This window comes from Melospiza melodia, chromosome 15 (genome assembly GCF_035770615.1).
Source record: "Melospiza melodia melodia isolate bMelMel2 chromosome 15, bMelMel2.pri, whole genome shotgun sequence".
NCBI lineage: Eukaryota > Metazoa > Chordata > Aves > Passeriformes > Passerellidae > Melospiza > Melospiza melodia.
Window position 1 is genome coordinate 14,973,825 of NC_086208.1, and position 70,404 is coordinate 15,044,228.

General features: G+C 49.5%; 1 protein-coding gene across 1 annotated transcript; it reads right to left on the reverse strand.

The window, feature by feature from the left end:
• Positions 1 to 514: 514 nt before the first annotated feature.
• RGMA (repulsive guidance molecule BMP co-receptor a) lies at positions 515 to 25,711 on the reverse strand. The gene is made up of 4 exons (XM_063169900.1): positions 25,507 to 25,711; positions 18,484 to 18,599; positions 5,864 to 6,375; positions 515 to 3,658 (listed from the first exon to the last, which is right to left on the reverse strand). Exons 1-4 carry the CDS (start codon positions 25,518 to 25,520, stop codon positions 2,963 to 2,965), a joined length of 1,338 nt encoding a protein of 445 aa, XP_063025970.1. The 5' UTR covers positions 25,521 to 25,711; the 3' UTR covers positions 515 to 2,962.
• Between the last annotated feature and the right edge of the window lie 44,693 nt (positions 25,712 to 70,404).

Here is a 70,404-nt window from a genome sequence, read left to right on the forward strand (position 1 = left end):
CTCAGCTGGCGTGGGTGTCCCACCTGCCCTCAGCATCTCCCTGTCCCCAGCTGCTGGGACAATGAGTCCCTTCAGATTTCAAAACCGAAAAATTTAACAGGAGAAAAAAAATGCAATTTTGTTTTTCCTCATTAGAGGGCAGCAACAAACCCAGCTGGGACAGGAGAGCTGCCCAACAAAGGGAAGAATTACCATTACTGGGATGCACACCCCAATCTGCCGTGGTGAGCAGGGAGGGGTGGTGATACCCACCGGGACCCCATTGCTGCACATTTCCCTTCCCAGAGAGGCGGGGCTCTAATGGTTTATTACCTATATTTTCACCTCCATCCCCTTTTTAATTTTCTCATAAATTGAACTCCAGAGTGAAATTCTCAGTAGGATTCAGGACAGAAATGAGCTGTCAGAGGGTCCTTCAGGTGGAAGAGATCTGCTTTCTGAGCACAGAAATGGGGCAACTGAGTGGGGAACAGCACCAGGCAACACACACGGGGAACAAAGCGAGACCCACTCGTTTATTGTCAAAAAAACCTCAAACTTTACTTGTGTTTCTCTCAATAAATAATTTACAGTATTTACAGGCGGTGACACTCCCGTGGGTCTCAGCACAGGGAGGAGCTGGGGGGGGCATTTTCAGCATGTCCCCCCTTTGCCTATGTATTTTTTTTTTTGTTTTATTTGTTTCCAAGTATCGGGTCCTTCTTGGCCACACTTCACCTTTAACCAGAACTGGGTCAAACACAACCAAAATAAAGTGCTTCACTGTTTGCTTCTAAAACAGGGATACCCCAACAACCACCTCACACCACCAGCCACCACTGGAGCACCCACCTGGACAGAGGGAATGAGCCAAGCCATAACCAGACTTTCCCTGGATGGAAACTGTCCCTAAACCACAGCGTGCCATGCTGTGGGGTGATTGTTTTATAGGAAGGGGAGCTCTTAAGGGAATAATTGACCTGTTGGCACGCTGTGGCAGGGCCAGCTCAGGCAGCTTTCATGCAGCACTGTGTGCTCAGAGGGAGGCTGTGCACAGCTGCATTGAGCTGTGGGGTAAACCTTTGCCCAGAGAGAGATTTTGTATTTGAAAAGGTGAGTTTTAAACTTCTAGTGAATATAAATTTTTTTTTTCTCCAGAACAAAGGGAACAGAAAGTCCAAATCAGCCTGGCTGAGCATTAGTGCATTGGGAAATGAAACTGTCCAGTGCTGTGGTCCAGTGGCTGCTCCCCTCAGCACCTCCAAACTGTGATATCCTTATTTCAAAATCTCCCTAAACAGAGTATCTGGGGCATCAGCAAACAAAGCAAGGAGCAAAGTAGTAAACACATCTTTTTGTTTCTTTTCTTTCCTTAAACATTTAAAAACCAATTACATCTTTTCATCTGTACAGTCACACGAAATCAATGCCAGGGCTCTATATATTAAAGAGACAATATAAATTACATCAATTGACACAAGTTTGCATTTCTCTGCTGCTTTACAAATGGAGCTCTAGAGCTGTAAGGACACAATGAATAGTCATGTTCAGTATTTACACCAGGCTGCCTCTTGGCACCAGTTCAGACTGCCAAACCAAGCCTCTTCCCACCTCTTCTGGTGCTAGCTTGTCTCATCACGCCCAGAGACCTCCCTTCTGAGAGCAGGAGGTGCCCACAAGTGTGATGTGTGTTTTGGGGCTTGTTTCTGGGAACTTCCCCCTGAGGAAAGGTGGGGGAAACCCACCAGGAGGTCTTGAAGGCGCAGACCAAAGGTGGTCCTGATGTTTGTTCAGTGAGCCATGGGGTGAACCACAGAGGAACACAGAGTGGAGGAGATGGGCAGCACTACGTGGTGGGGGAAGGAGATTATGGATGGTTTTGAGGCAGGGAACAGACATCAGGAGGCAGCTGGGGGGGTCCTCTGCTGCATCCCATCTCCTGGCTGAATTCTGACATCGCCCCATTTCTGATTCAAGCCCTCAAGGGCTTAAGGTGCAACTGGTCTGCAATGGGGTTGCAAGTCGCGGCCCCAGGATGGGGAGCAGAGCAGAGACCTAGCAGCAAAAATAAAGAGCACCACGCTCCTGCTCCATCCCAGGGCTGAGCCACAGGCAGGGAGGGGCTGGAGGGAGGTGCAGTTGGGTCTCCCACTGAGCAGCCACCCTGCTGCCAGTGTCAGGGGACCAGGGAGTGACCAGGGTGTGAGGAACGCATCCAATGCTGGGCAGAAGTTGCAGAAACCCCTTGAATACTGGCCAGGTTTCTCCCGTTCCCATCAAGAGTCCACGGTGGGTCCAGGCAGAGACAAGGGAGACAGGAGTCAAACTACTGAGTGAAATCAGCCAGGTGAACTGGCTAAAACAGGGGAGGCCTTTGAACCACAAAAAATGCAGGCCAAGGCTTGAGGAACGTGTCCTCCTTCCACCCAGAAGGTGCCTGGCACCAGCAGCCAAGCACGCGTGGCATCACTGCCCACCATTCGGGCCCCTTGCAGCACCTTCTGCTACAGCAGGGCTGTGGGCAAAGCAGGAAAAGCAGAGCCCAGCCCCGGTGAGCAGGACATCCTGCCCTGCTGTGCTGGTCCTGTCTCACTGCTCCGTGCCCTCCTCGTGGGCTCTGCTCTCTGCAGACGAAGCCACGTTCACACACGCCAGTGTCACAGTCACCATGTGCATGGCTGGGACCAGGGGAGTGCTACAAGGGCTCCCCAGCACCCCCTCGAATGGCAGCAGGAGGAGGGGGAAGTGAGCAAGGTCCAGACAAGGTACAGTCCAGCAAAAACTCCTGTCTGGTCCCACTGGCAGCGCATTCCTCCCAGGTAAGAGCTGGGAAGGTGGAGGACTTGCACCAAGAGAGAGACTGAGTTGAGGACAACCCACGTGGCTCTGATGTCCAATCTCTTGTTTTCCAACACCTGCATCTCATCTCTGGCTGCCTCCTGCTCCCCTTTCCCTTCTCTCCAAGGTGTGAAGGAGCAAACCTCTATAACAAGCACAGCCAACACAAACACAGCAGTGCTACCCAGAGGGCGGGATGCGTTCCCGTGGGCGCCGTGTTGCCCGGGCTCAGCACCCGTGTCCTTTCATAGAGGTGCAGCTTGTCCTTGTTGGAGTGAAGCATCTTCACGTCCTCAAAGGCATAGTAAGCAGCCAGCATGAAGTTGACGTCCCCCGTGGTGAGGAGGTCAAAGACACAGGACTGGAAGTAGAGGTCCTCCACGGGCAGCTTCTCCCTGCACTTGGCCGTGGCCGTCTCGTAGGTGAAGGCCTCGGGCGGGGCGGGCAGGCTGGGCCCCTTCCTGCGGGCCCGGCCCTCGGTGGCCTGGGCCGAGCGCACGGCCTGGAAGTCAATCTGCTGGTTGGCCGGGCAGCCACGGAGGCACAGGTAGAGGCCCTGGCTGTCCCTGTCCTCCACAGCGTTGACCACCTCCTCCGGCATGCGCACGGCGAAGGTGAGGTAGCGGCCCACCTGCCTCACCACGATGGTGGTGCCGATGTACTTGGCCTGGATCTCGATGTGCTGGCCCGACACCTTCTCCGTGATCTTCAGGCTGTTGGCCCCGTGCTTGTCCCCTCCGTTCTTGGAGCCGTCGACGAAGGCGGCGGGGAGCTCGTCCATCTCTGCCTGGTACACTTTCTGCTCCACACACTCCTGGAAGCTCTTGAAGATGATGGTGAGCTGTGGGGGAGGAAAATGAGCATGGTTACAGCCAGTGATGACCACCTGAGAGCAGCCAGCAGTGGGGTGGGAGCTGGAAGGGCTGGATGCAGTCCAGACAGAAACATGACCGTCTTTCTCACAGTCCTTCACCCTAAGAAGTGGCCCTGACTTTCAGCCCCCCAGACATGGTGATCCTGCTCCAGCCAAAGGGTGAGAACACTGTGTAGAGATCCAAGACCCAGAGGCTTGACTGAATGCACCACCTGGATCTGCCTGTTATCTCCAGGCCCAGCAGAGGAGCTTCCCTGCAGCTGGAGCTGGGTGGAGTATCCCAGCTCACAGGCCTGTGGCAGCATGCCCGTGCACGCAGCACTGCATTGCCTCCAGGGCTGGCAGATGGCAGCAGGGATGAGCCCTGACTCCCTTGGAGGTGGTGGAGCTTCTCTTCTGACTCCCATGGCATTTACATCCCAAGGGCTGGACCAATTTGTTTCCCTAACCAAGTGCAGACCAACAGGATTTCTCCCATGGGCCCTCAAACACGTCCTGCTCCATCTCAGCCCCACAGGCACACATGTGCTCAGCCTGCTCCTGTGGGGTGGCCCTTCTAGGGGTGACTTCAGGGTGGCCTTGGCACTGCTGGGTTAATGGTTGGACTCGATCTTAAGAGGTTTTTCCCAGCCTTAATGAATCTGTGATTCTATGACACAAACATAGCCCAACATGCCTCCTCACCCCTGGCTGGGCTCAAACACAGGCCCCTTCCAGAGAAGGACCTCACAGTGCTTGCTCTTCCCTTGCTGGCCTGGCTTTTGGAGGGAAGACTTGGGGAGGAAAATGAGTAGAATTTGCATGTACAAACAGTACAAACTACGTTTCCTCTTCCAGCTCTTGCAGATTTGCTCTAGCACCTTTCTGCCCGTGAGGGAGAAGAGGCAAAGGGGACCTCCTGCCATGTGGGCCCTGTGAATGGGGAGACTGAGACCTGGGCAGAGTGGGGTGGGGCTGGAGAAGAGAGCAGAGAACACACAGAGCCCCAAGGACTGAGTGCTCCCATGGTTTCCAGCAGCACAGTGCCCACAGCAGCGCTTCCCACACTCACGCTGCAGATCTCATGACTGATCCCTCCTCACCACAAGCCTCTGAGGCAGATAAGAAGAGAAAAGCTCAATTAAGATGGTGATCCTGCGATCCCAGCAGGTCCTGGGATCCTTAAGGACCACTTTCCTCAAGGCAGACTTTCTTGCAACCTTCAGCAGGTTTTGATGTGTTTTAGCAGGTAAGGACATCAGATAAGTATCTTTTAGGGGGTTTATCTGGGACAGGTCAGAACCTCACTGCCAGTTCCAGCTCAGCATAAAGGGGTGACATGAGAGCAGAGAAGCAGCCCCTGTCCTACACGTGCTTCTCTCCTCTCCCCACACACAGGGAGAAGCAGAATTCCCAGACACGGTGGGACAGGACATTTTCCAAAAGCAAGAGCATTCCTCCTGCTGAGCCTCCCTCCTTCTTTAGCACAAAAAGTGCCCTGTTAGCTTTAGAGCTTTAGCATGACGGGCAGCACACCAGCTCCTCAGCTCCAGGTCCCTCCTGAAGCTGAGCCTGTGACACACAAGTCCTGCTGTATCACAGCAGCACATTTTCCCTTGGGCTCTCTGTGTTTGCCTTGTACCTTCAGGATGTTTATTTAGTCTGTCAAAGCACCTCCAGTACAGACTGTTCCCCACAATATGTCTTGACTTGGCTGCAAACCACAGAGACAATTACAAGCCTGGCTAGAGGGGAAGGCAGTGTGAGGAGCTCAGCTCCCTCCAGGCTTTTCCTGCAAGCTGGAGCCTCCCTGGAGGGCAGTCCAGGGTCTGCTTTGGGGGTCCCCCAAGAGATGCCAGCATCATTCCTGATGTGGCTGTTCACAGCAATCCCAAGGTGGGAGTCCTCTTAATTTGCAATACCTGGCTTGGCCATGGAGGCCCCCTGAGGTGCAACACCTCAGCCTGCTTGCTGTGACGGGGCTGGACGTGCTCAACAAAACCACATTTCAGTGAATGCTGGGGACAAAAAAAGGATGGATATTGAGGGACAGACATTCAAATTCAGAGGAGCTCATGCTCTGTCTTGCCCTCCCCAAGGAGATGTGGAAATGGAGGAAGACACAAAGGAAAGAAAGGCTGCCCTGAAGCCTCTCTGCTCTTGCCCACCTCTGCCCAGGGGGACAAGGCTCACCTTGCTGGTGGCGGTGGCCGAGGAGCCAGGCAGCACAGGCGTGTTGGTGACCTGCACGTTCAGGTAGTTATTGTCTATGAGTGGCCAAGCCCCCTGCACCTTGCAGGTCTGGAAAGTGTCCGTGAAAGTCCTGAGGTGGGGGTCCCCAAAGAGCCCGCAGTGGGTGTAGTTGGGGGCGGCCGAGTGCTTGTGGAAGCTCTTCTCGTAGTGGCAGATCTCGGGGCTGTCGGAGCGCTCCTGGCTGTCCCCGGGGGGCAATGTCCGGAGGCGGGGCTGGGACGTGGGGCCATCCTTGGAGCAGTTGTGCTGCACCATGAGATCGTCTATGCCATGCACGGCCGAGTGGTAGGCCAGGTCTCCCCTGCAGGTGCGGGCGGTGCGGCGCGTGCAGTGCGCGTAGGCCCGCAGCGCCGTGCAGAACTCGGGCGCCTCCTCCGCGCCCAGGTGGTGCGAGCCCGACGTGGCCGCCCAGAACTCAGAGTTGCACTTGAGGATCTTGCATGGAGATGTCACTGTGGGAGGGCAACAGAAACAAGGGGATCAGTGCTGGTTTGCCCAACTCTAGCCCATCCTGAGGCTGCGTCCTCCTCCCGCTGCCCAAACTCATGACACCGGCCCGGCCGCGTGACGGGGTCTCGCTCACCAGATGTGACCCTCTCACATGACCCAACTCTCATGCATCAAAGCCGAAGAAACCAACAGGATCTGCCCCAATTGAAGCCAAAAAGGGAAAGAACATGCAGCCTTTAGATGAATGATAATGGGGGGAAACCATGGTGTGGAAGAATGGGATATATTCATAAGCAGTGATAAGGGAGCATCATTAATGCAATGGGGTTTTTAATGCCCTTTTAGGGTTTGACATTCTAAGCTCTGTGCTGCTTGAGTTACTGTGGCACTGTGTTCCAGACTGATCTCTACCAGCACAAAGTTCTCTCCCTTTTCCTCCTTTATAAGCTTGGGAAAACAGAGCAGCATCACAAGCACTGTGCCCAGGTTAGAGCAGGACCAGTGCCACGACCCACCCTGCAGCACAGCTAGAAGCCATCCATCATCACCAGAGCGGTGACGCTGCAGCGCTCATCCCTGTGCCTCTGTAAAGAAACAGGAGCCAAAAACCCTCTTTCCTGACATCCGTGTGGCTCTGCCCAGCCCTGGGAGCCCGTTCCCCACCACGGCCCGCTGAGAGAGAACAAGAGGTGGAGGAAAAAAACCGGCACAGCAGGTGCAGGGATGCCAGCGAGCCCCCGCCTTGCCTTCCCTTCCCTTCCCTTCCCACCCGCCGTGCGCTGCCCAGGCGGAGCAAAGCCAGAGGCTGCAGGGCCTTTGCCGGGCTCAGCCGCAGCCCTGGTGCTTCCTGGCAAGGCAGAGGAAGGCAAAGAAAATTCAGATCCTGCTTCTTCCCCCCCAAACACAATGTCTGCTCCCTGGGGCAGTGTGGCTTCCCCAGAGCAGACTTGAAAGCAGCTGTGCGAAAAGCACATGGCCATCGCTGAATGTCGCAGACGCTGCTCTGGCCCTGCCAATTTGGACTCTTGCTGGGTGAACCCAGGCTCACACTACTTAAAATTCATGGCATTTTCCTTCCTCTCCTCTTAATCGACTCCCTCAGAGCGCTTGGGAACAGGATGGGTTCAGGCAGAAAAGGCAGCAGGAGGAGGAGAAGACAAGCCCCACCATTTCCAGATGCTTTCATGGTGCCTTTTGCAGGCGTACCCATATATTCCTGTCTTGGGGCTTGTTTAGAAGGAGCTTGGCAGGGCATCCGTGCCAAAAGTATCTCAGATTTGTTTAGAAAGAAAGTTACAAAACCCAGTATTGTTTCAGAGAAAACAGTATGTTTGAGTTTTAAACATCACAGTGCTGGAAACCTAAACAGAGTTGGTGCTGCAAAATCAGAAAGGGAGACTTAAGACTATAAAACACTGAGCAGTTCGGCTGTGAGAAACAAGCCAGTCTCCTCTCTGTTTTGAAGAAGACTGAAGTGCAAATAGGAAATGGTGACAGGTTCCTCACAGTTTTAAAATTCATGTTTAATAAACTCAGATGCTAGCAACAGCACCGAGAACCCGGGAGCTGTTTGGTCTTGGCAGCATCCCACTTAAACCTGCAAGCAGCTCTGTGGAAAGCCTTTAACTCATCATTGACCAGAGGTGACTCAACAACAAGGTTCTGACCTGGGACATGGGCTCATATTTCTGCATGTCGGGGTCAGATTTAAAGATATTTATTATTTCACATCCCTCTCTTGTTCATGCCAGGAGTGTGGTTTTCCAGGACTGTCATAATGGAAGGCAGGAGTCAAAACAGCACGGCAGGAGTGTGACCAGTGCCACCACTGCTGGTTATCCCAAACCCTTGTGGCATCAGGCAATTAAAGTCATTGCTCTCCTAGTTGTTATGTTAATGTGCAGCTTGAGGATGCCTTGGGGTTCCGTGTGGCAGAAGGTGCTGTCACTGCAGCCCGACCTGCCTGCACAGCCCCAGGAGAAGCTGGAGGACACATCCCTGGACACGCAGGAGCCACACACACCCCACAGCCCAGCAAGGCACCACGATGCACTACACAAAGCATCCCGTCATCCCGGGAGCAGCTTGCAGAGCACTTGGCCTGCTCCAGCCCTTCAGCTGCTGTGTAGAGAGGATTTTTTTAGTACGAACAAACCCACAGCCTCTTGTTCTTTAAGGGCTTGCTTCACTTGCTTGGATAAGGAGATGCAGACCGGACAGAGAGGACCCTGCTGAACAGCCCCCCACATCCAGCTGAGCATCCCCCACTGCTGCCCTGCCCGGGGTCACACATGACTTTATAAGGTCCTGAATTAAAAAGCCCCAAGCGAAGGGAGGGCAGGGAAGCCCATCTCCTTCCTTCCTGAGCCTGAAGGGGGAGCGTTCTGCCCTGCGATGTTATCGCTGCACTTTTGGCACCGAGCCCCTTCTGGCTGTTTCGCTCAGGGCCCCATATAAGGCCAGATCTCCCAGTCCAGGTGCCCCGGCGCTGTGTGAGCGGGGCCTGTGTGTGCCTGGCCTTTCCATGGACACCTCCCCAGCCACCCCCATGATGTGCAAACCCCTCACGCTGCTGGGGAGGGAGCACAGCTGACAAAGGCGGTGGAGGAAAGCGAACGCGACCCTCACCCCTCCCAAGCAGCCTTGCCTCGTCCCCTCTGGCAGCAGCTTTGGCACAGTGGTGCAGGCTCATTTGTACCCTGGCCAAGAAACGATGTTTATTCAATTTCGCATAATCTATTTTCCATCGACTCACAATGGTTCTGTTTTTCAACCACAGATGACTTAGCATGGAAACAAATCCCTCTCAAGCAGGAACCTAGCAAGGCTCTCCTGGGGTCTGTGAGACATCCCCAGGTCTGGGTGATTTCTTGTCCATGGCAGAGCAGCCTTCACCTCACACACAGGTGATTTCAACCCCTCCAAGCCACCTCCCAACCCTCCCCATGATTTTCTTTCAAGGCCTTGAAAGGTGCCACTCAAACCAGAGAACAAAATTTCCTTTGTTGTCTGTAAACCGACGGTTTCAGAAAGCTAAAGCCAGAAAAAAAATCAGAAAACCACCTGGACTAGGACAGCCCTCTCCCATTTCCCCCATCTGTTCAGGGACATTTCCCGTAAGGTCTGCACCCACTGAAAAGCCACCCCGTTCCCGGGCAGGCTGTTTCAGGAGTTTATCACCTCCACAAAACACGGGTCTTGGTTCTAAGTGGATTTTATCTGACTTCATTGTAAGGACATAAAAAGAACCAGCGATTTTCTCCAAAGTAGTAAAAGGTCCGTTAGTGACAAGTGTGTTTCCCACAAAGATATTTACACACTGCAATCAAGTCCCTTGTCAACCCCCAAGATAAGCTAAACGGTTTGCACTTTTAAGTTCTCGCTGGAAGGTGTTTGCCCAGCCCCACCATCAGATCTCCCTCCAGCAGCCTTGTTTCCTGCACAACCTGTCACCCCGACAGGACGCGGGGATAAAAACACGCTCACAACTCTGCCGAGGTCAGCCCTTTAACCAGGACATCCCATTGAGCAGGCAATGAATGAACTGTGACCTTTCCCTGAGCTCCTGGTTTGGAAAGCCCTGGTCCTCCATTCAAAAACATGCCATGGACCACCAAACACACACTCAGGGCTCTGGGGTATCAGATGCCCTCATCATCAATACATTGCATTACCTGATGTCAAATTAAGTGTTTCAACATATGCACACATCTAACTTTAACAGCATTTAATTATCAGTGCCCCCCTATTCTCCTTTCAGTGGGTGTCAAGTAACCTGGGTTTCATTTACCCAAATCAAGCTCTTATAGAAAACTAGCACAAAACCAACATTTCATCTGTTCTCCTGTAACAAAGAGAATTACTGGAAATTAATTTCTGTAAGCAAAAGCCAATTCTTTTAAGACTCCTGAATGCACATTCACCAGACCTGTTAATTTTAAAGTGTTCACTGCTAAGCAATGTTTTTTAATATCCTCTTGGTTCCTAACGGGCTGGAAAGTATTTCATCACCCACATGTGATGCAAATACATCATCCCGCGTTTTTCCAAATACATGGATTGAAGTGTAGATGTGCAAGCCTCACACAGGCAGTAAAGGGCCTTTTTGGAGAACACAGTAAAACGTAATTACCTTTGGCCTCAGATCTGAGCACCCTGACTTAGGCTCCTAAACACATATTTATTTAAGTAATCTAAATAAACATATTTATGCTGACACCTCAATAGGAAAGGCACGATTCTCCAAGGTGCTAAATACCAGCAACATCTGCCAGCTTCAAGGAGATGTGGGCTGCTCTGCTCACAGGCAGACAGCAGTCACCACCAGCATGAAAATGACCCCAAAAGTGTTAAAAAAAAATATATAAATCACAGTGCTCCTTAAAAACACGGCACAAGAGACTGCTTCCAGCAAGGTATCAGGAGTCCCCAGCAAAAACTGAGGGAATGAACATTGTGCTTTGTATGCAGCCCCTCGTGCTGCTCCTGTCCCAGGGGTTGTCCCCATGAGCCACTCCTCATGGTGGCCATGCTGGACCCACATTTGATGCCCATGAGGGTTGTGAGATTAGATACAAAGAAGGAATTTTTTTTACAATTAGGGTGCTGAGACACTGGCACAGCTTGCCCAGAGAGGTGGTGGGTGTCTCATGCCTGGAGATGGAAGACGTCCTTGCCCATGGAAGGGGGGTTGGACGGGATGACCTTTAAAGGCCCCTTCCAACTCAAATCATTGTGCGATTCTATTTTATGACACGGATCAGCCGGCGCCTTGTCACACCAGGGAGAGAAAGGAGCGATTGGGGCAGCCCTGATGGATGGGATGTCACGGGCAGGGACAGCTCTGCCGCACCCCACGGGGCACCGCGGGGCGAGCGAGACCCAAGGGCCACCTGACCCAGCCTCGGTGAAAGGATTTGTGCGGGAAGGCAGCGCCGGGCTCTTCCAGCGACCTCCTTTGAACTGTTAATCAAGCACAATCTTGCAGAATAATAGCCTGGTTATTATTGCCTTGTTTGCATAACAAAGAGGCCCAATAAAACTGATTTGACTGTGCTCAGAGGGGGTGTGAAAGATCAGCCCTGAGAAAAGAGCTGCAGGAATGCAGCAAACTGCTCCAAAGCCTCAACCCAGGAAGAAAGACAATGCAATTTGCCATCAAGAAAAGCCCAATAGACCAATAAATTACCCATGTGCAAAGGGATTAGATCAGGTTTCAGTTGCACTGAAGTGGGGGGAGGACCAGGAGGAGGGGACTGGAGGAGAAAAATAAACCTGAGCTCTTAAAGAGCTGGGGCTCCTATTTTGCAAGGCTGTGCGCTGGGAGGTTGGGGTGGAGGGGCCACCTTCCACGCTGGGGCCGGGGATATGTGCTCATTTTCACTGGCAAAAGCAGCAAATGCACTAAATCCAGGCGAAGGCCCTACTTTGTGTACCATAAAGTAATTTTAGAAGTACCACAGAGCACACTTCAAACCACGCAGCTTCCTTAAACCCAGTCCTTGTCTTGCTCAAGAGGATGCTGGAGGAAGGAGAAACCAGCTCCTTGAAGTCAGAAGAGGGACACAGAAGGATTTTTCTCGTTTCAGCCCGTGTCAATCACTAAATCATCCAGAGGACCCGCCATGGCCACCTCCTTTCTGTCCTCAGCACTGAGTTCACGGCCCCCCATCTCTCCTCTGCAGGCATCACAGAGACACGGGGCAAGTACAGGCAGGAAACCAGCAGAGTCAGTGTCTTCAGCAGCTCCAGCACAAACTGCTGCACGCCGCCGAAGGAGCCCTTGATCGCGGCTGTCACTTAGTCAGCTCTTTTGGCTCCAGACTCGGCTCTCGGCTGACCCGGCATGCTCCGCGCCAGCCAGGGCAGCTCTCCCAGCCCCCAGCCAGCAATGCTCCTCCAGGCTCACCTCAGCATCCATGAAAAGGGAGAAGGGTGAGCAGACACCCATGGAGCTGCCAGCCAGGGCCGTGCTGCTCTGAGAACTACCAGCAAACCTTGGGCAGTTCAGTGGGCACGATGGGCTGAGAGGGGGAACTAGCACAGCAACAGAATCACAGACTTTGTTCTTGAATCTTCCTCCTGGGATTTGGGCCTTAGTGCTGCCTTTGCCTCAGCTGTTGAGCTTTTGCCTGCTCAGAGGAAGCTGTGGCATTAGGTGGTTCAGGAGATGCAGGTTTTACTCTTCCATGAGCTGGTGGATGGAGGATGAGCAGGGAGGGAAGGCTAAGGCAGTGATCTCTGACTCCTCCTCTGCAGGAGGGCACTAACAAAGCTGGCTCTCAGCAGCACAGGGTGCTGCAGGCTAGGAAGCCTTTCTGGAGCTGCACACCTGACTTTCTCCATTGGGAGTGCACCCGGGCACTTTCACCAACAGTTCCCAAGAGCTGGTAAATTTCCTCAGGCAAATGGTCCAGTTTAGAGATGAGGACACTGAAGGATGTTAAGGCTTTCACCCAAGATGAGCATCGTGGGAAAAGAGGTGAATTTGCACTCTCATGCCCTGCATGAAGCAGCACCCTCACCTTCCTCCTCAGCCATTCATGTCCCCAGCCCTCTGGAGCAGCGGTCCCTGGATAAGGCCACCTCTGCCAGCCACCCCCACCGCCGAGTGTTTCAGGTTTCCAGCAGACATCTCTCTCCCCACGCCAAAGCTGTTTTCCCAGGGAGCCTTTGAAGGCAGTGCTGCCACCCACCAGTGCCCGGGGGCCCCCCAGGTGTGGCAGCGGGTCCCTCGCCCTCCTCCCCCTCGCCCGGGCCGTGGTGGGGCTGGCAGGGAAACGCTTTCTGCTCACAGGTGTGGATTCCCTCTAGGAATAATCATCCCCGCTGCGCTCTTGTGAAATTTCAACCCTTCAAACGCAGAGGTAAATGAGATACAAAACGAGGAGATGGAGAAAAGCCCGGAGCACATAAATCTGGATGAGGCAAATTTATACAATTAGATGTCTGCCAAAAAATTGCGGCATCTCAATCGGAGGCGTTGGCTTGCGCAGGGCGTGGGGTGGCAGCTGTGCCCGGCTGGAAGGCAGCAGCCCCACCAGACCATCAAGACACCTGACTGATGCTGGAGCCCCACCTGGGGATGCAGGGGACCCTGTGGATCCATTCCTGCAGGCTGGGCTCCCACCCAGCACCAGATTCCGTCCCCATCGCTCATACCCCATGGAAGCCACAAGAGCCTGTTCATCTTTCACAGCCACAGACCTTCAGAGGTTTATTTGCTTTTTAAATGCTGCCTCTCCTGGATTCAGGTTTTAAATTTAAGAAGAAAAAGTAACTTTCTAATTGGAACCCACTCCACCAGTCCCACTGCTCCCCACTTGTATCCCAGCACAGCGATGCTTTCTCATCACTGTGGGCTGGCAAAGTTTGGAGTCATGTCCTGCCACATGCCCTTGTCATCTCAGAAAGGGCCAGCTGGAGTGTGTCACACAGCAGGAGAAAAAGGTAGCTTGTCCAAAACCCAAAATGCCATAGATCATTCCTAAGGCTTTGGGGACCAAAGTCAACAGCTGTCCAGGAAGGAAAGGAAACCAAGGGAGGAGAAAATTCTTTGGCCTCAAGTGAAGCTTGCTCTCTGCCTGACCCATAAAACCTGTACGTCAGGGACAGCTCTCCTTGCTGGGAACTGAATGGCAAAACACTTCTGGATGCTCATGCAGTACAAAGTGGGACTTGACACCCTTCTGAAGGACCTGCTGTCCCAGCAGCTGTGGGGACATGAGACCCTGGCCACCCCAAACACCACGGCAGAGTCAGACAGGGCAGCTCAGTCTGCGCCTACCAGGGCTGTGTGTGTGTGTCGGAGCCAGCTTGTTCTCTGCAGTGAGAGCCCGATGACTTCATCAAGGGGATGGCATCTGGTTTTGCAGTTGGCTATAATTCAATTCTCCCCCTTGCTGCAGGAATTTCAGCTGGTGGAGCAGTGATTTACTCAGCCGGGCTGCACTTGAGTGCAAAGCAATCTTGAGGCTACAATCGAACGCACTGTTATTTTGAGAGCTCACAGACAAGGGAATAAATATCCTCCTCTTTTCATCCCAGTAGCTGCCAAGTGCAGGCTACAGAGCTTTTTAAAGGCATTTAGGAGCTCTCCTCTAACAAGTGCACTCTGGATGCTGTGCATGGTCAGGCAGGACTTTGCCTGCACAGCTCACTCCTGATCTGTGGCATCAGGATGGGATTTGCAAGGACAGCCAGACACAGGTCAGGGCACCCCTCATCTGCCCACCACAGCTGCATCTCCATGCAACCCCCATTTTCCCCAAAACCCTTTCTCCATCATCCCAGCACACATCACTCCTGGATTCCAGCAGCCCTGAGCTCACCTCAGCCCTCTTCCAACCATCTGGGACCCTGAGGCTCTTTTGGTCCTGGCTTCCTACACTCCCCCTTACTCCAAGTCTGGTGTCTGCTCCAACAGGAAAAGCAAATCAGACCAAATCAAACTCATCCAGATGGATCAAAAGCCCTCATCTTTGACCTCTTTCACTGTCTCACCAACACTTATCCCTTGGGAGCAATAGGGCTTGGCTGTGGGATCCTCTGAAGGACTGATGGGCTGAGGAGGGGCTTGCTTGGGCCACACACTGCCACGCCAGAGTCTTCGGATGCTTTATGGGCTGTGCCCATCAGGGAGCCAGAAGAGAGACCACAAAGCTCATTGTCACTGGGGCCGCAGCCTGGCTCTCCAGGGACAGCAGGTCAGGGCACAGCCCAAGAAGAGCCCCCAGGTCAGGAAGTTTTTATGGTTGCCCAGCCCTGTGAGCACTTTCATGTGCACATCCGACTCAGCACAGCTGTCCATGCCACAGAGAAAGAAACCTCCACTGTTCCCATGATAAACCCAAAGTCACTCTTACACTGCCTTGTGCCCAGCAACCAAGGGCCAGGAATTCCACGATTTTCTGTGGAAAAAAGCAACATATCCACCCCATCTACAACAAAAACAAGGCGCCTCCTTCCAGCCCCACAACGTGCCTTGCTGGCAATGGCAGAGAACTCCCTGTTCCAAGTACGAGACCAGCTCCAAGCTTGCAACAAAACAGGGAAGCCAAAATATTTCCAGGTTTACGTTTGAATCCCTCCCTTCTTCTCTGCCCTGACAACATCCCGCACAGGCGCATTCCTCCCCTGCCTCCACCTTCCCCAGGATGGGCTCCGTGTTCACAGCACTCTGGGGGTTATTTTAGCCTCGAAACCATCTCAATTTTGGCTTAATGCTGCCATCAGCTCTCTGCTGCTGAGACAAAAGCCATTTATTGACAACCCTTCAATAAGGTTGGATCCTTATCTGGAAACCACTGCACTGTCTGGATGGACCAACAGCAGAAAACTCCAAATTTTTATGGAGGCAGAAGTGTATTACAGCCAAAACAGCCAAGCTGGAAACAAACAGGGAAAGCCAAAGCAAAGCTGAGCCTGCCACACCTGGGGCAAAACCACCCAGGGCCAGATTCTGGAAGTACAAAAGGATTTGCAAGAAAACGAAGCACAGCCTGTACTGGGAGGCACAGGTTTCGTTCACCCAGGAGGATCAGGGTCTCAGCTGGGAGAGCACCCATGAGCATCCAACACTGGGACATGGCACAAGTTCCAAGGAGAATTTCTGCCAAGGAAACAATGAGCCAGTGGCGTGCTCTGCCCAGACCTTCCCCAGCTGCCTCACGGTCACCCTGACCTACGGCCAGAGCACCCAGCCCAAGGGCACGGGATGCCCAGGAGGCAGCAGGGCGAAGCCACCAGTGTGAGAGCAGCACAAGTGGGAATCCAGCCCGGGCTGCGAACGCAGGGGGGGTTAAGCAAATAAATAAATAGGGCAGGACTCGGCAAGGCACTGATCTGACACGCCAAGCGCCCGCTTGGGCAGCCTCCAGCGGCCCTGCTCACCTGGGGCTCCCAGGAGGGCTGCGAGGCCTCCTTGGTGCTGCTGGGAACCCACAAATTCCCAGGAACCACAGGGAAAAAAGGATAAGGCAGGGAATAAATCCCCCTTTTCCCCTAAAAGCTTTTAAAAAAGCCCCCAGCCTCCTTGCTGCTGCAAACCTGCTGGGAACCCACAAATTCCCAGGAAACATAGGGAAAAAGGATATGGCAGGGAATAAACGCCCCTTTTTCCCTACCTTCCCACCATAAAGCAGCTCCTTGGTGCTGGGAACCCACAAATTCCCAGGAAGCACAGGGAAAAAGGGGCAACAAGGATATGGCAGGGAATAAATCCCCCTTTTTCCCCTACCTTCCCACCCACAAAGGTTTTTTAAAAGCTCCCAGCCTCCTTGGTGCTGCGAACCTGCTGGGAACCCACACATTCCCAGGAAGCATAGGGAAAAAGGGGCAAAAAGGACATGGCAGGGAATAAATCCCCCTTTTTCCCTACCTTCCCACCCACAAAGGTTTTTTAAAAAGCCCCCAGCCTGCTCGCAGCCCACGGCACGGGGAGCCCCGACTCCGCCTGCGCCCCGCTCCCGCGGGCTCTGGATCGCCTCGTTCTGCCAGTTCTTTGCACCTTATTTGACTGCTGAAGGGAGAATCAAACAAAGCAGCCAGCCAGATCTCCTATCAAGTTCTTTCTTGCACCGTAAATCTCACAGCCTCGACGCTCTGCAACTCAACCGCTCCAAAAAGGGCGTTAAGCAACACATAAGGGAGCAGCTCCAGAATTTCCAGAAAAAAAACCCCCAAAAAACAGGGGGTTCAGCTTCCAGCCTGCTGGGAAGGTTCATGGGAAGAGTGGGGTCCAGAGAGACACCTCAGTGCTAAGGGCAGCGCTGAAAAGGTCTTCCTGGAAGAGGGCGAAGAGGGCAAAGATGGGAGGAAGGGCGTAAAGCAGTTATTTATTTATTTCCTACATGTGTGTGCAAGACTACTTCACCTACGGTTATGCAAAAGAAAGGCAGAGGAGATTTTAAAATTAATAAATTAGATTTTTTTCTTTTTTTTACAAATGAAAGTTTTAGAAAAACAAAAAGGGAGATAGGGAGATTTAAGCCTTCGAGTTTTTCTTTCGCCCTCCTGCTTTCTCTCAATTTTTCCCCCCTTGCAAGTGAAAAAAAAAAAAAAAAGAAAAAAAAAAAAAGAGGTAAAGAAACTGGAGAGTTTTGGAAGGAACAAATCCGCCTCTGTGGACTGGGTTTCCCCTCCCCCAACAAAAACAAGCACTCAGGGCTTGAAGGAATTTGCAGGCAGAGATCTGCCAAAAACATTGTGAAAAACTATGGGGGATTCATTGGAAACAGATGGCGTTTTCAGCTGTAATTCTGAAATTCTCCCCTTTTCTGACACAATACAAACATCGGGGCCGGGGGCGGCGGGGGGCCGAGCCCCGCGGCGGGTGCGAGCGGCCGGCCCGGGGGTGCCGATGCTCGCGGGACCATTTGGTTGCCATCCCGCCCTCGGACAGCACAACAGCTCCCGGCCCAGGCAGGGACAAGTTTTCCGAGCAAACGAGGCTGCCGAGCCCCCGGAGCCGTGCGGCGGGGAGCGAGAAGGGGCGGCCGCCCGGAGCGCCCGCGCATCCCCCGCCCGCCCAGGTGCGCCCCGCGGCCGCGCTCCCCCCGCGCTCTGTGGGGTGCGACCCCCGGGCCCCCACAGACCCCAGACCACACCGCAAACACCCCCCGAGCCCCTCCGACACCGCTCCCCGCCTCTGCCCGCCGCGGGGGCTCGCAGCGTGGAGCACACACCGCTCCCACCGTAGAAATTTCCAGTGGGGGTGCGCATACGTGGGTCACCCCACCGGTGTCCCCCCTTCCCTTCGCGGCAGCCGGGAAGGGCAGAAGGAGGTAACCTGGCGCTGTCAGGAACACCTCCCTCCTCCCGGCTGCCTTCGCCGCTTTGATTTCCACCATCTCCTTCCTTGTGGGATGAGGAGCGGGGAGACAAAGAAGATGAGGTCAAGGAGAAACACCCACCGCGACTGCTTGGGGAGCGGGGAATCGGGGGTGCACGCACCAAAACCGAGCCCCACTTGCTTATTTTAAACATGTGGCAAACTGCTGCGAGGAGAGGGAGAGGGAAAGAGGCCCAGGGACAGGGGAACGGGGGCGGCGATCCAAGGGCTGCCAGAAACACAAGGAAAAAGTCTGCAAAATAAAGAGGCTGTTCCTTACCTGAAGGGAAGATGCAGAGAAAGACAGGGAGGATTTGGAAAAGTCCCAGGGCTGTGGATCCTGCCCCTCTCCCCATACCCATCCATCCAGCTCGAGCTTTAACCACTATCCTCTCCCTGGAAGAAGAGTTTAAAAAGGAAAAAAAAAAAAAAAAAAAAAAAAAAGACAAGGGGAGAGAGGAAAGGGGAGGAAAAAAGGGAAAAATAAATCAATCGAAAGAACTTCGGGGAAAAAAATGAAATCAAAATCCCCGCATGGCTCCGCGGAGCGCGGCAGGCACGGGCGGCCCCAGCTCCGGGCTCCGCACTGAAAGATTACACAGACTTTTTCTCCTTCTTCTCCTCCTCCTCCTCCTCCTCTCCGTCCCCTCCCATTCCAACCCAGCCCCAGCCATCAATCATCCCGCTGCCTCCCAATGCCTGCATCCTGCGCTGCGCCTCCTCCTCCGAGCGCGCCCGCCTCCCCGGCCATGCTGCGGGAAGGGGCGGGAGCGGCCGCGGCCATGGGAGCCCGGCTGGGAGGAGCGGCCAGAAAGAGCCGGGGAGGGACCCCAACAGGGGCTGGAGATGGGGCCACCGAGATCTGCTGTGTGTGCCCCCAGGGAAGGGGGTGGCGGTGGTCTCACACAGGATGGGTAACGGGATGTGTGCCAGCATCGCAGCTCGGTGGCACTTTGGGAGAGGGGCTTCCTCCCACCCCATCGGGTCTCAACACACACTGTGCCTTCCCTGCCCCTCTCTCGTGGTCTTTCCAAGAGCCCTTTGATCTAAATAAGGTAACCTGGCCCTGGGATCCTGCGCCCAAAAATTAAGCAGTTTGGGGTAAAGGGGCTGTGGTACAGCACAGGAGGGAAACTGAGGCAGGGAGGCTTTAGGCAGCTGGTGCAGGGTAGGGGTTGTGACAGCGTCACTGAGGTCTCCAGCCTGCTGGGGGATGGTGTTCCCCCAGCACATGGAGCTCCTCCATATCTTCCCAGCCCTGGCACCATGGTAGGTGAGAGTTTCACAACAGTTCCAGGTCATTCACCCGCACCTGCACTGGCAGCGGTGAAGTAACCCCAGGTGACTCAGAAACAGCAACTCTCATAGATCCTTATCACTAGACTGGCACTCCTTACATAGGGGCATGGCTGTCAGGTGCCCAAATCCAGCTGCCAGCCCACCAAGGACCGATGGAGATGAATAACAATACCTAAACTCACTCAGGGCCACCACCACTGCCTCCTCTGCACTTACAGACCTGGATGTTCACTGGGGGAAAGTCTCACTCATTATCTTGGTAGGGTTGTCCCAGGGTCTCACTTTTAAACCTCCCTTAGAGACCCTCTGGGCGGTCCCAGGCAGGCGCCAACCCTGGGATTGCCCTGCCTGCTCACAGGCCATCAGATGGAACAGCAGCTTGGAGCACACCGGCGTTTGCCTGCTGGGTTTCAAGATCCTGCTCTTTTCTCCCTCCTGCAATGCCACATTGTGTGGAGGTGAGCAGACTGGATCTGCATCCCCACCATCCCAGGGGTCTGTGCCACCCATGAGAGGGCTAGGCTGGGAGGAAGGCATCCACTTAGCTTGGATCTCTTAACAATTCCCCTTGAGGGATGTTTTAGCCACAGTGAACTAAGACCACCTCTGAATGAGGGTGCCCAGGGGTGTAGGCTTTAATGACTTCCCTGTTTTGGATCATTAGCTCCCCTTTGATGGCGTGTCCCCTTGCCATCCGGATGTTTCATCTCCTTTCTTTTGGGGTTCTTATGCAAAGAATAAAAGGATGCTGGTTGTTTCACACCACCCTTCTCCCAACTCTGTAAGACCATGCTTCTTTCCTCCTGCGGGTTGGGATAGGTTGGGAAACTCCTTGACATTTCTTCTAATTATTCTTGGAAACCTCCTCTTCTAGCTCATAAACATCCTTAAGGATGCTTTTTTGAGTGACTGTGGCTTAAAATTTTTAATAGCAGTTTGTGATCTCCTTCCTATCATGGATTGAATCTGCGATCCAGTACAACAAATATCCCATAGAAAGAGGAAGAGGAGATGGGAATAAATATCCAAGAAGCAAAGATATCTTTTAACACCTATCTATTTCTCCATGAGGGGAGTGAGCCCCAATGCCTCCAGAGAAGGAGGAGCTTCTCTGGAGCTTTATCCAAGCTGCAACAGGAATTAAAACACTGCAGCATTTCCATCTGGGACCCAGATGGGATCCAAAAATCCTGTGGCCCTGCCTGCCTAACGGAATATCTGCTTTGGTCCTGCTGGTCCTAGAGCTGTGCTCAGATGGTGTCCACTACAGTCAGAGGGAGCTCTGTGTGCAGAGGAGCTGCCAGAGTGGGCAGAGCTGGGCAGGAGATGAAAGCTGGCAGGCCGGATCCAGACCTGTAGCAGAGGCAGTGTGGGAGGAACGCCGACTCGAAGCACCTCTTTGTGGGGGATGTCAAACAGGGGCAAGTATGTCCAAACCCTGCCAGCTGCTCCTACCACCCAAGAAGAAATGCCTGCTGATGGGATGTGTAGGCAGCTGGAGCTGGAAGGGGCCTAGGGGGAGGAGAGAGAGGGTCTGTGAGCTGGGGAGAGCCCAGGGAACGGGGGGAGATCCAGGGGATGGCGTTCCAGACCTCAAACCCCTTCCTCTTGCTCCCACCCTCTCCTCTTGCAATGCGACTTTTGCTTTCATTTCAAAATAAAAAGCATAATTTCTGCTGTTATCCTGGCTGATGACATCTAACACGATCTGTTTAACTAAAAAAAACCCCATCTGAATTAGGAACTTTTAAAACCCAGCTGTTAAATAGCTGCTGCGAGGCTGCTTTGATGGTTTGACCTAAAGCACCACTTTGGTATTGCCGTTTTGGGGCAGGCTGACACATTGCAGTGATAGCCTGGAATCCAGTCTGAGGCATTACAGTTAAAATAAGACCCTTGATGGAAATTCTGCCTTTGGTGTAGGGAAAACGGTGCTGCCATAAAGCAAAGGTCGGATGCCCCTGGCTCCAGTTTGTAAAAATTTCTCCTTGATTTTGCTCCGTTGCATCATGCATTGCAAATGGGATTGCTGTTCTTGGCACTGATCAAAGCAGCGGATTTCGCTGGAGAAAACAACAGATGTGTCCAAACCGTAACTTCGGGGAGGAAAAGGCCCCAAATAAGGTGTGTTTCTGAAATCCTGCTCCCCCTTACACGGTTTCGAAATAAACTTCACCTTTCTGTTTAGCTGAATCAAATCTTTGGACTTTAAATCACTTCTGAATCAGACGCTGTGTGAAATTCAAATCTGTGCCCTGCTTTATGGGGATGGCTAGGCTTGGAAATGTGGAGTTACTGCCTTTTCCCCAACTTCTTTCCTTCTCAAAGCCCATGCAGGACTCCCTGTTCAGGCAGGGTTGAGCCTGATGCTCCTTGCAAACAGAATGTGGGAAACCACCCACCGCTGACATGCAACCACGGCAGCGGCTCAGCTCCGGGGCGCAGGCACCTCCGTGGTCATCTGCACCTTGTTGTTGTGTTTGCTGTCACTGTGGAGGGCTGACATGCAAATCACAGCCTTCTCCGAGGCATTTGCAGGATGCTGGAGGAGTCTCAGATCCCATGGGACACTCAGCTGGGCTGAACTTTCCTTTTCTCTGCCCTGCGTGGCTGTGGGCTTCAGTGGGGCTGAGTGAATGTGGCTGATTTGAAGCCAGAGGTTTGCAGATGAGGGCTGCCCTCACAGCCTTCCTAATGGAATCATTCACTACCTGTAATTATATGGCTAAAATAGTAAACATGGGTATTTCTGAGGGCTGCAACTGGTAGTTAGAGGAGTGGATGTCGGGGCTCCTGGTCTGCTCCTGACTCTCCCGTGAACTTTCTGTGCGGCCACTTTTCACACCACTATCTCCACATTCCTGCTCTGCCTCAGGACACCGCGTTCAACTTGTGGCTTGTCTGGGATAAGCCATAATCACTCCTGCAGGAAGCTAATCCTGAAATGCTCTGCAGGGATACGTGTGTGTTTGGGGTGAGCAGCAAAAAAGCAAGCTGCTCCTTAAAGGAGGAAGAAAGGAAGTCTGGAACGGAAACCCCCAAGTTGTTGCCTGGAGAGGTTTGATGACTGATCCCAAAATGTTTGTGAAAATAAAAGCAAACACTTGTGCATTGAACAATTCCCTTACTAAAGAAAAACACCCCCTGAATAAGAAGATCAAAAAATCCCCCAACATCTTTCTGCAGTAACAGCCACATCTAATATCTGCAATTAAATTTAAATACCTTCCTTTTATTAATCATTCCAAACTGCCAAATACGCCTCTAAACTTCTTCCCTACCAATATTTCCTTGCAGGTAGAGCAGGAAAATGTCCCCCTGAGATCTCCTTAGTGCCCTGCACTGAACTTTGGCATCAGCAGGATGGGGCAGGCAGAGGGGATGGCACAGAGCTGGGCTTTGCAGGGTGACCCACTCCTGCACAGCACAGTGCAGAGAGGAGTTTGTTGGTTTATCTAAATCCTCCTTTCCATCAGCCTCACCAACCTGGCTGTGTAAAAAGAGGCCGGTTGTGAAAGGCGGAAAAAAAATTACATCTTTGTGCCACCAGTAAATGAAATGTAAGAACTCTTTGTTGACCTGCATCCTCGCATCTGCAGATTAACTGATTATCAGCAACCCCCACTGAAGTCACAGTGGGTAACCTTCTCTCCTCAAATTGCCTGCTCCAAGCCCACAGCCATAAAAATCACCTCTAAATGCTGAGAAACAGCCAGGCTGTATAAGGGGAAGGGAAGATGGGCTGGTGGAAAACTTCCAGTCTTACCCATGACAGAAAACAAAACAAGCAGGGTTATTTTAAAGCAAATAGAGTTCATCACATTGACTTTTTTTTTTTTTTTTTTTTTTTTAACTTGTTAACACTCATTTGTGTCTCTCCCTTTCCCTCACTGGCAAAGCCCTGGGGGGGCAAGGCCTAATTCCTGCACATGAGAACATGTAACCATCCCTTGTTCGGCAGTGTTTGGAGGGCTGGCTGGAATTCACCAGCTGTGTATTTCATTCTCTGCAGGGAGCTGGTCTGCCTGGCCCAGTCTCCTCTTTGGGGTAGATATCAAGCAATATCTCTGTAGTGTATCTTCTTCACATCTGGGCTCCCTTCTAAGCAAAAATAGAAGATGGGCTGGGAGATTCCCTAGAGCAAGTTCAAATGGCCAAATGTCAGCTCAGCAGAAAAGATGGGTAAGTCTGAACTGCCAAAAAATGATCAGAATCACAGAATGGTTGGAGTTGGAAGGGCCCTTAAAGAACATCTAGTTCTGACTCCCCTGCCATGGGCAGGGACACCAGGAGAATTGCAGAGAACAGGGTGCTTATCAGCAGAGACAGAAGCCAGTCTGTGTGATGGGACAGTCTTTCTTTTAAAAGCTCCTGACATGTCGAGAAAGTGCAAACATAGTTCACCAATTCCCCTCCTCTGACTGACAGGTCAGCTAAGGACATCTCCTCCATCCTATTTAAAGGTGGGAGATGGCATTGAATGTTTGCAAGCCCACATCTGCAGCCCTTTGAGCAAGGGCTGTTTGAAGGATCCTCTGGAAAAAGCTCTGTGAAACCCAATCAGCCTTGCCAGGTCTCCTTCTGTCAATTTGCAGCAGCAGTGGCCAGAAATACAACCCAACACAGGATGCCTTTCCTGCATTCTCAGTTGTGAGGCACTGAGTGACAGTGACCTCAGCTGATTTAAAACTTTGTCCTGAATATCTGAGAAAGAGACATTCCTTCTTATGGGGGGAAAACCTCCAAACCCAAACAACTTTAATCCAGCACTTCTGTGGGTATTTTGGCAAACAAAAACGGGAGTTTTTGTGAAGAGGGAGCATCGTGGAGTTGGCACCAGGAGTCGTCCCGGGCGTGCCTGGCTCGGGGCTGGGCTGGGTTAGGGTTGGGCTGGGATTAAGGCCGGGGTTTGAGTTGGGACTAAGGCAGGGCTAGAGCTGAGCTGGGACTGGGATAAACTGTGCTGGTACTGGCCTGTACTGGGATTGGGCTGGGCCGGGGCTGCGGCCCCACTGGGTGGTGCTGTTATCCCTGCGCCGCCTGCAAAAGTATCCAGTTTATAAAATAAATGCAATCCAACGCCGCCTTAAACCACATGACATAACAGCAGTTTGCGAGCTCCCATTAAAATCTCAATTTGGGGAAATTGATTCTACCTCTGAGCAATTGCGATGCAATTACTCCAACAGGCAGCAATCAAGAATCACATCAAAACAACACCAAACTTTCATCTCCTGCTTCACAACCACCACCACAACAAAAAGCACCTGTCTTGCAAACGCAGCCCGGTTTCCATAAATATATGGAATTTTTAGGAAGGGCAACGTGCATGTCCCAGAGGGGAAGCTCGGACAGGGGCTGCTCTGCCTGGTGCATTTGACCTGTCCTGTCTGGGGGCTTTATTCTGTCCCCTCCGTCTGCTGGAAGAGATTTTTGGGCGATTTACGGGCTCAGGACATCAGGAACGGAGTCGCTCCCGCTGCCCTGGCGCACTCCAGCTGCCCATCCTCTCCCTGCGCACAGATGTGCCCGTCCCAGCCGTGTCCCACATCTGTCCAGCTGTCGCCCCCCGCCCTCCTCCCCTCGGGGCTCCTAAAGCCCCCGGGCACTTCGGAACCAGGGGAGAGCTTTGTGTCCCCGCTCCGGTCCCGATAACCGCGATCAGCCCCGGGATGAGTAATCCGAGGGAAAGGGGGAAATATTGGGGAGGATGTTTACAGTTCTCATCAGTGGTCTGCAAGGAATTACTCGACTGACTTAGCGCAGCAGGGAGCAGCTTTAGTGGCAACCATCAGAAGGGAGGATAAATGAATAACCTCATGCATGCCAGCTAGCGCCGAGCCGGGCCGGGGGAAGCGGGAATAATCCAGGTTCTTCATAAAAACGGCCAGGAAAGGGGGAGCCAGGAGGGGACCGGGAGCCTCAACAGGTCCGGAGGAGGAAGGGCCATGCAGGGAACCGGGGGACATGCGGCCGGGGGGTCCCCAGCCCCCTCCCCGCTTACCTTGGCGGCCGCATCAGCCTCTCCAGCCCCGCGGGGGTCGGTGCAGGCAGCGGCGGCTTTTTTTTTGTTTGTTTTTAATATTCTTTTTTCCAAGAGGGGTAAATAAAACAAAAATAAAAAACGAAATAAAATAAAACCCGAATGAAATAAAAGAGTAAAAGCCCCCACGGGCGTCAGCGGGGGTGGCGGGGCGCTGGAGGCCGAGGGGCGCGGGCAGCCCCCCGCCCTGCGGGCAGCCCCGGCGGGGTGCAGGCGGCCTCGCTCAGCGGGACGCGGGGAGCCGCATCGCCCTCCCGGAGCATGTGAGAGGCAGCCGAGGAGATAGAGCCAGATAGGGAGGTCCCCTCCCTCCTCCCTCCTTCCCTTCTCCCTCCTCCCTCCGCGCACGCTGGGCAGCGTCGCTCGCGAGGAGCGGCGGAGGGAGGGAGGGAGCGAGCGAGGGAGGCGCAGCCCCGCGAAAGGTGGGGGCCGGGGGTCTCCGCTGTTACAGCCCCGACCCCCAGCACCCCCTCTCCGTGTGCAGGCAGACAGGGCTGGGCGACGTGGAGGAGGATTTCAGGGTTTTCCCGGAGTGGTGGGGATGCTCCACCTGCAGCAGGAGGGGATGAAGGGGAAGTGGGGTTTGGGGGGCACTCCCCTCTTCAGCCCCTGAGAGCATCTTTACATTGACGGGGGATGGTGACAAAGACTGGCACTGGGGGCGAGAGGAGGACCCCAGCAGGACTGTGTGATGGGGAAGGGATGGAGACCCTAGGCTGCTCTCAGAGCCCCTCAGTGTCGCTGCCCACCCCAGCTGCCCCACACCCAGCATTGCCGAGAGCTGGGCAGTGTGGCAGCTCGCCCTCCAGTCCCCCCAGCACTCCTGGGGAGAGGCCTGTGGGGGCTGGTTTTGGCAGGCACGGGTACCAGGGCGATGGGAAAGCTCTGGGTGCCGGGCTGTGCCAACCCAAGTGTCAGACACACAATTAATTGCTGCAGCCCTAGAGCCACAAACACTAAATATGCCGTCGCCGTAGCGCGTGGATAATAGCAGCTCTTTGCAAAGTGTTTCTTTCTCCCCTTTCTCCTCTGTGTGCAAGAGACAGCGACTGCAGAGAGCACACAGCAGCTCTCCACTGCTTGATTAAGTCAGCAGTGAAGACAAAATGTGCCTGTACAGCTCGGGCTTAAGGAGGGATTTGAATGTGTGTAAGGTACAAATTAGAAAATGGATGTGATTTAATCACAACAAATCTAAACAGCCCTGCTACAGAAACCTTGCCATCAAAGAGGGCTTTCTCTTAAATGTGGGCACAGTGAGTGTATAGTCCTGACAAAGGAACAACGTGTTTGGGGATGAGTTATTAAAGCAGGAACAGAGAGAAGACTGGGGAAAGTCTGATGTATACCAGATAAGTTATCAGTTATAGAAGGAACGGCTTCCTTCCGTAATAATTATTTGCAAATCAGTCCTCAGCTCTGGACACTCTGGTGTCTGGACACCACAGCAGAGACAGGGCAGCTTCTGTCAGGCTTGGGATGCTGCACAGACAGGAAACCAGGCACAGCCCCTGCCTGGGAGAAGGTAAGCTGCTTGTTCAGAGGAGCCCAAGTGAATGCAGCAGACAAAGAGGAGGGGGGAGAAGCGATGGCAAGGCCAGGCCTTCCTGCAGGTGTGCACAGTGGGTCGGGCGCGAGTCCCAGGCTGTAAAATACTGTACACTGGAGCGTTACTAATCCCAGCTCTGGGGGACTGTGCCCCTGCTGGCTGGGGGGCACTGCCACCGCCACCACAGCAGCCCTGGCTGGGCTGGGGAAGGGCTTCCCTGAGAAGACAAAGCACAAGACAGAAGAATGCTAATGCACGGGGCGCTGAGGTGCCTTGGTAACAGCAGCAGAGCATTGCGGCGGCAGCAAATTGGTGCTGGGCCCGGATCCTGTTGGGAACCAGGAGCCCCAGAGTGGGGAGGCTCCACCAAGGCACAGCTGCATTCGTGGGAACTCTCAGAAGTCTCCGCTGGCCTCTTCCCCCGGCTCTTATCGGCGCGCCCGTTAATGTTTGGCATCACAACAGGAGTTGGCACCTCCAGTTCCAGGTGCAAGGTGCGTGTCTTTGACCTTGCCATTTCCTCCATAAACTCCCTGCGAGGTGTAAGAGCAGCAACGGCCCTGCATGGGCACCCTGTGGGGAGCTCAGCTCCGGTGGTGACAGCAGCACCCAGCTGGCAGGGCAGTGGTGAGGATCACCGCAGGTCCTGGGGCAAGAGAAGGCCTTCATTGTCCTTGCAGGGAAACTCCAGGAGTACTGATGTAAAATTTGGTCCCCAAGGTTTAAATCAGGTTAAAATTAGATCCAGCATATTCAGATTTCCCATTTCTTTGCTTGTCTGGTGAATCCCCAGTTTAGGGCCCGTGAGCAGCTTATTAGCCCTGGATATGAATTTGCCGCTCTGCCTGTGCAGGGACCTTCCTGGCCACAAACCAAACAAAGCAAACAGCACCAGTAGAGTTTGTCCTTCCAAGTATGATTAAGACAACGTGAGTGAACAGGCAGTTAAAGGAGGAGCTTGGCCATGGGAGGAGAGGAGCATGAGACCCATTATCAGGAGGCAGGTGGCTGTCCTGAGAAGCAGGAGGACTCAGGTGACCCAGGGAATATTGATGGGTTGGGATATGTCGTAGAATCATAGAATGGTTTGGGCTGGAAGGGACCTTAAAGATCATCCAGTTCCAGCCCCCGTGCCATGAAATATGTGGCAGAGATCACAGCTCACTGACACTGATGGAAATCATCTTCAGTAGTTTTTGGGCATTACCAGGCTGACATGCAGGTGCAACTGAGGCCATGAGACACACGAGCTTTTCATCTGCCATTTCCATCCATGCATGAGGATTGCCTAAACCTATTATTTTGAAGACATTTTCCATGCTGCAGCTATCTTCCTTGACCTCTAAAAGATCTGGCTGATCCTGATCTCGAGATGAAAGATTGCCACCTCACGGGCTGTGAACACCCGTCTGTGAGATTAGGCCCTGAATTATTAATACAATCAATGACTACCTCTTTTCATCCTGGAAGAGGCACAAAGGAAAGCTACGGGGGCCCTGAAAGGGAGGGAGGATTCTCGAGCAAGGGGGGAAGAAGTCACCAGTGGAAACTGGTTTTCTTTGGGTGGAAACGCCTCCTGTGTCTGTTTTATTTTGGAGGCAGGAACAATGGCACCACTCAGGAGGTGACAACCCAGCTGTGTTGGTAGGGCTGAGGGTGGCACTGGGAAACCTGTGTCCCCAAGGGAGGGCATTCTTCCTTCCAGTCCCTCTCCTGCATTCAGTGCACTAAAATGGGGGCCCAAAGAGCCTGAGCTGCAGAGCTAAAGCTGGAGCTGCTGAGGAGAGGAGGAGCTGGGGAGCAGGGGGATGTGTTCATCCTTCCAGTGCACAAAGCTACCAACACCTACACTCACAGGTCACACCTGTGGGGTGTCTGGTGGGGTTTCTTCACCATGGGAAGGATGTGGACATCACCAGACTGGAGTGAGGGATGGACTGTCAGGCCAAGCTTTTGCTTCCTGGAGCACAGTAACCTTTCCTTTCCCCTTTTCCCTGTGGAAGTTTCAGTGTGGGGGTGTTGTGACCATGTGCTGCTGGGTCTCTGTCCCGATCTTTACACTTTTTCTTCGCTTGAGCCTGACTGACCTATTTTGGACATTTTGGTGATACTGATTCCTTTCTCCTTTCCCTGTTGCATTTAGGAGGAAGGTACCACGGCCCCATCCTCATCCAGAACCAGAGAAAATTCCCCAGTTCTGAGCCCCACATAGAAAATTAAGCTAGCTGGAAGCCAAAAATAAAATACTATCTTTGCTCCGTTTTTCAAGAGGTTAAAAAAAAATTATTGTGCTAGTGAAGCTATTCTTTCTGGGTAGATAATGTAAAGCATTGCTTCAGTGCTGGCCAAAATGTCTGAGAAACATTTTTTCCCCTCCTTTTAATTAAAGTTCATATTAACATTGCAAATAAGATAAGAAAAGAAGTGTTCAGTTACAATTATGTAGCACTTTGTGATCACAAACAGATTCTGTAATCCCTACTCAGGGGGTTTCAGAGCTGAATTTAGCTTATTTCAGAGTACTAAGTTGAGCTCAGCCAAGACTGCTCTCCTACCCTGTTTGATCCTCATCTGTGCTCTGGTCGCACAAGGGACCCATGGCAAGCCAGGCTGCACAGCCAACAACATCCCACAGATGCATCAGCTGCCCTGGCTGGGGACCAAACCTCCTTTTTGCCTAGGCAGCTATTTATTAATATTCTTCTACCTATTACTTTTAAACTGATGCTTGCTTCGAGCATCAAAACCTGGTATTGGTTCAGTTGCAGCTGCTGATTGTCTCATTCCTAGAGATGTGAAGCCCTTCACTGTGGCTGAAAGTGAGCATTTATGGGCTCTGACCTGGGCAGTGTTGTCCTCTCCTAAGCAGGGCCATGGCCCACGGGCAAAGGCAGGATCCTGAGCAGGTGGAAATATTTCTCCTCCCTCACCTGTGCTTCTAAACTGTCTGACCTTAAAGAATTTGCAGCAGGCATGGGAGTAGTCCCCTGGGTTCAGCATGGCCATGCTGCGTTTAAATTTAGGCACGAGTTGAAATACCTGACTGAGAGCCTTGGGGTGACATTTACAGTAGAGCAAGCCCTGGCACTTAATGGACTTAACAGAGCAACGCAACCCACAGCAAATGTGAGACTCAGTGCCAGGCTGTGCATGGATAAAGCTGCAGAGACAGGGAGATGGACAGGAGTCAAGTGCATCTGGGCTTCTGGAGAGCAGCCCCAGCTGCTCACGGCTTCTGCTGTCACTCCTTGACTCCATGTCACGAGATGGAAAGAGCAGAGGATGGAAGGTCAGTGGCAAGAGGATGCCCTCTCCACAAAAATAGTCCTTTGCTGTGCTGCAGAGCTGCACCTCCGTTTCCAGGCAGCTGTTAGAGAAACATTTTGACATCGTTATGTCTCCTTGAGCGATCCACCAAGAGGAGCTTAGGGAGGCATTAGGGTTTTATGTGAGTTTAGGTTGCAGTTTGCACAAGTGCTTTGTTCCTAAAGTGCTGATTAGGTTTGCTGCAGACACTGGTGCGTTAGAGGCAAGTCTGGCTACAAGGTGAGGAAAAAGTCACCTGCCAAGCAATCTGGAGAGCTTAGGCCTCCCCAGATAATTCAGTTCCATGCAGGACACCACCACAAGAGTCTCCAGTTCGGAAGGCCACATCTGGAGAGTGAGTGGTGAGGTAAAATTAAATTAAATTGAAAAGTTCAGCCAAGGATTTCGGGATTGTTCTGGAAAGACAGTGTTCAACATCAATCACTAGAAATAAAGATTAATGAAGATCTGAGCTCCAAAAGCAAAGGAGCAGTGTGGAGGGTCTCAATACCACCAAAATGGCATGAGGACTCCAAAGAAACATTAAATAATAAATACAAATATCTGGAGGCACCTTAGACCTTTCTTCCCCTTTCAGGCTATGCAGCCAAGTTTGAAATTACACAAACCCTTCTGCCCCACAGTGCAGGGCTGATGTCCCCCCATCCCTGGAACATCACCCTCCCCTGTGCCACTGCCACTGACCCCCTCTCACTCCCTGCTCTGCTCCAGTGCCTCCTCACCGAGGGAATACAACGGGGAATACAAATTGGGCAGCACTGCAGCATATGGAGGGGAAGAATGCTCAGCTGTGAGTTTCAGGGATGGGTATTATACAAACCCAGCCACCAGCACGTCACCTTTTCAAAGGCTTCAAATCCGCTACAAATTGCTTCTGAATGACAATGGGAATTTCTTGCCCTTCACAAAGCCCCCGGTATTAGCATCTTTATTGGAATAAACTAGCTAATTTCTGCAGTCCAAGGGCTGGTCTGGAGAATCCCTAATTCTAATTAGATGGATATTCATCAGCACCCTGATGCTTGCAGGGTGTCTAGTCCAGCCAGGGGCTGCCACCTGCCCAAGTTTGGATCAGACAAAGGCAAGGGGAGCCTTCAGTCCCCAGGGCCAGCAGCAGAGCAGGACACTGCAGGGACTGAGGGGTCCTTGTAATCCTCAATTTGTTCTTTGTGCCATGTGTTAATTCCCAGGCACAGGGTGGGGAGCCTGTGCTTGCAGGAATAATGATCAATCTGTGCCCTTCACCATCCCTGTAAGGCAAATAAACCTACAGCTAAGCCAGGCTGGCTGACTGTGGCCTGGCTGAAACACTTCAGGAGTGGAAGGAGATTCAGTCTGTCTGTCTGTCCATCCTGAAGAACTGCATGACAGCTTGTCATTAAAATCAGCATTTATCTTGGAGAGTGGTTGTGGGGTTTCTCCAAACCAAGGGCTGATGCCCTGCAGTTGGCAGTGGTGCACAGATGAAATTTCTTCTTTGTTGCTACCAATAGATTCCATAAAGAGAAAGGGAAAAGAGAAGAGATAAGCAAAAATCGATAAACATAAATACCCCCAAACTAAACCTCAATGATTTTGCAGGGAAACAGAGCTTATTTCTCACTATGCACTGAAAATGTGAAGACTTGGGAGGGCTTTTCCTGGACATGTGCTCCCTGGAACATTAATAAATCAGGCATTCACTGGTCTGGCTCATAGCCAGGATGGCCCAGGACTGTCCCAGGACTGTCCCCACAAAAAATCCTGAACTATAACCCAGGTACCAGCCATGCTGTGGCAACTGCAGTGTTATCGAGAGGGAGAGTGAGCGATGTGCCTTCCTCGCTGTAGCAGCTAACTTTAATCTCGGATCTGTTTGGCCAGAAGTGGCTCAGATCAGTTGCATTCAGTGGCTCTCAGTGTCAGCAAGGCAATATTTTCCCTTTGTTTTTCTGTTAAACTCTTGGATTTAACCCATGGGGCATGGCTGCTCAGGAGCCATTGAAGTCTCCACGGTGTCATTTGCAGGGGACAGATCCTTCAGATTTTATTCTCTTACAAGGTCAGGCTTGGTGGAGGAATGCTGGAAATGTCTCATCTCTGTGCTGAATAAACACAGCCTGAGGGCAAAGCAGGGCTGGTTTTGACACTGTCTGTCTAATTGTCAGAAGAGTGAAGCCCCCCAGATGTGCAGCATCACAGGCAGAGCTGGTGGCTCCAGAGCCCTCAGAACTGCTGTGCCTCTCCCAGCGTGCTGTGGACCAGGCAAAGCAGCAAGCCCATGCCAGGCTGCTGTCCCTGTGCTTCCCCCATGGATAAATCTGTGCCTGTGTTGTGTCCTGAGGGCAGCTCACTGTCCTTCACACTGAGCACCAACCACCCAGTGTGCAAACCCATTCCTTTCTGTGCCTCCCACCTCTCCGAGGGTTAATGGAAACAGGAGATGGGCTGCTGAAATGCCAGTAAACAAGGCTCAGCTGCTGAGGGGAGAAGGTCAAAGGACAAAAATGAGAACAAGTCTGTGCTCAGCCCGGCTGCTGCTGCTGCCACCTGCCCTGGCCCCGGGATGGAAATTGCTGCTTGACTCTCCCTTCCTCCTGTTGAAGGTCTCACCCTTCATCCAGGCTCTCTTTGTATTTCAATGGATTTGCCAGAGGCTTTCTTCTCCCCCAGACCAGTGGCTGAGAGTCCCATGGATGCAAATTGTCTTGTTCTGGGTTTTTCTGAGATGGACACACAAGGGTTCCTGCTGAGGCGGGGATTTGACCCAAAATAGAGCAGAGCAGTGAGGTTTGCCTCCCATCACCCAAAAACCCAGTGAGGTTTGCTTCCCATCATCTAAAAAACCCAGTGAGGTTTGCTTCCCATCACCCAAAAATCCCAGTGAGGTTTGCTTCCCATCACCCAAAAACTGCCAGGCCACCCCTTGCCTGATGCAACACCTTACACAGGCAGATTGCAGAGCCTGCTGCCTGCTTTGTGAGCCTTGCTGCAGACTTATTTATGCCGGAAAAAATTATATTTGAGAATATTTTCCCCATCCACTGATAGGCAGCCACTGCTGGGGTGGGATGTGGGAGCCTTGATATGGGCTTTCCTATCCCTTGCTCCTGTCCCAAGTATCAGTCATCTTTCAGCAGTGCTCTGGTGATGGGATTAACGTGCATTAGGAGGTTTTGTTCTCATCCCTCCCTGGGAGGATCAGATGCAGTGAAATATCTCATTTTGCTGGTTGCTTTTTGAAAAATGTGTGGTATGTGTTAATGTTAGAAAGGCAAGGTCAAAGTAACAGGACCGCAGGACACAAGGCTGGAAAAACCCTTTTAGGGCAAGGATTTTGGCCCATGTTTGCACTGTTTTAGAAGCAGTGCAGTTGTTTACCCCCAGCACATGTGCTGCAAGGCTGTTCCTGGAGCCCAACTGTTTCCTGTGAAGAAATGTGGAAGAAAAGCTGCGGATCTGGTGTCACTTGTCCTTCAACAAGAGAGCAAGCCCTGTGCCAGCTCAGCACAAGCTCCATCTGCTGCACCCACAGGCATGTAGGTTATCCTGCCTTGGGAGGTTTCTGCTCTACCCAAGAAATACAAGTTGCTACTGATATTTATGCCAAAGTTTTTCATTGGCCATTTTGGCTAGAGGAATGTGAATTTGAGTTTGAGCAGTTTTGGCAGAAATCAACCCTGAAAGGAGACTTTTTCTTCAGTTTGTAGAGAGCACTGATGGCATGGTTTAGGAAGGATGTTGAGAGTAACAAATCCAGCTGAAAGAAGCATCCACCAAAAGCCCAAAAGCCATTCAGGCAGCATTGTTACATTGCTGCTGGCAGCAGGTACAGCTGTTAACTGAGCCCTTTGATGGACAGTGTCAGTGACATCCCCACCTCAAACCTCCTGCATGTTTGATCTGTGACCCATTTCCCTTGTGGGGCCAGTGCCCCCAGCTTGACCTGCTCGAGTCAGTCATCTCAGCCTGAAACTGTTCCTCATGTGGGAGCAGAAGTGATTTTAGATCAGCTGCTTGGGGACAATTTATACCTCTAGTACACCAGAAGTGTGAAGTACACATCTATATTTCTAGGCACTTCAAATTTTGTGGGTATGGTACCAAGAGCTCTGGAGAGTTCCCTAATAACGATGCCTCACATTTTGCTTTTCTTGGCTTCTCCATCCTGAAGGTCATCCTCCTTCCTGCTCACAGTAATGGAGAGGTGTCCAAAGAGGGTTGCACCTTCCTCCAAGCAGGTGTGACACAGCCACAACCAGAGGTGACCACTGAGTGCACCTGGGCCACACACCTGGAGTGAGTCCCACACTGAATGGTACAAATGGGAGGCTTATGAACCCTTTCAGGAAGCAGATTTACAAAGACAGGAGTGTTTTTCCAGAGCTGGAGTGAAATTAGTGGTAGCAGTGGCAGGAACATTTGTTTTTGTGGTGAAGAAAACATTGTGTGGCCAATGCCAATAGAGCGTGATCCAGCTTCCTGGAAGAGCCTTTGAGCAATTTGTTTCCCTTTGGCTGTTGGCACCTTTCTCCATTCTGTTCCCTAGGGATTTCAGCTGAGCTCTTTTCAAAAGCCAGGTCTCCAAACCCGGTGTAGCTGTTGAATCAGAGGTACATTTGCCAGAAATGCCTGGACCCAAACCTGGCTGGGAGCTCTGTCCAAGCCATCCTGGACCAGAGCTGTTGGCCCATCAAAGCAGCAGCCTTGGATGGAGTGGGTGAGGTGCTGAAGTGGTTCTGGCTGATATTTTGGCTGCCAGGATGGGGTGGGAAGGCACAGGTTATGTTTTAGGGGGGATGAGTCTTCCGTCCCCAAGGCATGAGTGTTGCTGGCTCCAGATCCCCCATGCTGGCAGTTTTGAAGGTTTGAGTGCACATAGAATATTAGAATGTCCTGAGCTGGAAAGGACCCACAAGGATCATTTAGTCTATGGGATACTTGAACAGGCACTCCTGGACATGAATATTGAACAGACCCTTCTCCAACATTTCTTATAAAAGGAACATATTTGTGTGGTTTTTATGTTCTTCATCCCTGCAGATCCCCAGCTACACCATGGGACCAGAATTACCTGGGGTAAACAGTCCTTGAGGGGATGTGACTGGATCTGGAGCAACCCAGCAAACCACACAGTGCTTTAGGGGATGAAAAGGAGCTGGTGTTCTTGTGGGGATGGAGTACAGTCCCTCCCAAAACCCTCTGGGGCACTAAAGGGCATTTATCACCATGCCGTGACTCTGCTCCTGGGAGATTTCCATTTACAAAGTTAATAATGCACTGGTAGGAGGCAGAAGGCAACCAAGGGCTGATGCTTTCAACTGTTAATTAGCAAGGTCACACACATTTATATTGGATTTTCCTGCTGTTGTGTTTTAATTTCATTACAGTTATATTTGTTAGGATAGAATCACAGAATGATTTGAATTGGAAGGGACCTTAAAGACCATCCACTTCCAGCCCCACCACCATGGGCAGGGCCACCTTCCATGAGATCAGGTTGCTCAGAATATAGCTGGGATGGGCATGGATGAGCATTGAGAGAATTCCTCATGCAGAACAGGAATTTTTTTTCCTTCCCCCCAACAGGCAGTTCATGCACTGCTTGTTCATAGCAGCATATTTCTGGAAGACAAGTCATTTTCTACCCTTTAAAAGGACTTGGGGAAAAAGGACCATCATTTCCAGGCAGAAATTCTTCTGAGGAGGATATTTTTGTGCCTGGCTAAGGAGAGATGTAAAAAGGTCATAGAAAATTAAAATCACATGCTCAGAACATTTTGGGGCAGGTGTTTTTCCTAAGCCAGAACTCAATATTTGAAGGGTGTATCCCGGGATTTACATTCCTCCTGATATTTCACCTGTTGCAGCAGTACAACTGAAAGGCTAATGATTTCATCCCCCAAGCAGCCTGGTTCCTCTGGGCCCAGCTCCACAGCAGTGCTCTAAACCACTGCAATTTCTGCAGCTCTCCCAACCCTCAGACGAGCACTCCGTGGCTGCATTTCACTTGGCGTGTAGGCTCCGGATGAGGAATGCACAGAATTTCCTTTTCCACCCCGTCAGATCCTCTGTCTCGAGCCTGGCCCAGCCCCAAGAGCACAACGGATGCAGCTGGAGAAGGGCAGGTCCCATCTTGCTGCTGAGCCCCAGTGACTCTTCCCCTCCTGTGCCGAGCCAGCCGCCAGCAGCTGGAGGTGCCTGGGTCCGTGCTGAGCATCAGCTGCTGCCTCTGGGGAAAAGCTCCTTTGTGAGCCAACAGGGGCTTGTTCCCAGGCTGGAGGGGGTGATGGAGCCTGTGGGAGAAGAAGGAGGTGGCCTTGAATCTGGTTGAAGGTGTTCTTCTGATTTTGCACCTTGATTTCTCTGTTGGTGTATGGCCGTGTGAGCTGGAGGTGCCTGGGTCTGTGCTGAGCATCAGCTGCTGCCTGGGGAAAAGCTCCTTTGTGAGCCAACAGGGGCTTGTTCCCAGCCTGGAGCCCAGGGCTCCTATGGGAGAAAACAGAGATGGCCTTGAATCTGGTTGAAGGTGTTTTCCTGATTTTGCACCTTGATTTCTCTGTTGGTGTCAGGCTGTGTGAGCAGGTGATGGGAGCGCAGCTCTGCCTGCAGCTTTGTCCCAGCAGGAAGACTGACCACAGTTAATTGTGATTCCTTAGTGTCAGCAGTAGTTGGGAATCAATAGGGAGCTTTGAGCTATCAAATAATGAGACTGGTTAATCCCTTGTGCTGCTCCAGAAAGGTGTTTGGGAGGAGCATTGCTCTGGGGCAAACATTTCTTGGTGCCACTGATGCTCTGTGAGACTGAGAGGCTTTCCCACAGGTCTGCTGCCTGGGCCTTTGTTGCAATGGGGGCTGTAAATACAGGATCAAATTCTGTCTTATCTCATCCTTAAAAATTATTTTTCTTGGCCTGGGATGGAACATTAACTGGCTTCTTTCCTAAAGCAGCTGTACAGCAAAGATGGGATTGAATGAACTCTTTCCCTTGAGCTTAGGAACAACTCAAGATGGGTAGAAAGCTGCTATTGCATCACTGCTACAGAAATAACTATAATTCACACCATGTAGACAGATACCAGAGTCTGATTACTACCAGCAATGGCTGTATTGGGCACAACTCTCTTTATTGCATCAGGAAAGCAAGTTATATCCCAAGGATGTTGCTGAGAAATGAAAAAGGGGTTTTAGTTTTGTTTGGTTCTTCCTTTTCATTTTTTTTTCCAGTGGAATTATCCCAGCAAACAGTGTATAAATTGCTGGAAGAAAGTCAGACTTCAAAAGACATAAGAAAGTATTCCTTTTCCTCCCCAGACTATAGATTTCCTTTATTGGAAGAACAGTGCCTTGAAAATAGCCTGTAATAAAATTTGCTGTTTAATTAGACTTCATTTAATTTATGTATTTAATTTTGCTGGGATGGTTAAAGACTACTGATGTTGAGGGAATTTCCTTTTTGTTTTTCCTGTGTATTTCCTTATCTTAGAATTTCTAGGACTGTTAAATCTTTTCTTCTGGTTTTGCTAGGAGGTCTTCCTTAGCTGTGTAGAGGCAAGTTTGCCTAATAATGTTTATTAACTTAATCAAAATATTAACAAAGACCTCTTTTAAACAAAGTGCTGGCCAGACACTGGAATGAAATAACTGTTAACAAAACCTATGAGTTTAAACTAGAAAGGAACTTTCTGCATTCAGCTTTGTGTTCCTAATGGTGTCATTATTTTGCTATTTAGTAACCATATAAAGCTCAACTCTCACTTGAATTTTTCACATCAAAAATTGCAGAGAAATGAAAGGTAATTTCTACAGAGAAATTTTTCAGGCTTCTCTCACCAGCAAAAAGAAATCTAAGCTTAATCCTACATATTGATGTCTGTGGCCTCTTAGCCAATTGGGTTGGATTTAGTTTAACCCAAAGCAATCATAGGGTCACGGTGACTCTGGAAACAATTTTTTTTTTTTTTTTTTAACTGAACTACTTTGTTCTTGTCTCTTCCTTCCAGTTGCTATGAAGCAAAAGGCTTCAGTTGTGTGTTCTCCAGAGATCGCAGCAGCAGCAGAACAAGTGCCGTGCTAATGAAATCCTGCCTTGCTTCAATCTAAGCAGGGATTTGGGATAAACTCTGTTTGCTCAGTGATCCCCCAGCACAGAGGTGCCCTGGGCATGGCTCAGGCTGTGGCACAGACCTTTGGAGAGCCAGGCTGGGGGCTGAACGCGGGCAGGGCAGTGTTATCCCCAGCTCCTGGTGCTCTGCTGCCCATCCCAGGGATAGAGAACAGGGGGAAAGGTAACTCTGGTCTCCTCTGCATCACTGGGGATTTCTTTGTAAGGTTATCAGTGCCTTGTCACCCTTCTCACTGTGCTGGGGATGCCGAGCACTGATGGTGAGAGGGAAGAATGCTCCCATCCTGCTGCTTGGCAGAGCCCCCCGGGCTGTACATGATGTACCAAACTGTCTGCAGCAGGCAGGTAAGGGCACCTGAGCAGTGTGGGGTGTGGAAAACTCCCTGCCAGCCTCTGAAGCACGTTGCAGTGATGCAGGATGTAGAAAATGGACAGCATTTGAAGTGTTTCCTTATAGGATAATCAGAGGAAGTCATTGTATTAAATATCCATTTGTGTCATTAGCCTTTTATTTGGTGCTTTGTCCAGACATCCTGTTTGCTTCCCCTTGGAAGTAATGAATATATTTCCCCTGTGCTGGGTCCGATGGAGAAGTGAAGGGAGCTGAGTCCAGTGGTGTCCTCAGTGTGGAAGGACACCTCCAGAGTCACCTGGTGTGAGCAGTTTTGGATAAACACACAGCAGTGTTTATTGGTTGTCCTTAAACCACACCCCAGCCCTGCCCAGAGGTCTCAGTTACCTGCTCCCTGTGCTACAGGGAGGGAGTTTCTGGCATTTGGGACCTCGTGCTGCTGTGGTGGGACATGGCAGCAACATCTCTGGGTCACCTTGGCTGGCCCAGGGATCTGCTCCAGCTCCCAGGGTGCACAGAGCAAAGGCTGAACCATAATTCTGTGCATTAGGAGGTATCAGGTGCAAAGAGTTTTGACCTCTCAGTCTGTAAACTCGGAAAGTCACAAAACTACTCTACTTTCTAGCTGAGGGAGATCCCACCACCTTTCAGGCAGGCAGCATCAGTGTCCAGCTACCTGTCTGCAGTAATTGCTTCATACCTGCTGCCTTAGCCATCCCCAGGGCTTCAGCCTGGGATCTCAATTGCTAGAATTGAATTCTAGCTAGAATTCTAGCAACTCAACTAGAAATTGCTAGAAACAACTTAGCCACTGTTTCTAAATTGGTGTCTGGGCAAAGATATTGAGGTTTTATATGTGGGGCCTCAAGGAGGGGCATGATCTATGCTGATGATGGAGTACGGCCACATCCAAGGTGCACCTTAAATACCATGAGGAATGTTGTGCCAGCACCTGGGATCCTGCCTAAAAAACAGCTGGAGCAGCTGCAGAACCCCCTGAACCGAGTGGGGAGAGCAAGAGGGAGGGAAGCAGCTCTTTGTGTCTGTCTTTTGTGCCAGGTTGGGAAGGGTTAACAGGCAGACACAGCCCCTGAGGACCGGGGCTGCTGTTCCATGCAGATTGGCTCGCTCTTGTTTCTTCTATTGATCGCAATCACTCAGAGCTGTGCCTGTAACAAACTGCCTTAAATCACTGCAATCATAATAAGCACCCCTCGGTAAATAATGCATGAGATGTCCCTAAGCCTGGATTCATTAGAAGGAAGGTGCATATGGACCTTGGTAACAGTCAGGGCTTGGGATGGGGCTGGGCTGCTTGGATTGAGATGTAGTGGCTGCCAAGGATGAGCCCTGAACTGAGCTGGGCTTCAGGAAGGCTCCCCAGCCCCTCAAGATGTTGGAAGCATCGACAGGCTCCTTTTCACATTCATGAATTTTGCAGGAGATGTTTAAAATGCCTCCAAGGTTCACAGCATAATACAGGTTGGGCGGAAGAGGGCTTGTGGCAAGTCTCCAAACAGCATAATAGCAAGGCAGCACAATTAATAGTGTTTAATACACCTTAGTGACAACAAAGCACACACTGGGTAACAAGTTTTGCAGTGAAAGCCTCACTGCCAAGTTAATGGTCTGGATATTAGCAGCCTTTGTTTTAAAATGCAAATTAAAAATGCTTAGTCTTCCATTTGTCTTGAGGAGAGTGGAGCTTCTTTAGGACAATTTTGCTTGGGCTAGGGGTCAGTGTAATGCTTTGGCCAGACCCTAGGGCAGGGCAGGCTCGAGTGCTGCAGCCTTCATTAGAAGGTTCACAGGGCAATCTGCAGGAAAAATTGGTTGTGCAGCAATTTCCACCTCCTTTTCATTCTAGGGAGATGACTTTTTTGTTTGTGCTTAGTGGCAATAAGATAAGTTTGGCTTTTGTGTGGTTGGAGGAGGCTGAGGAGGAGGCAGAAACATTCCTGGCTGTATCAGACAGCTGTGGATGGTGATGGGTCATTTCACTCCATTATGGTTTCTGGCAAGTGAGTATTGAAGGGGGTGTGAGGGCATCGTGTCTCAGCGATGACTTCATTTGGCTGTCTAAACAAACAGCCCTTCCTCACCAGGTGCAAAAGGTCTTGTATTTGTTTTTTTCCTTCCGTGGAGGGAAAAGAAATACCTAAAGTTAAAATAGCACCAGTGGGTCGTGTCTGCTGGACAGCCATGGTGGTCCCTGCTTCCTGCAGAGCAGGAAAATCTCACTGAGGCCCTGTGGGGTGCCTGCATGGACAGATGGGTGGGTTCAAAAGCCCAGAGCCCCAAATTCAGATCTGTGCTCACACTGGATGGCTCCAGGCTGTCTGTATCCATCGTGCAGGTCTGCTGGGAGCACCCACAGTGGGATGTGTAAGGTCTGAGCTGGCACAGGACATCAAGGCAGGGTCACCAAGCCCATGGAGGTTTGTGCTGGTGGAGGGATGAGCCTCTGGTGTGTTTGGTGTACCTGAGATTAACTGTCTTCTCCTGGAACACAAGTGTGGGGACTGATCTTGTGCATGGTCAATGAGTCTGGCCTTGAAAGTGGATGAATTTCTCTGGTAGCTCTCCTGAGAATCACTTGTGTATGGAGCAAACCTGAAAGCGTGGGGGTCCTTCACCCACTGCTGGGATCCAACATTCACCAAGTGCAAGGGTAAAAGAGATCATTTCTATATGACCAAATGTGACTTTCTGTCTAGCTCTGCTGAAATGACAGATTTGTTCTCTGTCTGAGCATTGTCCTGGCTTCTGGGACTGCTCACCCTCTCACAGAACCACATCCCTTGGATGGCTCATCCACCTGCTGGATCAGGATTCAAATTCTGATGGACATTCAAAAGGTTCTGATCCCACTCTGGATCTTACTTTTCTTTCTTTATGTTGTTTGACTGCTAAATTACTTCACTTTACTTCCAGATAGCTTTATTTCTAAGCAGCTGTTACTTTCTGGAGCTCAAATTCTCTGCTGATCTCAGACTCCCCTTCAGTTTTGCTCTTGCTGTGCTTTGCAATGAGGCAATGAGTCAAGTCAGGTATCAAAGGCATGGAGAGGTTCAGATGTTGGGATGGATATTTTTTCCTTGCTGGCCATGCTTTTCTTGCAGGACCAGGTTGCAAACAGTGAGAGATAAATAAGAAAAAGAGCTCCTTCCTTCCAATGTGAGCATTAGAGCTGGGAGTGACCAGCACTCTTATTAAAATGATTTTGAATGTTTCTCCCTGACTCTTTGAGATATTTGGGTTTACCCCAGTCAGTGGAAATAAGCAGTCAGATCCCAGCTGAGACTTGACGTGAGCTGAGGCATTAAAAACAAATCAAACTGGATGAACATTTGGCTTACATGGAGCATTTTTACATACTGGCTCCTCATCTTCACTGGATTCAGACAAGTTAATTCAGTGTGTGAATGATTAAGGGCTCTTGCCTGAGTCCAGGAAAACCTCGAATGGCAAAGAGGGGAGTCCAGGGGGGTTAAATGCACCAGTGCTGCTTTGTGCACAGGGACAATTTAAATCTGGGTACATGTTTTATAGAGAAAGTAAAGAGTCAGCTGATCACAACTGTCATATAAGGATGTCTTGGGCTGCAAAGGACACAGGTACTTTCCCTGTGAGCAGGCAGGGATGCTGGCAGGGACCAACAGAGATCCTTTACCCTTGTGCTTGAATTTAGCAGCAGTGAGTGTGTCCTTCCCCCCATGTGGACAAAGGTGAGCTGCTGGCGGGTGTGGGTAGATTAGGGGGCAGAGATGGCATCTGCCTGCTTCCAGAGGGCCAAGCCAAGGCAGGATGGCTGGGTATGGCTGCAATGGAATCTGGTGATAAGTGCATTAAAATGCTCTCCTGCAGATGCAGAGGTCAGGTGTGACTACAAAGGCTGAGAGAATTCTCAGCATCTCAGGATTAATTAACACATTCTGCCAGCCCCTGCAAACACAAGCTGCTCTCGTGTTTGCAGAGTAGAAGGAGCTGTAAATGAAACAACAAACGAAGAGATTGTTGTCTTAATTAAAGTCTCAAAAAGATTGTCTTGAGAATGAGTTCCAGGCCAACCTGAAGAATGAGTTCCAGACCAATGCCAGTCCCGTGTGGTGGCACAGGTGCTGGGCAGTCCCACCAGCTGCTCTCACCTTTCCAAGATGCCCTGTGCTGTGTCCTTGTGGGCATAATTTCCTAGCTCACATGATAGTTTGAAGCCCACGGGAGCTGTTGATGTCTGCTCAGGTGTTCAGCAGAGGCTGACGTGTGTGGGGAGAGGAGGACTGTGTGTTCCATGCATCCCTCCCGCCCCAAAGCCATTGTTTTTATCCTCAGATCTATTTTATTCTCCCCACTAGACACTTGGGGAGGACAGATATAAATTAAAAGCAAATTATGCAGCCTGATACCATCAGTCAACAGACACCTATCTCTGCCCACACATCCCAAATAAATGAAACAACCATCATATCTGACTGCAGACTGTGGAAAAGCTGAGGGAGAGGTTTGAAGGTCAAAACACTCAGGCACTGTATCCATCATGTGTTTGGGCATATTTTGAACAGTGCTGCATCAAGCAAGTGTCTCTCTCTTTGTGGCTGTGCTTGGCATCACTGGCTGTTTCAGGTGACAGCCACTGGATGAAGAAGCAGGAGTGGTGGCATGAAATTCCCTTCAGAGGGAAGATGGATGGGGTGCATTTCTGTTCAATGCATGGAGCAGCCGAGGCACTCCAGGACCTGCTCCTGCTGTGGGGAATTGTCTCTGCAGGTGCACAGAGCTGTGGAGAGTGCTGGCAGCCAGGCGAGGGGTGCAGTCTCGGGTTTTGGTTGATAATTGCTGCCCTGAGATGTGCAGGGTGTCTCTGCTTTGGCCCACACAGCTGAAGAACGAGTCTGGACTCTTCACTTTTCGGTCTTGAGGTTGTTTATTCATTCTTATCTATAAAATTTTCTCTCTGCTCAGCAGGGCAGCCACAGGCACTCTGTGTTGTCCTTTTATACTACAAACTGCATATAACATATTTACCCTTAATTCCCAATACCTATCACCTGTGTTAGACAGTGCACTTCTACTCTAAACCAATCCCCAAGTGCCAACATCACTGCAGAAAATGGAGAACAAGAAGAAGAAGAAGAAAGGCTGGACATGCCCAGATTGCTCCATCTTGTCCCCATAACCCCTATACCAAGAATCCTAAAATCTACATTTTCACCCTGTGATCATTTTATTATTACACTATTCAAACGTCTGTGACTTTCATGTCCTCATACAAAGCTGGCAACTTGCTCCAGGGGTCAAAATCAAATCCCCAGGTGCTCTGGGCTGCCTGCCAGCGTCTCCAAGCTCCCCAGTGGGGTCCTGGGCAACTCTGGATATCCGGAGGGATGCACTGAGTTCCAACAGTGCAGGACACCCAGCACCCCTTTATTGTGGGGAAGGGATACAGGATGCCACTTTTCTTTGCACTGTAGCCCTCCTGCTCCCCAGGAGCTCAATTCCAGCTGAGATAGAAATTAGGGTTAGCAGCATTTTGATCATGAGAGATCCAGTGTCCCCGCATCCATCCCACTCTGTCCATCCAGCCATCCACCACTTCCTCCCAGCTGCAGCTCAACTTCACCTGTGCAAATGTGTTTCCCCATTAAATCCCTGCTTGCAAAGCTTGCAGAGACTCCAGACACGGAAACCCAAGTGCTCTGGGCTGTGCTGCAACCAGCTGGGTGCTGTTTATGGTCCCCAAAGCTCTCTGTAATTGCAGGAGCAGGGCAGGGCTGGGCTGCAGGCTCCTGTTTCAGTTTTGCTCTCACGCTTTCTTCCACACGAGGGTTTTGTGTCCCTGCATGAGATGCAGGTCTGGCTGCTCAGTGTGAGCTCACAGAGCTTGGCAAAAGCCCCTGTCCCCTCTTCATCTCTGCCCAGCCTTTCCTCATGGGTAGTGAAGGGGTAACCCCTGCGTTGGAGGGAGGCTCCAGTTGGTGTCCACAAAAGAGATCCCACATTTTGTATTCCTGTCCTGCTCTCTGCAGAGCTGAAGAGGTAAATTTTCCTCTGCATATCCACTGTTCTCCTGGAGAAGGGTAAGGCCAGGCTTGTCCTGATGAACTCTGCTCTCCCATGGTGGAAAAGGCATAAAATGAGGCATTTGGAAGGGGCTGATGGAAGATGGGGGTGACCCCAGAGGTGCAGCTTGAGGGGCCTTTGGAGCAAAGACCTTGAAAACTGCATCCTTGGCACTGAGGACAGCTTTCTCCATGGTCTGCTGCTCATTGGTACCTTCCAAACTTCTCCATGCCTGATTTAGCTGGTTACAAGCAGCTGTCATTGTCACAATTTCTGGAGATGGCATTTCCTCCCTCACATTTGCTCCTGGGGCTGTGCAGTGGGAGCACGAGGGTATTTCTTCTGCTTGGTTGAGAAAAGCATCCAAGCTGTCTCCTTGCTATTTCTGCATTTCCCAGGAGCATCCAGCTTGTGAAATGCCATTTTCTCCTGGTGTTGGGAGCTCTGGAAGATGCAGGCAGCCAGAAGATCAGCATCTTCATACCATGAGGACTTCTTTTGGGAAAAGGCAACTGCATAAGGAATTGTCGTGGATGCATGAATGAAGTGTTGAAAATCAGATGAGGGGCAGAGCTTACGGGGAAAGGTGTGTCTCTGGGCGTGCTGAAAGGAAATGTTATCTCCAAATTGCTCATTAAAAACCTCATTTAAATGTCCTGATTCAGATCCTGTTTATTCCAGGGCAGTCAGGAGGAGCACAGCTCGTGCCAGGGATGTGGCAGTACCCAGGTGGTGCAGCAGGAGGAATTTGGGAGCAGAGGCAATCCCTGCCCCTGGGACTCCTCACTGTGCTGGAGCACACAGCAGCTACAACCCACCCCAAAATCTGCCCCATTTGGGGGAATTTTGCTGTCAGAATTGAACACAACCCCCAGCTGCTGAATCTTTGGTCTACCTGGCTCTGTCCATCAGTGAGTCAGTCCTTGGTGTGCTGCTCTGCAGATCCTGTAATGCTGTGTTGGCAGATTCTCCAGGCAGTTCATGGGTAGTCATTCAGACCCTGTTCAAAGCCTCATGTAATAAGTTAGTAGCAAGGCAGCTTCCAGAGCTCTGCTCTATTCCAGCCAGCTAGAAATTACACTATTTTCCAACTTCATTATTACCTCTGTTTTTTATTATAGCATCATTATGGTGAGAAAGCTGGAAAGGAAGTGGGGATTGTATAATGCAGGAAATAGTGAATTAATACCTCTACCATATGATGGAACGGTGCAGAGCTGTGACTGTGTCAGGAAAATATAAAGCAAATAAAGATCATGTTGGCTGGGTGAGGATGGGACTTTTCCACTTGCTCAGAGGAGTATTAAGTTCCAAAAAGAATTATTTCTCAGAAATGCAAGATCTGCATTTTCTCTCCTCATGCACGTGCTCTTGCCTTTGATTAAAGCCATCGTCGGGATATTGAATGTGGAGGGGAAAAATAAGCTTTTATGGGATGTAGATGGGCTTTAGCACATCAGCAGAAGAAAGCTGATTTATTGCCTGAGAAATCGTGTCAGGGCATTTTAAGGAGGGGGCTACGTATGGTAATAACAAAGAATTGTCTATTCCTTATCATAGGGCTTCTCCAGGGCTAAACCCTGAGCAGTGTTTATTGGCTCTTGAGCATTTATAACTACTGGCTTTGGTGGGCTGGGATCTGAATAGGAAAGTGCAGCTTGTGACAGCCAGGAATGTAGAGGGGTTTGTCTTTTTTATTCTGAAAGAACAGGGAATGCTAAACAGTGCAAAACATCTTTTTATTCTTTTCCCTGACACTTTTTGAATCACATTTGTATTTTCAGGCTCAGTGACCTTACAGTGACACACACAAATCAGACAAACAACCTGCTATTTGCTGTTTCCCCCTGAAATTTCTGTTGGAACATGGAAATTCCACTGCTATAATACATGGAAATGGCTTTGCCTGCACTTTCTGGGGATGCTCAGCTAAAAGCCTTTGTAAAATGTATCCCTTAAAAAACTCATTTTGTTTATAGCAACACCAGCAGGTAATTAAATCTGCACGTGCATCATTTTTATTTTGACACTGTCTTTGGAGAAATGCAGAGATTACTTGGGGCGAACCAGCCCTGCACACAAACCGTGTGTATTCTGTGGTGCAGTTGTCAGACATCAGCAAATGTGCTTTTATAAAATGTGCTTGTTACTCCCCTCACCGGGCTGCAAAGAGATGCAGCTTTTAGAAGCAATTTCTTATTTATGTATCTTATAATCATTCCAAAAACCTGACAGCAACAGGATGAAGATGCCACTCAGCTGAGCAAACACCTCGGGAAGAGCTGCAGGCAAGGAGGGGAGAGCACAAATATCAGTCGGGAAGCATCAGTGGGCGAGGAACTATGAATTTTAAAGGATAAAATCCGGATTACACGTTTCTAGAGGCTCTTGAAGGTTTAAAACTCTTTACAGCCTGTTGAGAGCAGAATGATCTCTGACTTCCTGCGGGGAGGCCAGCGCAGGGGTGGAGGGATGCAGCTGTGTTACCGGCCTGCAGCAGCAGCTGGACAGGGATGGGAGGGATGCAGGGAGGGATTTTACATCACCTGAACACCAGGGAGGAGTGGGAAGGAGTCACCCAACCTGCAGGGAGGCCCTGGAAATGCAGCACCTGGAAATGCAGCAGCTCTTGGTCTCATTCCTGATGCCAGCAGGACCAGCGTGGAGAGCTGGGGCAACCACCGGCGATGGTTTCAGTGTCATAGAGTTATATAGGAAAATTATGGGATGTGAAATAAAATACTAGGTGATCGATGAAAAACATACGTTTATTGAGATGTAACAGTCAATTGCATGGCTGTTAAAACAGCTATAACTGGGTATTAAATAATCAGTTCAGCTGGTATTTATTTAATATAATCGCAGCCTATTAAACCTGAATTAAGTACAGAGTTAAGTGTCTCTGGGACACACGGCTGAAAATGGTGCCAGAAACATTTTATGTTGCCTGAAACCCTTTGTGGAAAAGTCCCACAAACACAGACTCTGATGAACTATCCTTTGCTTGATGGGGAAAATAAAAGATGAGATTTTAAATTTTGACCTGGGCTGCAGGAGAAATATCTGCAGCTGTCACCTAGACTGAGACTTACTGTAGATACTTAATTTCTTCAGATCAAAAATATTTGAGTGACTTTTTGGAACTGTTCCTTTCCAGATTTTTGTACGGTTTATTTTGATTACGTGCACATCTTTGCTCCCCTGATTGCCTGACACTTATGCAGTTATTCACACCAGCACAACGTGAGTCCAAAGTAAATGTAAAATGCTGCTAAATCAACACGGGATTTGCTCTGGCCTGGCTGGGCTTACAGATGGGAGGTGTGGATAAGGAGCAGCTCACACCCTGGAAATGAGGTCGGAGGACCCGAGGGGATGTGGAGTCCTCAACTCCCAACAAGTTCCCTTTTTGTTTCCAGCAGCTCCCGGGGGTTTGTGCCCCTCTCCTGGGCTCGGGCCATCGCTGGGTTTGTGCCATGAGTGTTCCAGGGCTGCTCTGGAGGCAGCTGGTGCCAAACAGCTCGCAGCAAGCACACAGCCATACCTGGGATGAAACTTATATCTGCTGCTTTGTGGAATTGCTGCTAAACCTCTCCTGGGTTTGGGTCAAAGTTTTCCCATTTTTGCTTGTTTTACGCCTCTTCTTTCTCTTTTTAGTGACAAGTGAAACCAAGTGAAGACTCTTGTCTTTCAAAATAAATATCCAGACCGAATGCCACGTAAACTGCATATGGTGTGCATTATAGATTTATTTTCACGAGAGCTTGCAAAGAAAAACTGCAAGCAGAGAGTCAGGGCAGACCCTCACTCATTAACCCTTGATGCCAGCGCTGTCTGTGGTGTTTCATGTGCAGGTTGTGCTTCTTTTACAGGACTTTCCTGAGCCAATATGTCCTTTCACCATTCCCAGGGTGTGGAAGAGCTGATGGCAATTTATCATTCCCACCAGAGATGTGGCAAACACAAGCAGAGAGGAGGTGATGGAACCACACCGGGTGTGATGCTGCCTCCCAAAACCTCTCCTGTTTTACAACAGGGGCAGAAATCAGCCGGGATGGGGCACATCCCGGATCCTGCAGAACCTGAAGAGGACTTTGCTGAGCCAATATGTCATTTCACCATTCCCAGGGTGTGGAAGTGCTGTGGAGAGCTGATGGCAATTTACCCTTCCCACCAGAGATGTGTTCCACAATTGTGGCAAACACAAGCAGAGAGGAGGCGATGGAACCACACCGGGTGTGATGCTGCCTCCCAAAACCTCTCCTGTTTTAGAGCAGGGGCAGAAATCAGCCAGGATGGGGCAGATCCCGGATCCTGCAGAACCTGAATGTCTCAGTGTAATGAATGGCACCGCTGCAATGCCCCTTCCCCTCCCTCTGGCTAATTATCCCGTGTTTAACAGCCGGACAAAACCCCCTGCACCTGCACAGCCCCGGCCAGCACAATGCCAACAAAGCGGCCAGGCAGGGACCCCAGGGCTCTGAAAGAACACTCAGAAAAAGGATAAGAGAAAAGGGAGGGGAAAAAAAAGAAAAAAAAAAAAAAGAAAAAGGAAAAAAAAAGAGGAGGAGGAGATTCGCTCGCTTGGACTTTTTCACTATTGGAGAGAATGGGTGAAAGCCCCACAAAAGCGGCTTAATAAAGAGGAGAGGGAGAACAAGGCGAGAGGGGAAGTGCAGGGCAGGCTGAAAGGAAGGAGGGCTTTCCAGGTTGTATTGTTCCCTCCGGAGATCCTCGCTCAGCCTCTCAAAAACCGTGGATGACATCAAGTTGATTGGTTTTGCCGCAGCCTTAAAAGTGGGCTGGAGAATCAGAGTGAGCCTCTTCCACACGGGACCCACTTGTGAGGAGCACAAAATTGGTCTCATTCATGGCACTACAAAGGGGAGAGTCTGCTTTGATGTGGTGCTGGATGGCCCCTTCACCTGTTCCTTCCCTTGGGAAGAGACGTTCCTTCCCTGAATGAGATATTTTTGCCTGCCTTTTTGGCCAAGTTCTTCCTAAAAATCACTGAAGTTCAGCAATAGGTGAAGCTATTACTTTTTTTTTTTTTTAATACAAAAAATTATCTAATGAGAAGAATAGAAATATTTTTTTTAAATACAAAAATTATCTAATGAGTAGAATAGAAACATTTTTTTACTTTCCATCCAAAAGTGTCGACTTGTTCCTCCCCGGTCCATACTCATACAAAAGGAAACCTTATGTAGAACCTGTGTTTTTATGGATGGGTCAGATAACTTTTTGGCTCAATTTTAGGGCACAACTCTTAGAAAATGCTGCTGCCTTGCCATAAATCGTGTTTTATGTGCCCTGTGGGGAGATTCAGGCTCCCAGGCTGATGTAGGGCAGCTCAGAGGGAGCAGAGTGAGGTGCATTGCTCGCAGCCACCCGAGGCACAACCTGAACTGCCACAATTTTTTTGTGTGATAGATGAGCTGTGCTGCAGGAGGGAAACCAGAGAGGGCATGGTTAAATATCTTTCCTGAGATTGCTGAAAGAGTGAGTGTTGAGGATGGCCATAGATCTCCAGAGATTCTTACTTCCAGGCCAGTGCGGCTGGGATGGTGTTCACAGGGGTCTTAAGATGAGGGAAGAGATGAGAATGTTCACTCCACGTTTCAGAAGGCTTTATTTATTATTTTGTGATAGATATTATATTAAAACTATACCAAAAGAATAGAATAAAGGATTTCACCAGAAGGCTGACTAAGAACAGAAAAAGAATGACTAACAAAGGTGTGTGTCTGACTGAGACAGTCTGGAGAGCTGGACTGTGATTGGCCATTAATTAGAAACAGCCAACATGGGCCAATCAAAAATCCACCTGTTGCATTCCACAGCAGCAGATAATGTTTACATTTTGTTCCTGAGGCCTCTCAGCTTCTCAGGAGAAAAAATCCTAAGAAAGGATTTTTCAGAAAATATCATGGCTACTTTAGCCATCTCTTTAGTCATCTTTTCTTGTTATTATCTGTATGGGGTAGAAATAATGGAGCCCACACAGCCCAGATGAGGTCCCACATCTGTTGTGCATTTCTCCTCAGCTGAGTTAGCACTCCCTGACCCACAGTTTGGTGCAGAATTCCTCAGAGAGCTCTTACAGGGGAGGGTCTGTTCCCTGTGAATGAGCTCACTGATGTAAGGACTGACTGCTCTGTGTGCTGGGGAGGTCTGGGACACCCTGAGCTCACCCACGTCCCCTTCCCAGCACCCCCAGCAATGCCAGGCATGGTGCACACAGGAGGATTGTGTGACTGAGCGGTCCTGGGTGGTGCTGTCAGTGGGCTCTGGCATTGGGACTGCAGGGCAGCCAATTAGGAGATTGCTCACAAGAGCAGCAGCACAGTCATTAAGGGCTTCAGGCATCACATGGCTGGCCTCAAAACACGAGCAGAATACAGTCAGGCTTAAATAGCAGAGTGATCAGCAGGTCAGTCCCAACAAGAATCCCTAGGAGTCTAATATGCTGGACATAAATTAGTATCATTAGCTCAAACACCTCAAAATGGGAAGTAAATTACTTCAGACACTCCAGACAGATGGTATCCACACACCAGGCAGAGAGCCCATCTCCCAGAGCAGTGCCAGTCCCTCCCTCTCCCGTGGGCTGGACAGCAGCAGGGAGATGGGACTATTGCTCGATGTGAAACAGCGGAGAAGGAAAGGGGCAAAGAAAAGCGATTTTTGCCTGGGAACAGATAATTTTTCTGCAAGTACTGCTTCAATTCATCCAGAACATGAGCAGCAGAGAGAAAAACTCGTACACTAACCCAGTCCCCTGCTGCGTTCTCCTACAGTGATAAAAATATGGCTGGGAAATGTCTGTGCTGTTTATTGCTTTGAAGTCAAATGTGCGCCGGTTATTTTCAGAAACAAGGGAGCAGAAATGCGTTCTGGCTGCCTCTGAGCTGCAGGGCCATGTGACAAATTTCCCTTTCCCTGTCCCCCTGCTTTTGTACACACATGGATATTTTCACTGTATGTATTCAAAGTAGACCAGACCTTGGTGTGCTGTTTGGAGATGTGTGGCACGGGAATAAATCACAGAGGAGAGCAAGGGTTTGCTCAAGACAAGGCTCTGGAAGAGACAGGTGGATGCAAACAGATGTAATTAAACGTTTTTACAAGCATTTGCATCTCTAGGCATTCTTTAAGAAGCTAAACCAGACAATAGACTAGCTTATGCTTCTAACAAACTACAAGAGTTTTTTAAAACCTAAAGTATCAAACACACTGCACGTATTCTACATTCTTCTACAAGTCAATCTATTGTAGAAAGAGCACACAAAATCACTAAAAATAATTCTTGAAAGGCAAAAGATAGTTTTGTAACTCCTTCAACAAAAAGCACATTCCTACAGCAGATCAAGCTATGTGAGCCCGTGGGTTTGAGAGGAGATTTAAAGGGTGTTCAGGGAGAAGCTGGGGGGTTCAGCACAATGCTGACAGCTTCAAGTGAGGTTTCATGGCAAGGAGAGGGGAGAAGAAAGCTGTTTTCTCTGGTTTTCATGGCTATAAGGTTTAAGAGAGGCTGCAGCCTTGGGGACTCTATGGGAGTGGTGGACAGAGGACACAGAAAACACCTGGGCCAGCCCTCTGCCTCCTACAAACCACTTGAAAGTGTCCCAAGACATCAGCTCCAAACAGCCAAGCAAAGCAAATCCAGACTTTAAAGAAAGCACGAGGTTAAAGAAGATTACGGAGCTCTTTTGTTTCCTGTCGGGTAGCTGCTATTTGCTTTCTGACCCTTGTGATTAGATAAAAGGAAGAAAGCCCTTGAAAAGGTGACTTAGGTGTGCTCAGGGCATGGAAATTAGAGCTGCTGTTCTGACCAGCATCAGATACTGGACCTGGAGCTTAGCAGAGGGCACCAGGGACTGATCCCCCACCTGATGCCACCAAGAGCGAGGCAGCCCTGCCTTGGGCACCCCACAATTCCCAGATCTCCACCTTCCCCTGGAAAAGCCGGTGCTGTCCTGCCTGTGACACGGGGGCAAGGCTAATTGCATGGCCCTGGTGCTGAGAACAGAGGAGCAGAGCTCTGCCTGCTCATCACACTCATTATCATCATCCTGCCCTTCCAGAGGGATGGAGGGATGGATGGAGGGATGGATGGACAGCCCCAGTGCCTCGAGAGGGCTTTGTGCACAGAGCTGGGCGCTGACAGAGAGGGGAGCAGGGCCTGGGCTGCCCTTGATTGAGTGTTAATGGGTCCCAGCTGGGAGATAGGCTCAGCTGGGTGCCAATTACCCTAATTGATAAGAAGCTCTGATGGGAGCCTTGGAGGAAGCTGCCTCCTCACTGAACTTACTAAAGGGAGGCTGGAAGAGGAAATAGCTGCTGTTGGAAAGGTTTTGGTTATTGATTTTTTTTTTCCTGTTGTTGTTTGTTTTGGGTTTTTTGATCATGGTTTGGAAATGTGCTATTAGGCAAGTGGAAGAATTGGAAAACAGAACCAAGAGAGCTGTGTTGTGGGTTGAGGTTGCACTGAAACAAGCAAAAATACCCAGAAGAAGGTTTCCCAAGAGCAGGTAAGAGAAGGGAGCCTTGGCAGGGCTTCCTGATGGGTGTTTGCTTGTTCAAATACTTGTAAGGAAAAAACAGAGCTGCATCTTTTTTCTTCTGCTCTGGTTCTTTCCTATTGCCAGCTGGGGATCTGTGCACAAATCACAAACGGCACGGGGCTGCTGAGGAACGTGCCTTGAGCTGGTTTGTTTTCCAGCATCAGTCTCATTACATGGTTATGACAATGGGAAGATGCCACCAGCTCACATCTCAGGCAGCAGACGAAGAACTTAAGGTTATAACTCACTTTATAAGTTTTTTGACCAATCACACAAAGCAAAAGCACATTGACAGTAGTTCTATCCAACCACTATAAGCACAGGTACCTTTGGTTAAAACAATGCTTGCTTATTTTGAATACAATACCTGCTTGTAAGCCTTAAAACACAATGCACAGAGCTCCATTATTAAGCTTCAAACATCCTAATATCTTGCCAGATAAACTTTCCTGTAGCTTAGAGAGTTGTTCTAGACAAGCGTTAATACACAGACCATTGTTCTATTTGTCCTTGCTTTTCTACAGTTTAAATAATTTTTCTGCTGACCAATCTCATGGCTGCTGCTTGGCTCTAATCACAGTTCTGCTGCCTCTGAGGCCTGCCTTTTGCAGCTTTCCCAAAACCCTCTGATTTTGTGGGTTCCCAACAAGTGAGTGGGGCTGGGAGAGGAGTGTGTGGAAGCTCAGGAGATGGTTCTGTGTTCTCCCCCATTGCTGTGGCAGCTGTGAGATGCAGAGCTGTGTACAGGGGCTGAGGGGCTGCTCTGATGGAAGGTGGGACCCTGGGGGCCTGCAGGAGGATCTGGTTCATCCCTGTGCTGGGTTAGGGTGCCTCTTGGAGCCTGGGATGGCTCTGTACTCGCTGCTGTATCAGATTCTGTGTCAGTGCAGTGTGGGGAGAAGGGGTCAGGGAGAGCAGCTTTTTGTGCTGTGTCTGCTGGCAATGCTGATGTGAGTGATGGCTTTTGCCTGATGGTTTCCTTCCTCCTGGGACCTGCTTATTACCGTTGGAATAGATGGAAACAGGAGGAAATAGGAACTTCTGGCTGTCTTGGAGTCAGAGTTAACCCTTTGTAAATGAGGAGGAAACTGAGGCACGGAGAGGCTCTGCACCAAATGCAGCCCAACAGGCCTAAATTAGCTCTAGGTAAATTCAGACTGTAAACACACAAGCACATCTGGTGCTGAAGACTCTTTGCTGATTATTTTGCTGCTGGTACGCTGAGAATACCCAAAACTTTTCCTTTGCCTGCCAAACTGCTCCATGGCCCTCTCTTCTGAGAGGAGGAACCTTTGGTGTCTCAGAGCCCTTTAAATCCTTCCCACAAAGGGTTTTCCTTTCCTGTAGGAGGAAGGAGTGCAGCAGGCATTGCACAGCCCTGCTGCAGTGCCAGACACTGGTAATAACCTCATTAGAGGATCCCCTCTTCATCTTTCTTCCTCTCTAGGACCATAAAGCACTTGCAGATGTGAAGGCAGCTTCCAAGCATGGCTCACCTGCCCTTTGCAGTGCTTGGGCTCAATGCAGCTCCAGGGAGCTCTTTAGAAAGCCCTGTAAAAGTATCAAAGGGATGGCTGCATGTTTAAAAACCTTTGGATAGGGTTTTCTGGCCCAGGCTTTGTGAAAGTTCTGTTTTTCTGCGATCAGCCAAGGTACCTGGGCAGACCAAAGGCGTGTGTCTGTGTCTGAGGCTGTATTTTGTACTCATTAATGCTGGCTTTGTGCATTGCACTGGCCAGTGGGGCACCTGAGCTGCATCACCTTTGCCACATGCAGGACTTGCACTGGTTTCACCCTTGTGTGCTGGGGAGGCAGGCGCAGAGGGAGCTGGATGCTGTTTAACACAGCATAGACATCTAAACTCTCAGAATTAACCTGCCAAATTAATATTTTTGGAGCAGAATTAACTTGCCAAATGAATATTTTTGGAGCTGGAAAAATGCATTTTTGTTGAAATAGTGTCTGACACTATTTTTTTAATTGTGTTTTTGAGCTATACCTGCACAATAAATTTTGGACTTAAGGCGGCTTTTTTGAATCCCAGCCTTAGATGATCAATAACAGCGGCTTTTGGAAAGAGGGTGAGAAGTGAGCAAGCAAGGAGTGATTCTCCTCATTTTATTCTCTCAGGTGCTGTCAAGCAAACAATGCTGGCCATAACCATTTGAATTTTATCTGTCTCTGCTGGTGAAAAAGGAAAAGCACAACAGACACCAAGGAAAGCAGCATAGCCTCATCCCCCAGTGCCTGCTGCTGACTTATCAGCTTTTAAATTGCTGACAAATGACAAGCTCCTGTAATGATCCAGTTCAGAGGGTACCTTCTTGGAGAAACACAGGGATGCTCCTGGCAGGGTCATTACTGGGAGTCGTTAATCACTGATTTGATATTCAAAGCTGATGGCGAAGTCAAAGCGGGTCAGCATGCTAATGGCCATCAGCGGTGGCAATGACCAATTTCCACGGAGTTATTGTCAGAGCAGGCAGCAATAAGCAGCTCAGAAAAGGCAATCTTTTATTTTTAAATGGGAGCCCGTATGGGGTGGGCTGCAGGGGCAGGATGGGCTGCTGCTGACAGGAGGCAGATTTGCTCCTAATTGGGAGAGGCAGCGGCCGGGAGAGGAACAGCTGGAGCTCCAGGGGCAGGGAACATTTCCCAGCTGAGACCTCTGCTGTCATTTTGGACAGAGGAATTAGGGATGGTGATGGTTCTGGGTAGCATGAGGGAGCTGGAGTGTGTCATGAGGGGCTTTAACTGGGGATGACTCTGTCCTGGGGTGGGAGGTGGGCAGAGGTGTGAGCTGTCCATCCAAAGGTGGAGAACAAATGCTGGGAGTGCTTGAAGTAATTGCTCAGCCGTTGAAAATAAAAATGTCATTTTTAAAAATGTACAGCTGCTTCTGGTAACCCTAAAGACACTCCAGAAACAGCCAAGGCAGGTTTTGGTGTGTTTCCCCCCAGTCCCAAGTGGAGGAACCATCTAGAACACAATTGCTGTGATCTGCTGGTTTTGCCAAACATGGAGAATTTGTTTTCATTTGTGTCCGATAGTTTCCTGCTCTGTCAAAACAGCTGAGTCATTTTTTCCATGAATGTGATTTTTTTTTTTTTTCAAGTATTTTGATATTTCACTTTCTGTTTTCAACATCTTGGTGAGTGGCTCTCCCTCAGAAGTTTTAGTTTGCTTTCTTTGAAGGAGAGCACTGGTTTTCACTGGGAGCACAGAGGTGCTGCCTGGCCATGCTTCAGAGCAGTGATGGGTTCTTAGTCCTGTGCTCATTGGAAGGGAATTTTGTGCCAATGGCAGTGAAAAATTGGAGCAAAAAGTCTGTCCCTGCCCTATAAATCTCCATGTCTAACTCCATCCTGTTATCTCAGGCGTTTTTCCTCGGGAAAAGAAAGATTGCAGCATCATGATGGGCATGCTCATGGCTCTGAATTATTGACTTGATGTGTGTGAATCTGAGAAATCTCAGAGTTATTTCTCTGCAAAAGCACGTGAGGTGTGAGAACAATGGCTCTGGAGTGCAGAGAGCAGGACAGGCCCTGTTTGATCGCCCTGACCTTCACCAAAGGGGGGTTCCCACCTGGGAATGAGGCAGGAGCTCCCCACCCTCACTCCTCTGCCCTTGTGCTCCTTCAGCTGGTGCAAGTGGACATGCGTGTACTAGGAACTGAATGTGAGAGCAGCAATTAATTTCACATCATACCTTTGCTGTCCCTGCTGTGGGCCAGATTTGAATTACTGACCTGGAGCTGAAAGCCACCACAGTCCCCCAATAGCCCCCCAGTTTTCTGTCTGGCTGTGCTAAAACCCCATGGTCAGGCTGCTCCCTGCCTCCCTCAGGTTTAACCCTCTCCCAGCCCTCTTCCTTCTCCTCCATCCCTCTGCCTGCTGGGCATGACCAGGACAAAAGGAGGAGCAATGAGAGCCATATGTGGAGCCTTTTCACCCCTCTGCTGTGGTGAGCCTGGCTGGGGGTGAGTTGTGCAAATCCTGGGATGCTCTGGGTTGTTTGAGCCTCCAGACACGGCTTTCAGGGCACAGCATCAAGTGGAAATGTGTTTGCTGGGGGAGAAATGGGAGCATTCAGGAGTATGAGATCTGTAACTGGCATCCAGTTGAAGGGCCCAAGGCTGCATCTGATTCCTTTTATCTCCATGTGATGCTCATGCATCTTTACCCTGTATTTCCCCATGTGGTGACAATGACTGGTGGTGGGATGTACTGCAAAGCAAATTCCCAGCATCTCTGGTGCTGCAGACAAACGGAATTACCCTTTCCCATAACACCATCTCCAATCCTCTTCCTGATGCAGACTGGGAAAACCCCTCTGACCTTGGGTCTTCCAGCTAAGATGCAAGATCATCCATTTTCCTGTCCTTTGTGCTGCTGAGCCACAAACCTGAAACTCCAGGAGCCAGTCCAAGGCTGACATGCCCTCGGGTGGGGAGGTAAATTGAGCGTGGTTAAGTTTCACTCTGTAGCCAGAGGTTGAGGGCTGGAGCTGTCTTGCCTCGAGGACCTTCAGAAACAGAGCTTGAGATGTTATTTCTAAAAGGGGATTAGCCAAACCTGAGAGTATTCCTGAACAGTATTCCTCCTCCTTAGCAGAGCAGGCAGGGAGTGCCTGTCTCTCGTGTCTCTCACCTTGTCTCTGGCCAGGCTTCTTTTGGTGTCCTTTTGGCCTGGGATGGGATCCAGGCTGGGTGAGGAGCAGAACAGAAAGCAGTTCCCATTTATGGACACGCACTGTGAATTATCAGCAGCTTCCATCCATTCCCAGTGATCTCCAGCAGCCCCTGGGATGAGCAGGAGTCCCTCAGCACTGGGGACTGCTCTTGTTCCCAACAACAGCAGCGGTGCCACAATTTGGGCTGGATCTGCACAGTGCCAAGTCTTGTTGCTGTGGTTGCATGGAGGGGAGAGGGGCTTCTCTGAGGTGTTTTATGAGGCCTAAAAGCCATGTGAGAGGAAGGAAAAGTGAAATATCCTATGATTTGGTGCTACACTGAGGTGCTGTGGTCTGGTGAGCACCAAGGAGTGACAGGCGTGCTCTGGCAGCAGTGAGATCTGTGCTGCAGAGAGCTCCCACCCTGGAATGTGAGAGCTTTTATGGGCACTAATAAATTAAACCTCATGTGTTGACTCTAAAAATGTGGCGGTAATGAACCAGCCTGGATTTACAGATAAGGGGAGCAGGGCACAGAGCACTGTGCTCATTTCCCTGTGCTTGCAGGGCCTTCCAGCAGTGTGGGTGGGATGACACCCAGGAGTCCATCTCTCCTGCACAATGGGCTTTCCTTCAGGCTCTTGCTCCTTCCCAAATATTCTCTTCCAAAATCCTCCCTCTGATTTTCACCTAGCAGCACGTGGGGTACTTGTGACTAGCCCTGGACAGGCTCCTCAGAAAAACAGGCTTGTTGTTAACCTGGAGTTCTCTGTCCAGGAATTCCTCTCTGTCCAGTGGAGGAAAAAAAAAGAGTTCTGGAAATCAGAAAAATGCTGATGACTCCATAGGTCCTTCTGTTTTCCAGAGCTGTGGCTGCTTGGCCATCCCCCTTTTGAGGGCTGGCTGCCAGATCAGTGACAGTTCCTGAGGAGGGGAACACATTCCTGCAGGTCCCACGCTGAGCAGGAGCTCTGAGCCTTCCTCACCATCTGACACAGAAACACAAGAGGCACCCTTTCCCCAGATAATATTTCTTTTTTCCCCTCTGTCCTCTCCCTCTTTCACAGATGTCTTGAGGACCTTGCAAAGTCTCACATTCAGGCTCTTGGCCCCGATGAAGCAGAAGCTGCCTGCAGGCAGCTTTTGGACAGCTGGATGAAGATATCACTCGTCAAGCAGCGTCAGCCCTCTCCAGGTAACAAATCTTTTGCTGCTGCTCTGCAGGAATGTCTCAGTCACAGGCTCACACCTGAGGCTGTCAGCCTTCAAAGCCCCTCTCCTGGGACAGGGGGGTGAGTGGTGCACACACCTGCTGCTGCTCTGGGGCTTGGGCCCTCCAGTCCCAGCCAAGCAGCTCCCAGTTCACCCAGGGCGTTGGGGAATCTCAGTGCAGGCCAGAAGGAGCCTCATCCCTTAGGAAGGGAAAAAGCTGCTGCTTCCACGTTGGAAAAACTCATTGGGATCCAGCACTGTCCCGCTCTGCAATCTCCCTGCAGACCCCTCATCCCCCCTGCCACCTCCCATCCACCCAGCTGGGATGTCCCACTCAGCCCCCACTGCTGCCTCAGTCTTCTCCTCTCCCCTGCTGTACAGTAATTATATTAATAATAAACACTTTAAACCAACCTTTGTGTCCCTCAGGGTCAGGGAGTGAAGTGGGAGAGCACAAGGAAGGATTTATGTGAATGTGAAGGACGTTGGTTCAGGAGGTTGGCCCTGCTCAGTGAATTAGTGCCCCTTGGTGTCCTGCTACAGCGAGGTGATGAGATGACAACTCAGTCATCCTGCTGTCATATGGGAGAAAAATGAGTGTATTTGGGGCAGGAGTGAAGGCTGGCAGTCCTGGGAGGGCCCATGCCTTCCCTAAACTGCTTGGCAGCCAGCTATGGAGGCTGTGACTGAACTTCTCTTCAGGTACAAGTGTGGCCTTTAGGTCCATGCCCAGTGAATTTTGGCTACTGTGCTCCCTGAGAAATCAGGAAGGTCATATTCCCCTTTTGTAACAGCATGGATGTGGCAACAAGGGGAGTATTTTGCCTTGGAAATTGTGTTGCAGAGGATATGGTGACCTTGTTCTGCTTTCTGGGTCTCCACAGGGCTTTTGGTTTGTGTAGTTTGTCAAAAGCAAGCTCTGAGTGCTGCATGTGCTGTGGGGAATGGGCTCTTTGAAGCACTGCAATGTGTTTGTGGTAGGGAAGCCTCTCCCAGGACCAACAGGAAATATTTCTGCAGTCTTTGCCATGTGTCCCAAAGCATGAATTGCCTCCAGCACATGGGGAGGGTGCTGAAAATAGCAGCATCCAGACTTTCTTTGGGGAAAAAAAATAATTATATATATATATAAAGAAATGGACACATGGTAGGCAGCAGGAGAAAGGCAGTGATGGAGTCCTTCCAGGGAAAACAACTCTGTTATGGGTCGTGGAGTAAACACAGATGTCTGGAATTGCAAGGAGCAGAGGAGCAGAGCCATCCTGGTGTGCTGGGGAGGGTTTGCCTGGGGGATGCTGCAGGGTGAGACAGCAAATCCCTGCAGTGATGAGCTCTGGACAGGCATGGCAGCCCTGCCTGGGTCTCTCCAGCTGTCCTGGCCATGTGGGCTTGAGTTTGGGTTAGGGGCAGGGAATTTATGGAATGGGGAAAAAAGCCGCCAACTTGACCAGAGTCATTGTTGGGTGTTTTTTATCAGAGTGAAGAGTCAAGGTTTGATCCCCCATGTGTCACTGGGCAATCTCACTTCTGCTCACAGCTTTAAACAAGAAAGAGGACCCTGAAAATCAAATGCATTGTGGATGAGAACTGGCAATGTGCCCTGAGAAGGGAACAGAGAGGAATATCCTTCCCAGACAGATCTGGGTGCTGCCACTGAGCTAACCTCTGCTGGAGGAAAAATTATTTATATTTCAGTTACCTAGATATGGGAAACAAAAGGAAGGAAAAAACAGCAATTGTTTAAAAAGAAAAATAACAAAGCTGTGACAAATAGCTGATCTACTTGTTCCTGTCTGGGAGGAGCACCATAATGGGCTGTAAGGACATGGCATAGTTCTGCTTCCTCTGCTCTGTGAGCTCCCAGCTCTTTGGCCAGCAGAATTCTGTCTATCACTTTTTTGCCATTATGATTTTTTGCCATTATGATTTTTTGCCATTATGATTTTTTGCCATTATGATTTTTTGCCATTATGATTTTTTGCCATTATGATTTTTTGCCATTATGATTTTTTGCCATTATGATTTTTTGCCATTATGATTTTTTGCCATTATGATTTTTTGCCATTATGATTTTTTGCCATTATGATTTTTTGCCATTATGATTTTTTGCCATTATGATTTTTTGCCATTATGATTTTTTGCCATTATGATTTTTTTGCCATTATGATTTTTTGCCTTTTTTTTTTTGCCTTTTTTTTTTTTTTGCCTTTTTTTTTTTTTTGCCTTTTTTTTTTTTTGCCTTTTTTTTTTTTTTTGCCTTTTCTTTCTTGCATTCATTGTAGTGGCTGAAAAGAAAGGGAAACTAAGTCTTGAAAAATGCAGATGGGAAATGTTAAAAATTATGTCCTTGTAACATTTCTCATCTGTATTTTTGGTTAGGTGTGTACTTTGGTCAGGTGTGTATTCATCTGTATTTTTGGTTAGGTTTTTTTTTTTTGTTAGGTGTGTACTTGGAGATATTTTAGCAAGGATTCCTTTTGAAACTGGATTTGACTGCATTTCTCAGGGAAGGGAAGCCAGAGCTGTGCAAGGAGACCTGGAGCAGCCCAGCTCCCTGCAGTGCAAATGGACCTGGATTCTGACCTCACCCGGGCTGCAGGCAGTTGCAGGAGGAATAAAAAAAGTAAATCTGGGCTTGTTGCCATGAATAATATGATGTCTTTACATCCTGACCTAATTGTATTAATTCTTCATGGCAAATATCATATGGAAGTGGCTGATTAGTAGCTAGCAATGAGAGGGGTATTGGCCATCTGGTGTGCTTGGCTTGGAAGGGGAAAAAAAAAAAGATCAGGATGAAACAAAACTGAAACACATGAGTCTTTCAGATAATGAATTAGCCAGATTCATTAAATTTCAGTTCAGATTTGTCTCTGCTGACACTTGTGTATGGGCAGGGCAGGAGGCAGTGGTGTCTGGGAGGAAAGTGATCCCTTCAAGCTGATGGTGTGCAGTGAATTGTGGTTATTTTTCAATAAGAGCCCATAAGAAAAAATGGTGTCAGCTCTGTTGTACTTGAGCTACTCACAAGCTTGCTTCTGTTAACCTTATGATAAGTTTCTATGAGCTTTACCCAGGGAGTGCAGCTCATTCATGAACAAAAATAATTAAAATCAACTGATTTTTCTTCCATGAGTAAAAACAGAGCAGAAAAGCTGATCTCTTTATGTCTCACCTTGGCAAAAGCATCTCAGCTTTGTCTGGCAAGGCAGTCACAGAAATCAGTCTCTAAACTCTGCTCACCCCTGGCAGCTCAGAGACACAAGACCTGTCTGAGATTTTGCTCTTGTTGATTTTTAAATTATTTTTTCCTTTCCCTGCAGCCCTGGGAGAAGGTGTTATGATGGAAAGCCACTCTGCACTGCCCTGAGGAATGCTGCAGCTCCTACTGGGCTTGGGCAGTAAAGATCTCCCTTGAGATCTCTCTGAGGTGTGCACATGCACTGAGTGAGATTTGGCTTCACACACCACGATATTGGGACTTGTGCTGAAGAATTCTGCTGCTGTTGTTGTTGGAATTAGCCAGGAGGATCCCATCTCAGTGCGGAGAACAGGGTGGGAAGCCTGAAATGAGGGCTCCAGGGGGATGACAGAGTGGCTGGGCTGGGGAGAGCAGCCAGGGAACCTGGGGCTGAGTCAGAGGCTCCCATCTGTGCAGGGGTTGTCCAGAGGCGAGCTTGAACTCATCTTTGGCCAAATGTCCTTGCTGGACTGGTCACTGAAAGGCCCTGGGCGTGCCAAAAGTCTGCTGTGCTCTGCAGTGCTTCCTCCTGGGAGGCTTTGGGGGAAAAAAAAAGTTTAATTTGTTTTTGTTACCAGGGGATTTCCTGCTTTGCACCTGTGCAGGCTAGGAACGAGTGAGTGGTGGCAGGCTTGTTTGGATGAGAGGGTGGAGGAAAGGGGATGAGACCTCTTGGCTTAGGCTCCAGAGACCATGCCAAGCCCAGAACTCTGCTAATCCCATGCTAAATCTCTGGAATCAAGGAGATCTTGAAGGCAACATTAAGGGTGGTAAAAAGGGGTGGATGAATTTCTCAAGCAACTGAATTTTGAATACTATTCCAAGACAGCAGCACTGTGAATTGGCAGGGGAGCCCTGATCCCTTGGTGCCAGGTATGGTTACAGGGAGGAGCTGTGTGCCTTTGTCTTTATTCTGTGTTTATTGTGTACCTAATGAGCTCTGGTTCTGCTTTTAATTTAAGCCAGCCCTTCTTCCCCCCTCTCCTCCCCAATAATTAATGATCAACACCATAATCCAACCTGATTGCCTGACAGACAAGGAGTGCTCTGTGACTGTGGCCTTTTTAACAGGCTCCTTATTAAATGTTCCTGCTGGATAAACAAGCTGGGGGGAGGCTGCTGGGGGTGATTCCCAAACACTCCAGAGTTGCCAAAGCCCTGGAGCAGAGTGTGTGTGCTGAGGGCTGTGAGAGCCATTTTTTACTGACAGATGCTCCTAATTGTGTGTGTGTCTTTCTCTGAGGGATGAGTCATGGGCTGCTGGGAGCATCAAGAGGTTCCAGAGTGGCTTTGATGGACATGATTATTGCAAGAAGCCCTAAATTTAGGATGCTCTTGGAGGAGCCAGGTTCCTGGGACATGGCTATTACCTTACCTCCCTTTTTAAAGATTGGACTTAATGATGTTAAAGGTCTTTTCCAACTGCAGTGATTCATTTAGGCAGGTGCTGGAGGAGCTGACCTGGGGATGTTGCAGGATAAAGGCTGATGTGCTGTGGGCTGGGAGTGTGCAAACATCCCATTCCCACCAGGAAGGACCTTCCCAGTGCTGCTCCAGCTTGACTAAATGGGGCCTTTCCCAGGATTTATTTCAATTATGATTTTAATGGTGGATTTCAGACTTGTGTAGATACCAGGGTTGGTTCCAGGGAAGTATTTCATGGCTGTGGCTGCTGGCAGAGCTGGGTATGGTGACCCCAGTATGTCTCACTTGGACTGCAGGATCTGTTCTTCTGCAAGGCGCAGGGCTGCTGCTGGAGATCCTGCAGCTGAGCACTGAGGGGTGGCTGTTGGCAGCTAAGAGTGTAATCTCCTATTTATTTTACTTAAAGACACAGATGGGAATCACTCTGGATCATTCACGAAACCTGTCTGGGTTTGGAGGCAGCGACCTGCAGGTCAAAGGCTTTGTGTCCTGTGCAGTCCCTGGGGATCTGGGGACACTGAGCTGCAGCCTCACCAATTTTACAGTCTCTGCTTTGGGAGCCAAATGTGCAGCTCCTCTGTGTGCCCTCCTTGTCACACTTCAGCTTTTCACACTGTGGTTTTGAGGCTGACAAAGTGGCATCTATGGTTCTTTCCTCCCTCACCCTCTTCCCAATCTGTTGTGGCTTGTGTGAAGATCTACCCAGTGGTGGATCAGCCCATGACCTCCTGCAATCCCTCTCAGAGATCACCTCACGAAATACAGACCATGGAGCCTCTCCTTTCCCTGCCAGCCTTTTCTTGTGTAGCTCCAATCTATGAATCTCTGATTTTGTGCCCTGAGGAAGAATCCTGGTGACACCATGCCCAAAGGGGGGTGGGCAGTGAGGCCAAACCTGTATGTAATTCCATTTTTTGGCTGGATGGTGGGATGTAGTGAGCAGGTGTTGTGCCCACACTGCTGCTTCCAGGATCACTCTCTTTCCCAGAGAAGTGGCTCTTTATTTCCCCTATAGACTCCTGGTGTTTGTTCATTACTAACCTAAAAATAAACAGCATCTTGCTTAGAAGCAAGCCTTTGCCAGCTGATTTTGGGGAACCTAAAATATACTGAACTCTGACTCATCAGGGCATGATAAGATTTGATCCTTTTATAACTGGTATGTGGAGGACTGCTTTATAAATAATAACATCACGTGATTAATATGACAGAGAAGTTATAATTAATAGCAACATCCCATGTGATGGGAAGGGTGAAGGCAGGCAGACACCTTTCCCACCCTCTCTGAAACATGTTGAGGCAATAAACAAAGTGTTAAAAATACACCTAGCATGGCACTGCATTTAACAGCTGCTGCAGAATGAATCACAAACAAAAACACAAGCTTCCATTGATGAAAAAACTGGGATAATGATGATAAGCAAATGACCTCAGCTGCAATGGATGGCACTGTGCAAACACATAATTATGCAAGTGATTTGCTTAGCATTGATGATGTCTGTGTCGCAGACATCCTTTAAGAAAAATCCTTTCCTTAGGATTTTTCCTTCTGAGAAGCTGAGAGGCCTCAGGAACAAAATGCAAACATTGATTATCTGCTGCTGTGGAATGCAACAGGGGCAGCTGTGATTGGTCTCATGTGGTTGTTTGTAATTAATGGCCAATCACAGTCAGCTGGCTCAGACAGAGAGCCTGAGCCACAAACCTTTGTTATCATTCTTTCCTTTCTATTCTTAGCTAGCCCCCCAAGGAAATCCTTTCTTCTATTCTTTTAGTATAGTTTTAATATAATATATTCTAATTATTTATATATATCAATATATAAAAATATATATTATATATAAAAATTAATATAATATATTATGTTAATATCTAGATAATATATTAATATATTATATACTAATATAATATATAAATCAAGCCTTCTGAAACATGGAGTCAGATCCTCATCCTTTCCCTCATCCTAAGACTCCTGTGAACACGGTCACTGGTCTGTGCAAAGCAGAACGGGGCCAGCACTTGCTCGCTTGATCCAGAGCTTCACTGAGCTTTGGAAAACCTCTGCAACTGCTCAGCCTCTGGGGGCTGGGATGTTTCTGCTCCTGCATTTCCACAGGTTTGCTGAGACCAAGGCACAGAGAGCTCCCCCCTCCCTCCAGGGACCACCAGAATATACAAATATATTCTTGAAACCACCTCACAGCTGCCTCAACGTATGTTTGCTCATTTGTTCCAGTGTTAGCAGGACCCAAATGCATTGTTTTCAAAACATCCTTGCTTTTCTCTCCAGCAGTTTTACTGCTTCCAAATATGTGCTGTGCCCCTGCTCAGCAGTAGGTAGTTATTTAAAACAATACATTTCTCTTCTGTGCAGTGCTTTCTCAGAGGTCTTGGCTTGTTCAGCCTTTAACTAGGTTTCAGCATGCAAATTTAATGTGTCACTGTGGCATACTTAGGAATAATTAATATAGAGGGGTTACTTGTAAATTGGTGCTGGGGACAGATTTGTCAGGCCAACCCCAGCAGTGGTTTCCTTTAAATGCTCAAGCTGATGACAGGTTTGATGTGAGAGTGACATTTACTAGTGGGAGGAGGCCAGGAATATTTATATTTTGGATGTGTGTGGTGGGAATTTTTTGGGGATTTTTTTGGGTTTTTTTCCCATCTTCGCTTTTTTTTTCTGTTCCCAAATTTTGCAGCTGTGATTTGATTTACACAAGGCACAGTGCTGAATATTTAGGAATTATTTGTAAAATGCAAAAAAAAAAAAAAAAAAAAAAATTGGAAAGCTGCAAATTCCCTTTTAAACCTCAAAGAAGAGGGAAGCCCTCCTGTTTGGGGATGCAAACTGGTTTGTTACAGAAAGGGATTGGGAACAAACTTTCCCTGAAACATCTGGGGCTGATCCACATCAGGGTCAGGATGCAGGAGCAGATGGTCAGCTCTCCTGTGAAAATTCTATTTTTTATTTACATGAAACCACACTTTTAGCTGTGAGGAAAAAACGTAGCCAATTCTGCTGTGAAGAAATGTAACAAAAATGAAAAATTTCTCTATTCTGAGAAGCTCCTTGCCTGTTTGAATGCTGTTTCAATAGGAGTATCAAATGAGGAGTAAGGAGATCAAGAAGGAAAAGCATCAGCTCTTTTTTGGCTTTCAGGGACCAGCAGAAATACAGAGGAAAAATTGCTGGTAGCTGATATATTGACCAGTTTTCATTATAACTTCAGTGTTTCTTTCAGCTGAAAGAGAAGATATGATATGTCTTGATTAAATGAAATGTCATCTCAGCGTTGAATTAATTACATAGAACACGGGCAAGGGCTTGGTATTGTATTAATTTGGCTGCTCTGGAGAAAACATCAATAGGCTGTTTGTGGATGACAGCTTCATACTCTGTCAGCTCCTGCCTAGGATCTCACAGCTCCTTGCAAGTTCTGGTCTGTTAAGCTTGGGTAGAGGCACTGAAATCATTAAAATTTCCCTTTTGTGCAAGCTAAAGCAGCACTAAGAAAACTCTCAGGCTTTTCCTCTGCAGTTCAAAGCAATGGGAATTTGTTAGAGGTGTGGAGGACTGGACCCTAAATAAGCCCCTGAAAACCTTTCTGGTCCCCACCAGCTTGCACAGGATTGGCCTCAGAGATGGAAAGAAAAGGCCAGATTTCCATGTTATTCAGCACTGAAGATTTCAGATGAAAGTTGAATTTCTCCCTGCTTGGTGGCTGATTAAGAACCAGCCACAGCCAGGGGTTGGCAAGGATCAAGATTGGTTTTACAAGCAGAGATTGACTCGAGTGAGTTGTCACAGTCTGCTTTTCTGGGAAAAGGCAGTTGTAACTCAGGAAGTTCTGATGTGAAAATTATTTTGGCAGATATGCTCTTTTTTTAATAGTTTATGCATGCAAAAGCAATAGGGGAGATAAGGTGATGGGAAAGGTGAATCAAAGCAAAAAAATCTCTTTGCGTGCGGTCATGTTTTCTTTCAGAGATGTGCTCAAAGGAAATGCAGAGATATTCCCTGGGTTTGCCACCACATTTAATAGGTCATTTCAGGCTTGAGGAGAGGATTCCTGGAACTTTGTAGAAAGGCTTAAAAAAACCTGCTTTTATCAAAGACCCCATGGGCAGAGATACAATGGCTGATCCACCCAGAGCATCCCAGCCCTGATTTGGGTTATTTTTGGGGCAAAGCAAGATAACAGTGGGGTTCACTGCCTGCTCAACCCCTCACCCTCCCACAGAATGGCCAGAAATGTTCTGGTCCCCATCAAGGTGCAGAGCTCTCCCTTCCAGGTAGAGTCCCAAGTCACCATGGTTGTTATGGCAGTCGCCCTGGGAGGTTTTACAGCACAGATGCAGTTTTATGGTTATTATTTATTTTTATGGTTCATTGGATCGAGGCCCCCAATTCGCTTCATAGCTCTCCAATGTCAACAGTTATCAGGCAGCTGCTAATTGGGGGCTGGATCAGAAAATCAGCAGCCTCCTATCACTGGAAAGCTCCGTGGGTGATGTTTCTGACACCTCCAAAATCAATGGCAACGAGCCCAGCTTGGAGGAAATTTAGACACTGAGGAAACCAGGAACACACCCTGCTCTCCTGTGCCCAACTCCAGTGACAGCTCTGAAACCTGATTTCCACACTGGTAAAAGCTAATGAAGCATGGAAGAGCATCATTAACCCATAAGCAGTTTTTGCATTAGAGACTGGATGCAAGGAAGAATCCATTGGGGGTTTTATTTGGCTTTTTTTGTGTAACTGAGTGACTGTGCTGGAGAATTCAACCTTTGGATGAGTGAAAAGGAGAGGCAGAGAAAAGGGAAGAGGAGAAGAAAAAGGACAGCATTCTTAGAAGGAAAAGGGTAAAAGGATTAACTTTTTGGACAACAGTTCTTAAATTTCAAGTTCTTGCAAAAGTAGCAAAAAATGGAAAATAAAATGTAGACTAGTCATAATTTAGTTCCAAACCTCCACCCCCTCAATGACAAAAAAAAAAAAAAAAAAGGTCAGACATAATTTTTGGTCTCAAAACTTTAAGACTTTTAAGTTTTGGTTGAGTTTAAGCCTCTAAGTGAAGTTAACCTTTTAAGCTGAATTTAGTTTTCTATCAATTCCTAGGAGGCAAAAATCTTTAAAAATATCTTTTTGCACCTGCTCTAGCAATGGCAGAGACCAAACTGTGCTCCGTGATCCTTGCTGTCCTTGCTGCCACCTGTGCCATGGTTTCCAGGTGGCAGATCCTGCAAACCTCGTGACAGCTGCAGTGCAGGAGGGGCAGGATTGGATCCATCCAGCCGGATCATTCCACAGGCTTGCGTGGCAGGTCACGGGCATTTCTCTGAGCTGAGCAAACAACTGGCATATGTGCACTGAGAACAATTTGAAAATGTGCATTTGATAGATTTTAAATTATAAGACACTGATGTTGGTGCTGTTTTTTCTGAGAAACCACTAAATCTGTCGTGCTCTGCCCACGAGCCATGCAGGGATGTTGTAACTCCCCACCCAAGCTGATTCCCCAGCCCTATATTTCACCTTCCTTTTGATGGCTCTGTCATTTAAGCCTTCAGATAATAGGCCATTATTCTCAGAGTTGCTATTATATTTTATTAACAGGAAGAAGGAAGGAGGGGGGGAATTATTGTCACAAACTCTGAAGGATTTGCACTTGGAGCACTCAGAGCTCTCGAGAAGGGCAGTTCGTCCATCTCATCCCTTCCTCCCTGCTTTTCCAGGTCCTGCCTGCCATGGGGACAGGTGCCACCCCAGGCTGGTGGCAGGACCAGCAGTTTGGTGTCCCAGGGATTATCCAGAGAGGGATCTGTGCCAGCTGCAGTGGTGGGTGATGGATGGATGGAGGCTGGGTTAGTGCAGCTGAGCTCTCCTCGCACATCTGTGCGTGTGGGTGTGTGTACACGTACAGACAGCCAGAACAAGTCTGTTCCTGTTTGGGAGATCAGTGTCAAAAGTGGATTTTGTAAGAGCTGGCCAGGCTCCTGTTTCCACATTACTAGCCAAAAGCAGTTAGATGGTTTTTTTGGGTGCCTCTGCTTTTCCAAATCACTGCATGGCTGTGTCTCTCCCTTCAGAAAGGGGAAGGACGTGCTCCAGAGATTCCATGGAGGTGTGACAGCAGCTCATCCCAGTTTGGTGGGGCTGGGCATCACAAAATAGGGTGGCCAAGGTGTGACTGCAGCAAGGAGGGAAGGAAAAAGCTGTGCTGGGGGGTGGGGACCAGCCTGCAGAAAGGTTTCTGCTCCCCTTACAAGAAAGGGATGAGTACAGACACGTTGGATCCAGCTGTGGCTCCCTTTGTGTCTGTACAAATTGTACCTTCTCCAACCTTTCA

What these genes read in the sequence shown, in the direction of transcription:
- RGMA (XM_063169900.1), bottom strand. An exon ending in TCTCTGCATCTTCCCTTCAG is followed by an intron (nt 6,376 to 18,483) that starts GTAAGGAACAGC and finishes GCCCTCCCACAG; the next exon opens with TGACATCTCCATGCAAGATC. An exon ending in CGGCCACCGCCACCAGCAAG is followed by an intron (nt 3,659 to 5,863) that starts GTGAGCCTTGTC and finishes CCTCCCCCACAG; the next exon opens with CTCACCATCATCTTCAAGAG.